The 72089-nt window shown below is 38.7% G+C and overlaps 1 protein-coding gene across 1 annotated transcript; it reads right to left on the reverse strand.

Moving 5' to 3' along the window:
• Positions 1 to 22418: 22418 nt before the first annotated feature.
• On the reverse strand, positions 22419 to 48903 carry BPIFB2 (BPI fold containing family B member 2). Its single transcript, XM_075177706.1, has 16 exons — positions 48841 to 48903; positions 47992 to 48122; positions 44482 to 44632; positions 41640 to 41744; positions 39235 to 39384; positions 38185 to 38245; positions 36111 to 36171; positions 35143 to 35234; positions 34198 to 34383; positions 31358 to 31411; positions 29703 to 29873; positions 25999 to 26066; positions 25869 to 25920; positions 24856 to 24919; positions 24233 to 24309; positions 22419 to 22584 (listed from the first exon to the last, which is right to left on the reverse strand). Exons 2-16 carry the CDS (start codon positions 48095 to 48097, stop codon positions 22543 to 22545), a joined length of 1440 nt encoding a protein of 479 aa, XP_075033807.1. The 5' UTR covers positions 48098 to 48122; positions 48841 to 48903; the 3' UTR covers positions 22419 to 22542.
• Between the last annotated feature and the right edge of the window lie 23186 nt (positions 48904 to 72089).

The raw sequence follows: 72089 nt of genomic DNA on the forward strand, positions 1-72089 counted from the left end.
CGGAATTTCCAAACCGCAAACTAGCTGAACAGAATACAGCAAATTAGCGCAGCAATCATTTTACTTATTATATTTACAAATGTATGTTAAAGCAAATGTCTGCATATATCCATGTGTTTTGCTACAAAGGTGAAGATGATTAAATATTTTGTGGCACTGAACCATGAGGGATCAACAGACTTATGTGGGATATACACCCTTTAATTAGAACAGACTGGCAGCACCCAACCTACCATAGCTATTTGTCTACTAGATTTCAAGTGTCCTCCCAGTAGGCTAATTCAATCCTCCACTTATATGCAAAATTGTCTGACCCTTTTGGAGTACATAAAAGGTCACGCATGAAGACAATCTTAAGATCATCTGAATCAACAGAGACAACCTGTCAAATGTTGCTTGAGACACGTTCCATTTTAGATCTAATGATGTGTCTGTTTTTATAACTAAGAGTTAGGACAACAACTAATATTAAAATATAGGGTTTCACCTTTAAACGTGTCTTTTAACACCCCCACCCATTTTCTAGTGTCTCGGTGTGTGTTTGTGTCCCTTTCATAGTTGCCAATTCCACTTATACCAAATGTAATTGTGCATTACATTTATACAGAACGAATAATGAACAGAGGTTCATGTTAGAAGGACAAATTAGCACTCCTTATGTTATTTAAAATATAACTTTTAATGGTTATTGTTTAATAATGACATCCTCCCGGAAAACAAGGTGAAATATATTAAAATAACTTACAAATACACACATACACACGTGTGATAAAAACAAAAACACCAACTGATAGGGATCTATTATATAAGGAAATAGTCTGGTGGATACAAAGAGTATCTTGTATAAAACCTTTTTTAGCAAACCATTTACTGGTAAGTGGTGGTTGGTAAGAAGACAAAAATGATTTAAAGAGTAATTGAGAACCGTGTCTCTTATTGTGTTGGTGTTACAAGCCTTCTAGTCACCACTATAACAAATGTAGCAGGCAGATAACGGAGTAAGGTACTGGATCTTGGTGAATTTAATAAGGGGAACCCCCTAGCTCAAAAAGGTCTTAGCTTGTGTGATGCTATTGGTAAGTTTGAAATACAAGGCTTAATCTGGATTATTGGCAGTATGAAGCACTACACCATAGCACATCTATACTGAGGCTGGTGTGCTTCCTGCACTGTGTAATATTGTCAGCAATAATAAAGGCAGATAACTTATTGCCAGTAATGGCTCTATGTTACCAGAAAAAGTCCCTGATGTAAAACAAATGACAGTCTCTATAGTAGATACTGTTCACAGCAATTATACATTCAGGTGCATCTATGATAAGGCTGGTGAAATTCCTGCAATGTATGACCTTGTCAGCTATACCACATGTAATTAGCTCATTACCAGTAGCAGCTCTGTGGTACTGAAAGAGTTCCCTGATATGAGTGAGCTTATGTGTAGTCTCTGTGAAAGACACTAGTCTCAGCAGCTGAGCTATTTTTATCTGGCTAATACAAGATCCCCTATTGTAGCTAAAAAACGTTTTTTTCTGCCTGCCACTAAATGGAAGCTATCACTGCATCCCTATCTGTAGTTGGTGTTGGCGCCAAATAACGCTGGCCCCAACGTACGTTTCACCCTCAGGCTTTGTCAAGGGGATAGCTTCCATTTAGTGGCAGGCAGAAAAAAACGTTTTTTAGCTACAATAGGGGATCTTGTATTAGCCAGATAAAAATAGCTCAGCTGCTGAGACTAGTGTCTTTCACAGAGACTACACATAAGCTCACTCATATCAGGGAACTCTTTCAGTACCACAGAGCTGCTACTGGTAATGAGCTAATTACATGTGGTATAGCTGACAAGGTCATACATTGCAGGAATTGCACCAGCCTTATCATAGATGCACCTGAATGTATAATTGCTGTGAACAGTATCTACTATAGAGACTGTCATTTGTTTTACATCAGGGACTTTTTCTGGTAACATAGAGCCATTACTGGCAATAAGTTATCTGCCTTTATTATTGCTGACAATATTACACAGTGCAGGAAGCACACCAGCCTCAGTATAGATGTGCTATGGTGTAGTGCTTCATACTGCCAATAATCCAGATTAAGCCTTGTATTTCAAACTTACCAATAGCATCACACAAGCTAAGACCTTTTTGAGCTAGGGGGTTCCCCTTATTAAATTCACCAAGATCCAGTACCTTACTCCGTTATCTGCCTGCTACATTTGTTATAGTGGTGACTAGAAGGCTTGTAACACCAACACAATAAGAGACACGGTTCTCAATTACTCTTTAAATCATTTTTGTCTTCTTACCAACCACCACTTACCAGTAAATGGTTTGCTAAAAAAGGTTTTATACAAGATACTCTTTGTATCCACCAGACTATTTCCTTATATAATAGATCCCTATCAGTTGGTGTTTTTGTTTTTATCACACGTGTGTATGTGTGTATTTGTAAGTTATTTTAATATATTTCACCTTGTTTTCCGGGAGGATGTCATTATTAAACAATAACCATTAAAAGTTATATTTTAAATAACATAAGGAGTGCTAATTTGTCCTTCTAACATGAACCTCTGTTCATTATTCGTTCTGTCCAAATATAACAGGACCAGCACCCCCACAAGCTATACGCTATAGATTTATATCTTGACATACATTGCATGTGGATGTTTTCTTCTAATCCCTGTGCAGAGCATTTCCGCCTTTAGTCACTTTAATTGCATTACATTTATACCCATGTTTTGTTTTGAGTTGCTCTGCTGCTTGCTGGATTTAGTTGGTCATCCTATTTTTATTATTACTTTATCTTTTGAGACCGACAGTGGAACATGTGTCTGCCCCCCAAAACTACTGCCCAGCCTGCACAGGGGTACCGAACAAGATCACACAACAACCAGAGCAGTTTACACTTTTATGTACATAATGTGCAGTAATAGTTCTGTGCTATGGGACTCATGTAGCATTGGGTACGTAAAGGATGCACCAAAGCACATTTGGATGTCCCCCTGCAATTGCCGCAACCAGCCCAGTCTATGAGCGCTAGTGCTTAAATCATTTTTGGGGGGTCACCATTTTTTTATTTTTTTTTTAGTTTAATTTATTATTTGCACCTACCTGTATGAGACCTTATGCATAGAATTGTATCCTAAAAGTAAAGTTAGTCTCTTGCTATAATATATGGGCCTTGTATTTTGGCTAACCATACTTACTATCTTTTGTACATAACTTGCCATTCACTTCAATAAGTATGAGGTCCACTGCTGGGCACAGCTGAAACATAAAATTAATTTGAACCGTAAGGTGTTTTTACCAGTAAAAATATATTAATATATTTATTGTATGTTGTTCTCTATGCCTTTATATTGTTAGTAACATTTGAATTTATAAGCTTTATTTGTATCATTTTAGTATATCATAATAACATTTGCACAGTCCACACAGGGAAAGTCATGTGACTGTGGAAACAATTTGGTTTAGCAAAATGCAGGTTATCATTGACGTGTTTATTTTAGAAATGGTAGTCAGTGGTGGATTAAGATTATTTACCATAAATGGTAGTCAGCAGTGAATTAGGAATACCATGGTCCCTGGACTGTAACCAAAATATGAATCCTCACCACCTGCTGTGTTGAATATGCCAGTTTGAAGAGTTCAATCTATTATTAAATCTAAGTACTCTAAATTAATATACACATCTCTTGTCCCTTCAGCGACATCTACTCTTACATTTTTCCAGGGTGCAGAGTACATATTTTTGCTTAGTGAGGCCGGGTTGTTCTCAGTGTACCTGAGGACACTTGGTGATATTTGGGCGAAAGGTAGGGCACAGGCCCAATATCAACTTTATGACTGGTGGAAAAGCAAATTAGTAGAAGAATTAATCCTATCTTATAAAACAATAGAAGTGGTGCTGTGCAGCTAGTTTGATTGAGATTTATAATGATCAAAGAAAACAAATAGCATTCAGCATTATATATGAATTTAGTGTGGATCCGACTTTGCGTGTGAAATTAGTATGCATTGAGATTTTTGTGTGAATTTAATGTGGATATGATCTTTTTTGTGACTTTAGTGTGTGTTCAGCTATTTGTGTGGATTCTGTTTTTTGCGTGAATTTAGTGTGGATTTGATTTTTTCCCACACCCATGCTTTCTATGATGCACCAACCAAAATTGAGAACTTGGGGACCAGTGGAATGAATCAGGATGCCAAATTATAAATTAATCATTTAAATTATAATAAATCCATTTGATAAATTATCTTCTAATAATCCTAATAATCTACATATAAGATAAATCCAGTGTATTCTCCCATTTCAGAGCTTATCATCATACCTTAGTTCATCCAAAGACCCATTGTCCATTTTTATCTGTAGGTCACAACATATTACACTCCAGTGTATTACATCAATGCCCCAGCGACATCTACACTTGTAACAAGTACTGAGACATATATTCTGCTTCTGAATGACATGCTGAGTTGGGGCAATAGTAACAGACCAATATTGAATAATACATTACATTATGGGGAGTGCCGGTGACATAACAGTGTCTAACACACATTGTTCCTTATTAATTTTGCCCTGCTTCTGCGTTCTAAAGTTTTATATTCTAAACACTTACCGTGGTAGGCAACATAGTTTTCAGGGTTTTATCCAGAAAATTATTCATAACATTGGGTAGAACTCTGCAAAAAAATAGTGTTTATTAGAAAACAGAACACAATGAAGATTTCTAAAGAAAGTTTGTGTCAGGCAACCCAAAGAGGTCGAAACGCGTTGGTGAAAAAGGGGATTTCTTTTCTGTTTGAAAAACTTTTCTACCATCAAAGAAAAATTAAGTGGATTAGCTTCACAATATACCCTGGAAATAAATGTTGACATTATTGTGTACACTGTGAGTGCTTCATCCTCTGTCTGGTAGGAAGCTTTAGCACAAATTAAGAGGGACACATGTTTTTATGTCTTATAAAAGCACAATGTATATTTTTTTTATTAAAAGAATATTTATTTTAAAGCAATATCATTCTAGAATTGCTTTTTATTTGTTTCTATTGCATACACTTTAGAAAAAGAATAAACAGAATACATATATCTCCAAACATTCTTTACACCGCTTTGCATAAAGTAAAGCTTTGGTAAGTGTAATACCAACTTGGGACGTCACTTTCTGGGAAAAGAAAATTCCTCTCAACACATGAACCCTTAAGATAAATCACAGTGGAATAGTGAAATGTGGCCACCAGAAAAGAACACGTCTAGTAAGTGTATTTTCACTAGAGGGCAGTATCACTTTGGAAAGAAAGTCTTCTTACTACACATCAGTGTGGGAAATCCAAAGCTAATAATTTTTTCACCTTTGTTTTGAATTCACACGTTATATTTAGAATGTTGCACATTATATTTACCAGTATCACACTATGTTAAGATTCTGTTTTGCTACATATGTCTACTCTAGCTTGAGATTAAGTATTATACATTTTTATTACTATTTTTTATAACACTTATTTATGATTATTATTGGGAGAAACTCTAATAGCTCTGGGATCTTTTACTTCTTTATTCTTGCATACAAAATATCTTGGGAGTTCTGTGTGTGATTCTATCAGAGATATATGCAGCAATTAGTTTGAGCGCTATTGACAGCTTATAAAAATCTATTGTTTTGTGACCCGATTGGTTTGTTATAGTGAGATCATTCTTAAGCCTATCAGGCATTGGCTTATTCGCAGATACAAGATCACCAAAGGATTTGCAGATGCAGTAATAACAATGCACTATGGATTTGTGAGTAGAAACATGCAAATGCCCACCATTGTATTGACTTATCTTCATGCAGACAGCACAACAGCCATGTTAGCATTCATTCAAGTGAAAAATTCAATTATAGCTTCAACTTGGAAACAGCTCTTAATCTTATTAGAGCTCATCAGTACAATATATGTATTCTAGCTTATATTGGATAAGGTTTAGATTAACTGTACCTACAGGGTGTAGCAGGACAATATGTAACTAAAAGCCTCAAAACTATACAATATATTACTCATAGTTGCCAAGTTTTGAGATCTCCCCTTTGGGAGGGAAGATCTTATTGCCAAGTCTGGGGGCATGGTCATGCATATAGTGCAATTAGGCCCTGCCCCCACAGCTATACATCACTATTTTCTGCCTATTGCATCTGTGGGCGGGGCCACAATGACGCCAACTGAATGGTTATGCCCCCATGACCCCATGAATCAAGGCAATAAGCCCCACATTCTACCCACTTCACTAAGGAAGTGAGTAGGATGTGGGGGGCTGCCCTGCTCTCCCGGGAGTCCGGGAGGACTCCAAGAAATTCGAGAGTCTCCCAGACATTCTGGAAGAGTAGGCAACTATGATATTACTCATTTATAAAAATATAATTACATTTTCAACTAATAGAGAAATCCAGTGTAAGTACTATTTCTTACTTACCCTTTGGGCAGATTGGCTTTGACATCAATAAGATGGGTTTTGCATTCCTTATTAACAAATTTAGGGCAATTTCCATTTCCTTTCTCGAGGCTTGTATTTGTAATAATGTTTACTTCCATTTTCATGTCTGTTTTTCCTCCAAGAAAACTGTTAAACAATAAAAGAGTGCTAAGGTTGCAATAATACATAGCTAAGGTTGCAGGTCCCGCATTATTTATTCACAAATACTGTTGTTACCCTTAATCCCATAGCTCACCTTTTCCCACTGATATGTATCTTGTTTGTCACAAACATTTGGATGCCAATGCCCGGAATAAGGTTTAGTGAAATCTTAGAGAACTCAAGCTTTTCTACCTTTACACTGTAGGAAAGAAATATAGGTAACTGTTGCAAATGTTTGCAGTATGATGTATACATATTATGTTTGCTGATATAGGTATATTAGAATAAATCTCACAAATGGCAATACATATACTGTCGGTATGGATCGACCATGCTCTGCCATGCTCTTGTGTATAGATCTACCATTGGGCACAGAGCAATTTTGGTTACTAGCAAATTGTTAGCTCATTACTGTCACAGAGTGATGCAAAACTGGCAGCTATACTCTCTAACACTGCCAACCTTCCATAAGTGCATGGGACAGATTGCATCCTGGATTAGGTTCTGTTTCATTCATGCAACCTAACTGAGATATTATATATTATTAATTAATGTGAAGCTTTCCGGAGGAAGTAAAATGTATTCTAACTTAAATTTAAAGGTTTTGATCACTTTTCTTAGCGCTCCTTCCCCTGTTAAAGAGGGGTCTATTTATGACCCACCGCAAATTTGAGACAATAAGGGATTGATACAATAAGGGATGAAATACCAGGGACTTTTATAAAAAAAAGTCTTGCCTTGACAGCACATTCAATAAGAGGTAGTCCTGGCGATGAATCCGTTTGATGTACAACCCTGGGTTCTGATATCTCTTGCATTAGGATTTTCTTACATTGCAAAGATACTAAAATATGCCTAAACCATGTGTAAACAGCCGTTTCCGCATGTTTTAAGGATTGAAAAATAGGCCCCTTATACCTTAAAAGGCAATAAAACAGCACTTTGTGCAGATTTTCCATCCATTTTAATTGCAATAATTGACATCAAAAGGCACCTTACAATAGGGAACATTATTCCCTATGGAGATGTGAGCTGATGTGCAGAAAGGCTAATAATCAGCAAAAGTATTCCTCACATGGTCATTATACAGAAAACACCTTGCACTCAGTTCATTGAAAGTAAACTTTATTTCTTCTCAAATACATCCTTGTACAATGGGTATGCTTAGATGGTAACAGATAAGATAGGTAAGGCCATGGTCGGGAATCAAACTCATGACCCCAGTGCTGTGAAGCGCTAACCACTAAGCCACCGCGCTGTCAACATATTGCTACCCGTCTCCATATTTTGGTATGAGGTTCAGTGATTCAGTATTACATTACAGTTTATTGGCTTTTGAGTACCGATTATCACGATCCATTATCAAGGTCCTACTATACTAGGTATTCCAGAAAGTAATGTGGCAATGTCTGCATGATGTTTGTGAAAATGTACTTACTTTGAAATGCCCTTGACAGGACCTTTACCCTTTTTACCCAGGGCTTTCTTAGCTTCTGGTGAGTCTGACATTTTCTTGAGTGTATCTTTATTTGTCAGAATCTCTGTCACAACTGTAATAGTGAGCATATATACATGATTATTTTATATTACTAATAGCACATAAAATGACATGAGACGCATTAACGTTTAGAAACAGCCACATGAAGAAATATATCTAAGAGGAAAAGGTTGTACACTTTTACAGTATTTTATAAAAGTTAATGTAATACTATTCTTCAGTACCCATATGAGACTGTGGGGGTAATTTAAGAAAAAGAAAACATGTAAATGTAGGACATTGGTTTTCACCTGTTTTTCCAAGACTGCATACATAGGATAATGCCTCCATGACACATTATGAAGTGCATTGGTACAGACAATTTGTGCAGCTCATTTCAGGTTTTTAGTTTATGACAGGACATTGCATGATTGCAAAAGTAAAAATGTCACTTCAAAGAACTGCCGACTATCACTATTGGACAACATCCTTTTTTTTTCTAAAACACTGCTTACTGGAGTTTCAATCATATTTTGAGAGTAAATGAAAATATTGGGACTGTCTTTATGTCATGTGTAACATTTGTTTATTTTAAAGTTTCAATTACATTAAAGTATGGGTGCATATTATTGCTTTCCATATACAATGTGAATAATGGTACAAAAAGTGTCCCTTTAGCAGTAGTTAGGATGGATGTTTAAAAATCAAGCAATGTTGGTTGTCCAAAATGGATCCGTGAGATAAGGTTTGCAATGGAGCGCACAATGTAGATGGTAATGTGATCTCTGTACAATGTTGTTGGCATGGTCTCTGTGCAATGGGTTCTCTGTTCAATGTTGTTGGCATGGTCTCTGTGCAATGGGTTCTCTGTTCAATGTTGTTGGCATGGTCTCTGTGCAATGGGGTCTCTGTTCAGTTTGGCTTGTAAATAAGTCTTTGTGGAATAGTCATGAAGCACGGTGCTGTGCTCATCATGTGACACATCATGCTGCAATATATATTTACAGGTACAGAGTGGAGGAAAGGGCCCCAGAACTCCTAAACTGCCTAAGGTTTCATTTAGTCATTTGTCACCTAATCTTTCCAACATCTCCCAGAAGAAAAAAACACATTTGCACTCTACAAAGCTTTTTCTGCAATGCTATATATCTTATATATGACAGCATTAATAAAAGGCCAGAGATTAAATAACAGTATCGAAAATACAATTTTCCAAAGTTTCCATTTGGTCTAACAAAGTAAGAATTATCATTTAATAAGAAAGGAAACACACTAAGAGACTTTAAGAAGAAGGAAGGGAATTTGAAAGCAAAAACAGAGCGAATCAAGTGGCTAGGATCATACCCAAAAAATTTACTTAAAAGTCTGTGTGAGGGGAGGTCTGGCAATTTTCAGCCCAGGTGGCACGACTCAACTCAGCAACCTATTTTAGAGGGAAAAAAATGCAGGTGGCCCAGTGGCCCAGTGACCCAGCCGAAAGTAGCCCATTATGGGATGGCTGATGCCCCACTGCCACCCATCCCAGCAAGCCCCTGGTTAGGGTTCTCAACTTATAATAACAGGAATTAATGCCATTTCTAAAATAGTTTTCTTTTTTATGAGAGTTCTATGAGGCTTCAGCCAGTCATAACAAGTACTTTGATGTTCCTTGTTGCAGGCATTTATTGGAACTAGACAAAAAATATATACACAGAGTAAAACTCCATGCAAAGCACGTCAACTTGTATATTTAAAATATGTGATAAATGGGCAATATAGTTAATATCTACACTGGCTTAAATTAGTTGTACTGTCTGACAGACTGATACCAGGATTATTTTAGTTCACATGGAGAGGTATTATACATGCAGACATAAAGTAAAAAAAAATGTTTTCAATACGCTCAACCAAGTCATTAATTCATGCTGGAGAACAAATTAATTATTTCCTAATTAAACATAACATGCTGCAACCACTGCAGATATATATTAAGTAATATTACTGATATAGCATTTCCTAACCATCTCTCTTGTTCATCATTATCATATTTATATAATGCCACTAATTCCGGAGCGCTGTACAGAGAACTCGCTCACATCAGTCCCTGCCCCATTGGAGCTTACAGTCTAAATTCTCTAACATACACACACAGAGATAGAGAAGTGACTAGGATAAATTTGGTAGCTGCCAACTAATCTACTAGTATGTTTTTGAAGTGTGGGAGGAAACAGGAGCACCCGGAGGAAACCCATGCAAACACAGAGAGAACATACTCTTTTTTAGTTATAATTTTAATCTTTCCTTCCCAATTGCCCCTATCTGTCTTTTTTGAACAAGTGCTATAACTAGGCTAGTTTATGGATGTTAGTACATATGTATCAATGCGTAAAATGCTAACATTTCCCATTTTTGATGTAATTGTGCCTAATTTTACGTATGTGTTACCCTGTTTATAGCCAAGAAGGCGTACAAGGTAATAGTAGCGGAGGATGTGCACAAAGTTAGAATGGGTGTTTCAGGGCAGTGTAGGGGATTCGAGCTTGGTATGGCATGGCAATAAATTTTGTATGTAAATTTTCCTGTTATTACGGTGCAAACTACTTCCGATCATGAGGGAGTTAAAAAAAAAGTAAAGTAAATGAGTATAATGATGTTACAGTTAATACTAATTGTATATGTTGTAGATGGCAGTGCAAAAAATTAAGGGGCTCATGTTGAGTTGAATGCAATTTGAATTTCTTTGCATATAATACTATTTTTTACATCTGAGCAGGCACAGAAACTACTAGTTACGGAACAAGTACTTTGTGAACTTGCACAGAAACGTATTATACTCCAAAAAGCCACAAATTGAGTTCAACTTAACATGAGCCCTTAAATCTTTACATATTAAGCCTGATTCATTAAGGAAAGTAAAACAAAGAAAAAGGAGTAACTTTGTGCCTTGGAAAAACATTTTTGAATTGGAGGGGAGTGTCAAATTTAAATGTGATGGCAAATTTATAGTTGGGATAGGGTATGTCCTAGATCAACTTTAAATTTCAGTGTAAAATCAAAGCTATCAAGTATTTGTGTGCACATGAAAAAACAGCCAGTTTTAACTTATGTGCAAAATAAGTTAATGTGCACCCCTTGCAGTGTAATACCTCCTATTCATAAATAGGAGATATTTTTAAGGATTGTTTTTCTCTTTAGAATACCAAAGATATTCTACTTGTGTAATCATCCATACATTACTTCTAAATGAATACAAACACTACAATAAATAATGCCATCATTTGTTACACTATCTTTTAGAGGTGTAATAGAAGCTTTCCTCTGGCAATTTTTTGGTTAAGCACATAAAAGCACCACAAAAGTTGCACTCCTTACCATTCTGTAAAGCGCAGGCATCCAGTTGTAAAAATGCCCCGGGGTCATCTGATTCACACAGGGTCAGAAGGGACATGAGGACCCCTAGGAGATAAAGGAGGGCCATGCTTCAGTCCTCACATTAACTGCACATACAATACTAACCAGATCTGGCAAATCTTGTACAAGATAAATGCAATTCAAACCTGCTTCATATGTTTGTGAGTGTCTGATTCAACGTGAGATATCACTTTACACCTCATTTGTCCATCACATGATAATGCTTTCCTTAAAGGAGAACTTTCATACAGATTTCATAATTTCATAAAATAATAAAAATATTCTTTCTTCGTATGTCTGACTTTTGGGGCTATTTCTGTTATAGAAGTATGAGATGTTCTGTAAAATAGCTATGATGTATTGTATTTTGTAATTGCAGAATGACTGTATTAATAAAGTTGGTATGTCTTTTGTGATAAAAGATAAATATTTTAGCGTTTTAAGTAAATTGAATTAATTAACTAAAGATAATTTATCTTCGTTTGCCTGCTTTCTAATTAGTTTTTTTGCATGTTAATGGTGGATGCTATAAAAAGTTTGTGTATTACCTAAGGAAAAAAGCAAATCCATCTCGCTCTAAGGTTAGGACTTCCTCATCATTTGTATCTGAAAGTTATTTATATAATTCAAAATGAGGGGGTGCTCTCACAACCAGAGTTACTATCAGGAAAAAAATGGTGAGAAGAGTCACCTAAAGAGATTGTAAATTGAGGCACTCCAGTCCCTTGAAAAGTATTTAAAAACAAATTTTATTGAAGATTTATTAAAAATTAATATGTTAGATAACATCACAGTCGGCGAATATTAAAATATAGAAGTGATGAAAATTAAAGATAAGTGATAGAAGTAATTAAAAATACCCTTCCGGGAATCCGGTGGTCACAAAATTGTGACACTTATAATTTGCTGGGAATACTGCCCATAATTATGGACATTATATCAATGAGATTCAAAAATAACACAATTTATTGGGATTCAATTATATTCCCTATATTCATCAATACATAGTATATCTCATATAACCAGCAAATGTGTCCACTCTGAATTAGATGATTGTAGTGTAGGAATGCACTAGTAGGGTTTATAATTTATCAAAAACACTCAGGTATAGTAATCTGACATAGACATACAAAGGAACTTTAAATAAATGTATATATAGTTCCAAAACCTTGGTGCTCTACCTAGTATCCTCTCATACTGTGTATAGAGGAGAGGGATTTACTAGGGCATGACCACAGAGAATTTCTTTCTAACACATATCTGCTACATAGGAAATTAAGTCAGTTCAGCCTATGAAGATGTGGCTGATAAGGATCTGACTAGCGATATGATAGGTGACTCTTCTCACCATTTTTTTCCTGGTATTACCTAAGGAGTCAGGAAGGTGAAGAGGTTATTTGGAAACTCTATAGCAGCAATTATTATGCTTACATATATTTGGAACTAGTGCTTATGGAGAAAAATAAACTCTTAATAAGCTTTTACATCTGTAGAGATAAAGCACAAAACCAAAACCATAATAGATTATCTTTGTAAACGTGCTGACCTTTGCATATTACATGGTCACTTTTTCTTCTATAAGCTCTTTTATTGCTTTGTTAATTTTTAATAAGTAATATTTGCTAATGTGGCTTGTATAGGTATAGTAATTGAAGAACCTTTTGTCCCTTGTAAGTATGATTTTCCTTTAACCAATTTAACATATAGGGGGGTTTTCAATTGTTAGCGTTAACGGGGAAAAACGAGCGTTCAAAAAATCTTAGCGTTAATACGGTAAATACTCAGGGAATTTCAGCTTGCGCGCTCCAGCTGAAATTTCGCGAGTAAACTACCGTATTAACGCTTTTCGAGCGCAATATTACCGTATAAACGGTAATTTTTCTTGAGCGCTCCTTTTTAAGCGTTAACGCTAACAATTGAATACCCCCCATAGGGGGGAATTCAATTGACCACGCTATTACCATTATTACGGTAATCGTACGTGTAAATACCGTTATTACGGTAGTTTAAACGCCAGCTTTTTGCTCGTAGCTCCCTGAGCTGCGAGCAGAAAGCCGTGTTAAACTTACCGTAATAATAGTAATAGGTTTAACGCCTCGCTACTTCGAATTCCTCCCATACAGTATATCTTACATATAAAAAATATTGGTCTATTTGTTTGTTTGTCTGTCTGGTTATGTATGTGGATACCCCTGCACTAACTGGGATGAAACCAATGTGAGGTGGTCCAGTTGGATCCTGGACAGGATTTAGGGGGGTTAGGATCCCGGTCGGACCTACCGTTGCTGTACGTTGGGCAGAACTTTGCCCCGGGAAGCCTATTTTGAGCCTTCCACTGAATGGATTTGGATGAAAACTTTAAAAAGTGGTAACATTGCACCCCAGAAAATATACTAAGCGGTTGATGTTCCAGTCGGACCTCCAGTTGATGTACACTGGGCAGAACTGTGACCCAAGAAGCCTGTTCTGGCCCTTCCACAGGATGGATTTAGATGAAAACTTCACAGAGTGGTGGCAATTGGTCTAGGATGCCTAATGGAGTGGTTGGGGTCCCGGTCGAACCTCCCATTGATTTAAAATAAAGTAAACTAAACGTTATATTCTACACCTTTCTTTCCTGAAACCTTGCTTTATGAACCTATATATTATACCATTTTGGGGACACCAAATAGAATCCATGCTCCTGACTATCTTGTTATCTTTTTATCGTCATCAATCCCCATTAGCTTGCACATCAACTTTCTGAGGGCAGTTATGCAGTGTGCTTACCAAAATCATGGACACTAATACTTGCAAGGGGTGCAAACTAGTATTCTGTTTTGCACATAAGTTAACTACTGACTTTTTTTTCATGTAGCACACAAATATCAACTTTAATTTTCAGTGTACAAATAAGCTATCAAGTATTTGTGTGCTACATGAAAAAACAGTCAGTATTTAACTTATGTTAATTTTTCTAAATGTAGTTTCTGACATTGTTGATCACTCTCTTCTCCTACACACCCTTCACTCCATTGGCCTTTGTGACACAGTTATTTTCAAGTATACTTCCTACCTATTGAACTGCTCCTTAAGTGTTTCTACGTCTGACGCATTCTCCTCTCAACTCCCTCTTTCTGTTGGGGTCCCAAAAGGCTCTGTTCTTGGCTCTTTACTTTTTTTATTGTACACCTCCTCACTTGGGGTACTAATTCACTCATTCAGCCTCCAGTACCACGTCTACGCTGAAGACACCCAAATCTATATCTCTTCCCCTGACATCTCCCCTTCTGTACTCTATTGTGTAACCAACTGTCTTTCTGCTATCTCCACATGGAGGTCCCAATGCTATCTAAAGCTCAACATTTCCAGCAAAGCTTATTACCTTCCCTCCTGCCATAATCACCTCCTCCCTTCTAATCTCACACACTGTCAATGACACCATAATTTCCTTAGTCTCCCAAGCACGCTGCCTTGGTATCACACTTGATTCCACCATTTGCTTTATTACTCACATCCAGACTCTCTTCCAGTCCTGTCGAATCCACCATAAAAACATTGCCAGAATATGCTCTTTTCTTACTCAACATGCTACCAAAACTCTTATCCATTCTCTCATCATCTCCCGTCTTAGCTACTGCAACCTCCTGCTCTCTGGCATTCCTGAAACCCATATTTCCACACTTCAATCCAAGACTGATCTTTCCCTCTCACCACTTCCCATCTGCTGCACCACTACAAATTCCTACACTGGCTCCCTGTGTCCCCCAGAATACAATTCAAATTACTCACCCATACCTTCAAAGCCCTCAACACCACCACCTCTTCATACATCTGAAATCTCATCTCAAAATACTCTCCCTCCCACCCGCTTAGATCTACCTCTGACCTACACCTTGTTTCATCTCTGGTAACTACCTCTTACTCCCACCTACAAGACTTCTCCCGTGCTGCTCTACACTTATGGAATTCCCTACCATGATCCCTTTCATGCTTTCCCACAGCCTACATATCTTTAGATGCTCTCTGAAAACCCATCTCTTTTTAGAGCTTACCATATCCCCAATAATATTATTAACACTATTACACCCTCACAACCGCCCCAATCTCCACTTTAAGCCACATTTGCTCTTATTTCAGGTTCACCCTCTTCCATTTAGAATGTAAGCTCTCCAAGAGCAGGTCCCTCCATACCCTTTGTTTTCATGTCTCTATTTATTTTGTCAGCTTTGTATGTCCCTGTTTTATGTATGTCCTGTTTCCCTACTGTACGGCGCTGAGGAGCACTGTGGCGCCTTACAAATCTTCTATAATAATAATAATAATAAATAATAATATGTAGGCTCTGGTGTGGGGAGATTCATTTTATGTGGGTACTGATGTGGAGAGGTTATTTTTTGTGGGGACTGGTAGCTGTGATGGTTAATGTTATGTGGAGACTGGGGTGTGTGGGGGTTAATATTATGTGGGCACTGGTATATAGTGAGGGTAAATTTCATATGGAGACTTGTGTGGTGAGGTCTAAATGTTATGCAGGGGTGGTCTATAAAAGGGTTAATGTTATGTGGGAACGGGGGTTATTGTTATGGAGGGACTGGTGTGGGGGGTTTTGTATGTGTGGGGGGTTAATATTATGTGATGACTGGTGAGGGGAGGGTTAATGTTATATGGGGGTTAATGTTATGATGAAATGGTGTGGAGGGTTACTGTTATTTGGGACTGGTGTATATAGGGTTAATGTTATGTGGAAACTGATGTGAACCGGTTAATGTTATGAGGGGTCAAGTATCTTGATATAAACAAATGCAAACATTCAGAAAATAGGATTATAATATAAAAATAAACCTGCCTAATAAATAACTACTTTAACATGATTTAATAAGAGATAATACCTATCACATCCAAACATAGATGTGTGTTTGTTCTACAACTACACACAATCTCCTTCAGCTAAATAAAATATCTTTAATATTTATCTAGAAAAAGGATCATTAGATCAAATTCTCCTTATCTCAGTTCCGTTCATAAGTTTTGTACTGATTACCCTGGCTAATGCATTGTAAAGATTTTATTGATAAAAGTGAATAATTTAATCCACTTCCTCTTACCAAATAAGAAAATAAAATTCAAAATAATAGTTAACCTATTTAACGCTATTTGCTTTTTTTTTAGAAAGTTCATTTATACTGTATATGATCTACAAACAAGTTTCACTCACCATGTAAAATTGCTCATATTTAAAAAGTATTACGTTTTATTATTTATATAATATTACTATACCTTAGCCACTACTAAGATACTACTAATAAACTACTCATGTATTAGAATAGAAAAATAATTTAATTGGTTACTGCTTTGTTTTAAATTGTTGTTGTTGCTTTTTTTTAAATATCTATTTTATTAGAATTTTCAAACATAGTATACATCAAATAAGAACTATCCATACGTTAAAATTAGGAAAGCTATGAGACAGATATATGCTTACTACAAATAATTGGTTAGAGCAATATTATAAATGTTATGATAGCATCTGATACAGATGCAAGAAGGGTTTCCAATGGACGGTGTCGTAAAGAGATTATTAAGCAACAAAGAAATAACTGAACAGTTTGTAACAATAACCGCAAGCAGCTCTAGGATAATGTAGCAAATACCCGATCAGAGATTCCCCAATTTATTGAAGCACATAAGACCAGCAAGCGTGCTCCTGGAAATGACCAAGAGTATCTATACCCCTATATGATTAGAATACATGGGGGGATGTGCTAAGACGATCACAGTGGGAGGGAGAGGGCAGCATCAGGACCATGCCACAACCGATAACAAAGACAATCTCTTCCCAGGGACGGTATAAGTACCAGCTTGTGTTTTCATACATTTTTAAAATAGCATCCTGTGTATCAGTGTGTAAGGTTCAATGTACGGGCCCCATTTTTGTTTAACTTCTCCACTCCTTTGCTAATATCCGGGAGGGTAACCCTTCTGCTAAAATTCAATGTATTGAGAAGTTCTGATTTCACTTTTGAGAGAAACGGAGGGAAGGGAAATGTCCATTGACGGCAAATTATTAGTTTGACTATTGTAAAAACAACTGTGAGATTGGCTTGACGTTCTGGGACTCTTTCGGGGAAATTATCGGAATCCAGTTTTCGTAATGACAAAGGAAAATGGCCGGCAAGTCAATCGGCAAAAAAAAAGGCAACCCTTAAAATGGAGGATAGAAAGGATAGGACTTTGTTCCAAAATTTCTGAATCTTCCTGCGCTGCTAGATATTGTGAAAGAAAGAGGCATGTGTATATTTACATTTGGGGCACACCCCCGATTCTTGAGCTCAGGGGCGGATCTAGAAAACTACTGTACCCGGGGCGATTTAGGGGGGGGGCGATTTAGGCCCTGCCCCTTCTAACAGTTTAGGCTGCCGACGGCTGCACAGTATGTGCAGGTCCATCCAGTCGTGACAGGCAGGGACAGTGTGCTGCCCAGCTGCTCTGATTGTGTTCAATCAGAGCAGCCGGGCAGCACACTGTGCCTGCCTGTCATGGCTGGACGGACCTGCACATACTGTGCAGCCGTCGGCAGCAAGTGTCTGCTAGGGGGGGGCGATCGCCCCGATCATCCCCCCCTGGATCCGCCACTGCTTGAGCTACATAATGTTTCCTCTGTGATTGTGAAATGCAGCGAACCTTAAATTGACTTCCTGGAGTGTAGTACAATGTAACTATTACATTATAATATTACTATATTTGACCAAGTCAGCTGAAGAGGAGATATTGCTGTTTCATATTGTGCAAAGAAGTTATGCTTTTTAATCCACACTCAGGTTCAATACAATGAGTGTGCAGAACAAATGTGAGCAGGAATGCAGTTTCATGGTCACTGCAAAAAATGTCACACAGCCCGCTATTGAAAACAAATTTAGCTGCATAAAATATGGAAGGCAATGTCCCCTATTTGGGGCTATACCCTATTTTAGGCCACACCATCACCGTTTACTACTCTTTCTTGGGGCATGTCTCTGATTTCCTGTATATGCTCCACCCATCCATCCAACCAAGCATTCACCCTTCTCATTAAAAATTGCAATGTTGTCATGCCTAGTATGTATTATAGTCCCTTTTTCACTGAATTTTATCAATGTGAGTGTACTGTATACAAGCAATGTCAACAGGGCCACCATCAGGGGGTACCATTGTATGAAGCCGGGACTGATCAAGGGTCCCACTGATCGAGACCAGTAGTTTTTTTTTCAATAATCTGCAGAGGTCCTCAATTGTTTTAATCATCATCATCAACATTTATTTATATAGCGCCAGCAGATTCAGTAGCGCTTTGCAATTCGAAACAGACAGTAATAAAACAATACTGGGTAATACATACAAACGTAGAGGTAAGAAGGCCCTGTTTGCAAGTTTACAATCTATAGGACAATGGTTTGATACACAAGGATAAGTGCTCCATCATATTGAATATTTGTCCAGCTGGAATGCAATGGTTACAAAGTATTTAGTGGGCTGTATGCTCAGTCACACAACTATGTTGTTCAGAGGGTTGTTGTCTTGTGTTAGCTGTGTAGAGGGCGGAAATAGAGTAACCTAGGGAGATTAAGAGAGTGGAAAAGAAATATTAGAAGCTTGTCTGAATAGGTGGGTTTTCAGAGTACGCTTGAAGGTTTGAAGACTAGAGAAAAGTCTTGTGGTGCGGGGGAGTGAATTCCATAAAGTGGGTGCAGCCTGAAAAAAGTCCTGCAACCGAACATGGGAGGAAGTGATGAGAGTGGAAGAGAGACGCAGATCTTGTGCAGAACGGAGGTGTCGAGTTGGGAGATATTTTGAGACAAGTGAGGAGATGTATGTTGGTGCATTTTGTTGATGGCTTTGTATGTTAGTAGAAGAATTTTATATTGGATTCCTTAAAAAACACAGAACCAATGTAGAGACTGACAGAGTCACTCAGCAGATGTAAAACGACTCGAAAGGAAAATCAATCTAGCCGCTGCATGCAAAATAGTTTGTAGGGACTTGAGTCTGATTTTCGGAAGACCAGTAAGGAGAGAATTACAATAGTCGATGCGGGAGATGATGAATTAAAGTTTTTGCAGTGTCTTGTGTGAGATATGTACGTATTCTGGAAATGTTTTTTAGATGTATGAAGCATGATGCAAATATAGAGTCGATGTGGTGAACAAAGGATAGTTGAGAGTCAAGGATTACACCTAGGCAGCGAGCTTGTGGGGGTGGATTTATAGTCATGTTGTCAACAGAAATAGAAATGTCAAGCATTAAGGTTCTATTTTTGGGTGGGAATATTATTAATTCTGTTTTTGAAAGATTGAGTTTGAGTTGGCGTAAGGACATCCAAGATGAAATTGCAGAAAGACAGTCAGTAACGCGAGACAACACAGATGGTGAGAGATCAGGAGAGGATAGATAAATTTGTGTATCATCCGCATGAAGATAATACTAACATACAAAGGAGCTTATTGGTTTTTCTAGACGAGTGGTGTAGATAGAGAATAGCAGAGGACCTATGACTGAGCTTTGTGGTACTCCAACTGATAAAGGAAGCGGAGTGGAGGTTGATCCAGAGAAATTAACACTGAAAGAGCAATTAGATAGGTAGGATGAGAACCAGGGTAGGACAGTGTCTTAATGATCTAAGGATTGTAGCATTTGTATGAGGAGAGAGTGGTCAACAATGTCGAATGCAGCAGTGAGATCCAAGAGAATTAGAAGAAAGTAATAACCTTTATTTTTAGCTGTGATCAGATCATTGACGACCTTGGTCAGTGCAGTCTCTGTGGAGTGTTAAGAGCAGAAGCCTGATTGAAGAGGATCCAATAGATTATTTGCAAAAAGGAAACGAGTGAGGCGAATGTAGGCAATTCTCTTGAGAAGTTTGGAGGACATTGAAGCTGACAGATGGGACAGTAATTTGAGAGAGAGTTTGGGTCAGAATTTAGTTTTTTTTAGAATAGGAGTAATCACTGCGTGCTTGAATAGTGATGAAAAGATACCAGTATGATGGAAAGATACCAGTAGAGAGACAGATCACAGATTTTAGCTAGATGTGGAATGAACACATGAGGCAGGGACCTATCAATTTGTGAGGGTATGGGATCAAGAGGACAGGAGGTAGAATAGGAAGATAAGCAGAGTAGAAACTTCCTCTTCATTTGTGGGATCAAATAAAGAGAGGGTGTCAGAGGATGCTAGGAAGGAATTGAGCTGATTGCAAGTCGAGGGAGACAATACCATTTCAAGTCTGATCTTATCAATCTTGTCCTTGAAATAGGAAGCAAGATCCTGGGCATTGATGGTTGTTGGAGGGTTTGGGGTGGGAAGATTAAGAAGAGATTAAAATGTGTTAAAAAGGCATTTGGGGTTAGAAGCCTGAGTATAGATACGAGATTTGAAGCATGCTTTTTTAGCAGTGTCCAGAGCACTTCAATAGGAGTGGTAGATTGCAATATATGCACTGAAATCATTAGAGGTACAATATTTATGCCAGTGACGTTCAGCTTTACGAGAAAGTTTATGTAAATTTTGTGTTACTTTAGTGTGCACGGTTCACAACAAAGTCTGCATTGAGTATGAAGAGACCCTGCAGCCACTTGATCAAGGGCAGTTGCTAGGGTTTGGTGAAAATGAGGAACTGTTATATCAGGGGAGGAGTATGTAGAAATTGTGGAGAGAAGGGGCTGTTCCGGGAGCCGACAATCCCTGTTTGGGCTCTCCAGAATTATCAGAGCCAGCCTGGTCCTAAAGTGCAGGCCCCACCATTGCTGTTCTTACCGTGGCTGGACTCTTCCCGGCATCAACCACCTGCCTTCCATTGTAGTCACACTTCTTCCCCTGTCTCTCATTCTCCACCTCTCTTCTGCATTAGAGTCATCCCCTTTCCTCTTACTTCATGTGGGGAGATCTGATGGCATGTGGGAAGGTCAGATAGTCATTTAAAGGAGAGTTTGATGACATATGGGAACGTCTGAGGTGTAAGTAATGGGTATGTGGGGTGTTCTGATGACATGTGCGGAGGTCTGATGGCATATGGGGAAGTCTGATGGACATGTAAAGGGCATGTGGGGAATTCTGCAAGACATATTTATTGTCCGGGCGTTATGGCTGCATGCCACAGCTCTGTATCTGCCGGACACAGGAGGAGTTGTGGAGGTCGTGGCCAAGGAGAGGGGGGAGAAAATGTCTGTTTTATTTGTACTGGGCCACACAATTTGTGATGGAGGCCCTGATAGCCAGTATACACAGTAATATTTCATACCAGCAGTGTACACTGTATTGCACCATGCCAATATATACAGTATTGACCCCTCAGGCCAATAGTCTAAATAGAATGGCTCCCCCCTCAGGACAGCAGGGTTAACTGTATTATTCTCCCCTCATGCCAACAATATGCTCTGCATTACACTCAGTTTGCCAACAAAATGCACAGTATTCTGCATGTCATCTTCATCTGTGCAGTATACACGCTATGGACTACATTGCACTCTTTTCCCCCTCTTATGTCAACAGTATATACAGTATTAAACTTCTTATGTCAACAATATACACAGTATTAACCCTCTCATATTTAATCAATATAGATTCCTCATGCCAATAGACTTCAGAGACGTAAGTGTCTCATTACTGTGGATACTTCTGACATAATAGGCCAGTATTGTGCAGATGGTCAATATACAAATTGCTGTTACGAATACGAGTCGATCATCATTTTTTTTTTTTGCTGCATCTCTTTTACTGTAATTTATTTCAGCTAACACTTGCAAAGTAATAGTTTTTAACTTTACAACAGTGGCATAAATTCACAGTAATAATCAAAGATAAAGACTTTCAATAGCATCAACTTAGTTTTCAGTATCTACTCTATGTTCTTTTTACCTTTTCAGAAATTATTATTGATATAAATTCTTTTGAAAGGAGTGCAGGTAAAAAATTACAAACACTGTATTTTACATGGTTTTATTGTTTTAAGAACAGGAATAATATGTCAGTTATTTGGTATCCTTCTTCTTGATGTAGGACATTCACAGGTATTGTGATGCTTCTCCGTGGTAACATATTGGTACTGCTTACTTGACATATTGAAGATCGCATGACATAACTGCATAATCCTGTAGGAAAGATAAGTATTATATTTACCAATTTATAGAGAATGCATAAAAATATACTGATTATTCTGAACACAATGAGGCGTTGCCCCCTGCAGGACACTCAGTTGAATATGTCCCTGCAAAATTACAGTTTTTCCTTGCAGCGTCCTGATGTTACTTTTCAGTTTCTCCACTATAGACAACCATCAGGAGCAGAATGAGAAGTGGTGATGCAATTTGTATAAAGCACTTGTCACGTCTCTAATATTTCTAGCTACTTCCAATGCCTCACAGCAGCATAACCCTGATAACAGTGGGTAACTATTTTCATTGTAATTATATTGAATAGTCACTAGTACAATAAAAACTGGTCTGCCAGTCTGAAAGTTTCAAAAGACCCAAACGCCCCAGTGGAAAGTTCCGACCCAATGCCACAAGTGTCTCCATCCATCATACACACAGACCTGTGCCAGTACGAACATATCATACTTTCAATAATCAGGGGCCTGATTCATTAAGGATCTTAACTGAAGAAACTTCTTATTTCAGTCTCCTGGACAAAACCATGTTACATTGCAAGGGGTGCACATTAGTATTCTGTTTTGCACATAAGTTAAATACTGACTGTTTTGTCATGTAGCACACAAATATCAACTTTAAATTTCAGTGTACAAATAAACTATCAAGTATTTGTGTGCTACATGAAAAACAGTCAGTATTTAACTTATGTGCAAAACAGAATACTAATTTGCACCCCTTGCATTGTAACATGGTTTTGTCCAGGAGACTGAACTAAGAAGTTTCTTCAGTTAAGATCCTTAATGAATCAGGCCCCAGGTTATTATACACAGCTTAGACCAGCATAACATACCTAACTAGGACAAGCATGTCATACCCAGTAATTGACTAGTATAACATATACATTAGTATAAGCATATCGTATACAGAAATGACAAAAATAATCTATCATACCCAGCTACAATTATCTAGAGCCAGAATATTATAAACAACTTAGATCAGCATAACATAACCAACTAGGGCCAGCATGTCATACCCAGTAAATGACCAGTGTAATAGGCCCAGGTAGGGTATAGGAAATGACAAGCACACTCTATCATACCCAGCTAGATTTAGCTAGAGACCAGGAACAGTATCTTAACCAGTATTGACTAACATGTTATAACAATCCAATGAAAAGCACATCCTACCCAAGTATAACAAGCATGTCCTAACCACCCTTGACCAATATATAATACATACATAGGGCGAAATTTAGCACTACTCTACATAGAGTTATTTTAACCTTACAGTGATCAGCTAAGCTGCGACTATCTGTTCCTGGGTCAGTTTGTCTAATCCTATAAAGCTGAATAAAAACTGGTCTCTTGTTTTAAAAATGAGCAGGGGAAGCAATATTCCATTGCATATGTAAGAAAATTCATAGTACACAGTCTGAAACAGTCAATAAACCCAACATCTCATTATATTAACACTTATTCCTTTAAAAATGAAAGCTGGAAACTGGAAATTTGTAATTTTACAAGTAAGGTGATGTACTCGCATTTCAAAGTCAATACAATGAATACACTTTTCTTCTGAAACATTTTAGTTGTTTTCGGCATAGTAATTTGCAATTCATTTTCACTTATCACTAAAATTACTTGCTTACCTCCTTTATCTCCACAACTTCGTGAATAGTTTGTACATTTGGTAATGAAGGTAGAGATATTCCCACACTCAGCTCCTCTGTAAAAGTAACAACATCCATTCAATCTACAAAATGATGCACTTGTACTTGACACACAGATATGAAGAAACAGGTCGTAAGCGCAATATAACCTCTTGAACATTTGTTTTCTTAGCAAAACACGTATCTGCTATTAGGCTACATATAATAAAGCAGATATAACCTTCCTTCTCGTTTATGCGAGAAAGCAATATATGCACTCAGAATCCTATAACATACGCACGAGCAATGAAGAAAGCACCCTGCAGCCTCAGAGCTGAAACTATAATCAGCCAATCAGAAGCGGTTGCACCAGGCTGGTGCAAACAATAGGTCTGTATCAGTTCACAATTCTATAAACATGCCCTTATTGTACTTGGCTTATGTTAGAATGCCCCTTCCCTTCCCCATCATGCCTCTTCAGGTACAACAGTGGATGCGTGTAACTCTGCATAGGTCTAGTTACTTGCAGGTTTTCTTTTGGACATGTGCAGAACTAATATGCACAATTTACGCTACCCAAATGTGCGTACTTTCATCTTTGCCTCAGGCCCAATGTTACTCACCATTCATCTGAAGCAGATACGCCTTCTCAAATACAGTACGCATGTATCCAGTCAGTAATGATGGCTATGGGAGAAACAGAAATATACATTATATACAAAAGCAATGGCTGAAAACAACTACTTTTGAAACAAAATATTCATATCTGTTTTGTACTGCTTATGTGGTAGATGGTGAATATAATCCTTTGTTGAATATTCACAACAATAAACTCGACATTACATTGTGATTAATTTGTGACAGATAATGCAAGAAATGTGAATTTGCACCAGGACATCCACTTTTGCACCAGGACACGTACTTTGCATAATGCCCTCAGATCGCATACCATTGTTCTGCTACACCTTTTACAGCTGAGTGTGTGCCCATTATCTGTGCTCCAAGTATAAAGCAGGGCTGCCCTCTGGGTGGTACAGGGCGCACTAGTGTAAGGGGCCCCGAACTGATCAGGGAGTCCGTCTCCAGCGGCAACAGGCTTCTGTTCCCTTCTCTGTTCTAAGGGAAAGACTGGATTGGTGGGGAAAAGCTTCACTGACCACACCAGTGACATTAGCCCCATCCACATCACAGTGACGGTATTTGCAGTCAAGTGATGGTGTGAACTGATGTCACACTCATCTTCCCACCACCACTGTTCACAGAAAGGATGCATTACTACAACTGCAATTCTCATTCTCACCAGTGACAGTGTAGAGGTGTCCTAAGGAGTCTCAGTTTAACTGAGCATATTGGAAGGTCTGAGGGGCTGGCATGTGGGGAGGCCTAATGGGCTATGTAAAGGGACCTGTGGGGAAGTCTGATTGGCATTTGGGGGGGGTTTGATCGTCATGTGGGCATGTAAAGGATATGTGGGGCGGTCTGAAGATGGCATATTGGAAAATATGACAGACATGTAAGGGGCATGTAGGGAGTTTGCAGTAACATATTTATAAGAATTATGCTCAGAACAATTCATAATACAAATTAACATTAGTCGGGTTTTGTTGTGATTGACTTAAGCAGGAACACAACTTACATTGCATGTGCATTGTCCAAAAGAAGTAGATGTCATTGCAATGTTGAGCTCTCTATAAAAAAACAAATTATACACATAAATATAAGTGCCATATAAATAGGAAAAGCGGAGATTAGAAACAATAGCATACCCTTGCAGTGCCACTGACGTCCTCAACTTTCCTCCTTTTACATCCAACTTGGCAACCAAGTTAGCGCCCTGTACAAGTAATATAAATCATTTGGTGAAAAAAATAATCCAGTTATTAATTCCCACCTACATAAAATTATTTATCAGGATTTAAAATATCACACTTTTTACTTTTAAGTGCAGTAGTGCTTTAGGTGGAATATGGAATTACACCTAATGGTATTTCCATTGTACAGTATCTGAGCAGTTTGATGTACAAACAACTTTTACATTGTGACTGGTTAAGACCACATAGATTGATGTATTTGGCCCATTTTCCACTCAGTGGCATAACCATTAAAAACTACTAAAATTAGATATAAAATTCGTGGAATTAATGTAAAAATCAGAACACTTATTATCAAAAAGGATTACATTTTAGGCAAATCACATGTAATTGCATATGTCGTATTAGTTAAATAGCCAGAATTAGTGATGATGGGCCTGATTCATTAAGGAACTTAAATTAAGAAGTTTCTTATTTAAGTCTCCTGGAAAAAAAACATGTTACAATGCAAGGGATGCAAATGAGTTTTCTGTTTTGTACATAAGTTAAATACTGACTGTTTTTTCATGTAGCACACAAATACTTGATAGCTTATTTGTACACTGAAATTTAAAGTTGATATTTGTGTGCTACATGAGAAAACAGTCAGTATTTAACTTATGTGCAAAACAGAAAACTAATTTGCACCCATTGCATTGTAACATGGTTTTGTCCAGGAGACTTAAATAAGAAACTTCTTAATTTAAGTTCCTTAATAAATCAGGCCAGATGTTTGCATAACTCTCATGGATAAGGACACAAAACCTTGCTTAGTATAATATGAAAGACTGATAAGTCAGGAGAAAAACAACGACATGGATTGTCCTCCATTCAGCTCCTTTCAATAGCCTGTGATGTGAGCTACCTGTTTCATACAGAATCGTCACTGCAATATCATATATATGTTTACAAGGGACAAAAGTATTAATGATTGGATTTTCAATTTACTGACATATATGCAGATCAGTTAAAACCAATCAGGTAGCTATTCAGGCAAATACACCAAGGAGTATATTTACTAATCTGCGGGTTTGAAAAGTGGAGATGTTGCCTATAGTAACCTATCATATTCTAGCTGTCATTTTGTAGAATGTACTAAATAGATGATAACTAGGGGCCTGATTCATTAAGGATCTTAACTTGAGAAACTTCTTATTTCAGTCTCCTGGACAAAACCATGTTACAATGCAAGGGGTGCAAATCAGTATTCTGTTTTGCACATAAGTTAAATACTGCCTGTTTTTTCATGTAGCACACAAATATCAACTTTAAATTTCAGTGTACAAATAAGCTATCAAGTATTTGTGTGCTACATGAAAAAACAGGCAGTATTTAACTTATTGCAAAACAGAAAACTAATTTGCACCCCTTGCATTGTAATATGGTTTTGTCCAGGAGACTGAAATAAAAAGTTTCTAAAGTTAAGATCCTTAATGAATCAGGCCCTAGAATCTGATTGTTTGTTAGAGGCAACATCTCCACTTTTTCAAACTCACAGCTTAGTAAATATATCCCCAATGGTCTTCAAGAGTGCCAGGAGAGCAAATCATTTATTTATTTTGTGACATCATACATCTGCTCTATGATATGGTGTTTGTTTTTGCACGAAGCGATAAATGTTTGTTCTGGACTATGTTATCTCCATAATAATCCAGGTGCAAAGGCACCTCAGGCATAGATGCAAAACTAGATTATGTCTACTCCCAAGAAGTAATTAAACAAGCTAGGAGAATTGGCTAGCTGTCACACGCCGGACTCCCGCTGTCTCCCTGGGAGCCGGCGCCTGTCCCCGCTGATTCCGGAGGCCTCCTCCACCAGGATCCCTCCTGTTAAGCAAAACTCACTTACCTGGTTCCACGCCGCTGCCACCGTCCAGCGCTGTCTGTTCCCTTCTTCCGTTCGGCGCTCAGTGTTCTGCGCATGCGCAGAGCTGTCTAGCCCTTTTCTGTGCTCTCACTGCCCTCTATTGGCTGCCTAATTGGAACTGCACTATATCTAACCCCTTTGACCAGAACTCAATGCTGGTTCTTTCAGTCAGTCCCTGACTCTAGTATTGGATACAGCTCCCGTGTTTTTGCTCCTCGCCGTGTTTCCAAGCCGCTATCCCTCCGGGAACACCACCTCTAGGTGGCTACGCTACTGAAGCTCCGGTCAGCACCCCTAAGTGGCAACTATATTCCACTTCTGCAAACCAACTTACGAGTATTTTCGTTGCAGTACCTTCCTGCTATTTCCACTCCCAAGTGGCAACGTCGCTGAACATTACCGGCATCATCAATATCAAGTGGCAAGTTTATTCCTAATTGATTCTACGCTCTCTCTATTGTGGTTCACTGGGAACTTCCTTAGGGGACCGCGACCTGCAAGTGGAAGCCGCAAAAGCCCATATTCCCTTGCGGGAATCACTGGTGAACACCTTTCACTTGTTAGACTCCGCGCCCCTAGCTAGAGTAACGCCAATCCCGGCTGAACTACTAGGATCCGGTTTTAACCCTACTGGTACGTGACACTAGCCATGAAAGTGTTCCAGTCCTCACAACCCAAAACCTTTCAACCATGTTTTCAACAACAGCTTGTAAAGGGCAAATAAATGAATGTATTTAATATTCCAAAACGCACAGGAATAGTTCTTGAAATAAAGACAGCCCAGTTGTATCTTTCCAAATCAACAATACATTATTCAGAGCTACATAAGCAGACTGTTGGAAGAAATTAGGAACAGTGCAATATAATGAGAGAAGGGGGGTTACATGGAGAAGTTGCAGTACATTGATTTGTCACTGTACTTTTGTGCCACATGTACTGTACAGTGCAATAGAAAAAGCACAATTGATGCAAAACCCTATTGAGGCAAAAAGACATTAATATCTATACTGGGAACATAAATTTAAAAGTACAGTATGTTCAAAGTTTTCCTGCACCACTTGGCTGTAAATAATCCCCATTGTATTCATTGCAACCCGGTGATATTAACTAGCATTAAGTGCTTCTAACTTTAATAGACTGGTAATAGAAGAATTTACGTATTATTAAAACACAATGGAAGCATTCTTATTTTTCAGGGTTAGTATTCAAATGTCATTAAAGGGTTTTTCAACATTTGGGTAGTTAGAGTGTCACCAAGTATTTTGCATTCATTGTATTGTATATCTCTGTTGGAGTACTGTATGGAATATTAGTGACAACCAGCTTCCCAATATAGGAATGCTTCAAGTAGGCAGTCAGGGGCTGACTGTCATTTTAGTCATTGGGTTCCTCCTCTCATTTGGTTCACCTACAGCACTTCGGGCAGCTTTTTATCGGATGTCCCCAGTGAAAGTTGGTGGACAACTGCATCATGCAAATGGAATTCCATGAGAGGAACCTCAACTAACTAAAGAGTCTGAGGGAATGGGCAATAGTGTCAAATCACTCCAAAAGGTGCAAGCACCCCTTATAGAAGAGAAATTATATTACTTTCCTATATTTTTATCTTCTCTCTGTTGATTGGTATGTGTCAGTATGTCGACATGTGTCAATTAATCATTTATTTAATAAAAACACATGAAATATTTTTTTTATCCAATAATTTAATAACTTAATTGTTTTTTATCAGCTTTCCAGCTCTTGGCTATACTCACCACATTGATTGTCATCAGGTGTTGAATACGCACGTTGGGTAACACTACGAACATCTCTACGTATGGAGAAATCTGTACTAATAACTGGTTGGACTGTAAGGTGACAATTGGTGTTTGACTGAGCACAATTTTCATATTCACGGGTAAAGACTGTGGATATCTCCAACTGATCTAAAGCCAAAGATAATATAATGTTATTATACTTCCTCTTCATCTACGTATGAGGCATAGTTTGTGTCAATATCACTGCATAAAAGTATTATTTTTATAATTTAAATTCACATTCATATTTGTTATTCAAATGGGTAGTAGGAACATAGTGATAATGAATTTGTAATGCCAATTGAATATTTTCAGGATATAGAAGCCCTCCTCCCCCAGGAAACATTATCAGCACAGATCTCTCTCAGTGAACTGCTCAAAGACAAAAGAGAATTGTAGGCAGCAGAATAGGTTCACAAAGGTCATTGACCACTAACATTTACTTTAATGTGCCATTACTACTATTATATTTAATTAGAAAAGCAGTATTGCTAAACATTCATGTTTTAATAAATATGTATTATCACTTTGTTCTGGGCAGCACTGTGGCTCAGTGGTTAGCACTTCTGCCTCACAGCACTGGAGTCATGAGTTCGATACCCGACCATGGCTTTATCTGTGAGGAGTTTGTATGTTCTCCCCGTGTTTGCGCGGGTTTCCTCCCACACTCCAAAAACATACTGGTAGGTTAATTGTCTGCTATCAAAAATTGCCCTTAGTCTCTCTCGGGTGTCTATATTAGGGAATTTAGACTGTAAGCTCCAATGGGGCAGGGACTGATGTGAATGAGTTCTCTGTACAGCGCTGCGGAATTAGTGGCACTATATAAATAACTGATGATGATGAGAATGACCTCAGTTTAAATTCAATCTAAGAAATAATGTCAATGGATCACACAACTACCAATCATTTGGAGAATTGATAGGATATTTTTATTCTCTCTATATTCTATATTATCTTCCCTACTCCCTGAGTGTCACCACCTCCGCTCAAATGTTCTTCACTGTCAATTTCCTTAGCCCGCTGTCTTGGTGTCATGCTTGACCATACCATCTGCTTTGTTCCTCACATCCAGTCTCTTCCATTCCTGTTGCCTTCACTTTTGAAATATTCATCGACATCATCATCACCAGAAGCAGCATCAGCTATTGCAGAATTCCATCTTTTCTTACCAAAGATGCTACCAAATCTCTTATTCGTTCTCTCAGAATCTCACAAATGTTCCAATCTTTCCTCTTGTTCCAGCTTTGCCCCGATTAGAATGTGAGATCTCTCAGGACAAGGACCCTCCCTAATCTTTTCATGTCTGAGTTTGTTGTGTCTATCTTGCGTATTCCTATTTTAAATATATTGTGTGTTGCCCATTGCCCGAAGATGCGGACCATTGTGGTGTCTTGCATATCAACAAAATAATAAAAATAATGTGAAACATGACATAACTTTTGGAAAACATATACTCTTATTACATGATATATACAATGTTTCACTTTATTGTTGACCAAATGTTGTAACATGTATGGATATATAGGCTATTGCAATATATTACATACATTGTGACCTTACAATAATAACATGTTTTATTCTCAAAAAATAAACCATAAACAAGCCAATACCTCAGGAATGTGGGATCCCAGTACAGATGTTCTCAGATAGCTGCCAACAGAAGCCTACAAGAAAACAGTACATAAAATAGATGGATTAATTGTTTAGGGATTTGTGGAGAAGGTAACAAACTAACAATCTTGCACCTGAAGTTGGGTGTTTGGCTAATTATCTACTATTAATGTCTACTGTCTAATGTCTACTGTTTTTTACTTCTCTGTAATTTTAAAATAGGATTTTGAGATAAGTAAGCCACGCAAGTGTTAGTAATTAGCTCTGGTAATTATGTCATCATCATCTTAATTTATTTATATGGTCCCACAGAATCTACAGCATTGCACAATTAGCAAAGAATAAACAGAAAAAAAATACAGTTATGTAAGGGACAGGAGAAAAGCTGGGTGCACACTACAGGTTTTCACACAATCATCATGTGAGTCACACGATAAACAACTGTTAGATCCAATATTGCATTAATGTGTACATTCCTACGATCATTTTTTATCATACCAAAGCACATTGTATCGCTTGATTTTATGAACTGACTAAAAATCTCTATCAACGATGGAGTGATGTTGGGCAAGTTCTGCGGTGTGTATACACTCACAACCAGCAGTGTAGGCAGATCTCCATAGAGTCACGATCTTTTCAGCAGATGGTTATGATAGATGAAGAGCACAGATCTGAAGGCAAATCGTGTAAAATCATGTATGTGTGTACGCATGAATCGGCATGCTGATCGGGACTTTCAGTCATTGGTAAAATCGTTAAAGATGTTGCATCGGGAGGAAATTTCTGTAGTGTGTACCCAGCTAAACAATAGAATCAGTAAAAACCAATACAAGAGACTATAGAGATAGCAACTACATAAGAAGACACAACTAGAGCAAAGGAAACATTACAAATAGGATAAGAAGATAGGAGGTAGAGAGGGCCAAACTTGCGAGAGTTAACATTAAGAGGATTAGGGTAATAAACAGAGATGATAGAGGTAGAGTGAAAGGGGCAGGTGGAGCATGAGGAAGGAATTGTCTTAGGATGGGGTCGGGTAGTCAAATGTGAATAGTTGAGTTTTGAGGGAGCATTTGAATGATTAGAGGTTGGGGCGAGTCTGATTGGGTGGGGCAGGGAGTTTCAAATGTGGGAAGCAGAACGGGCAAAGTTCTGAACGTGGAGTGTGAGGTGGTGATATGTCAGGAGTAAAGGTGAAGGTCACTCACATAATATAGTAAGTGGGTAGAGGAGTATTTCTTGACAAGGGTTCAAATCTACGAGGGTAAAAGGTCTTTATAAGTGAGGCTAAGCAACTTGAATTGCATTCTGGAGGGTCTGGGGAGCCAAAGGAGGGTTTTACAGAGAGTCATAGTGGAAGAGGAACATCAGGAGAGGAAGATTAGTCGCAAAACCTCATTCAACAGAGATTTCCGTGGGACAGGCATTTGTCAGGCAAACCGGAGAGGAAAACATTGCAATACTCAAGGCAGGAGATGACAAGAGCAAGGATGATGGTCTTGGTGGTATCCAGGGAGAGAAAAGGGTGAATCTTGGATATGTTGCAAAGGAGGAGGCGACAGGAATGGGCAAGGGACTGTATGTGGGGAAATAAATTGAGGCTGGAGTCAATGAGGAACCCCAGGCAGGCTCTGTGGGAGAGGCCAACACCATCAACCTTAAGGCAGATCAGAGGAGGGGATTTGATGCTATGTGGTGGAAAGATGATAACATCAGTTTTGGATATGTTGAGCTAGAGGTAGTGTTCATCCATCCAGGTGGAGATGGAAGAGAGGTAGTAGGACATACGGTAAAGGAGGGAGGTCAGGTGAGGAAAGGTAGATTAGAGTGTCACTGGCATAGGGGTGATATTGGAGGTCAAAAGAGTGGATAAATTCACCAAGAAAGGAGGTGAAAATGGAGAAAAAGTAATGGGCCAAGAACAGAGCCTTGGGGAATCCCAACAGATAAAACCAGGACGGGAGCAGGTACCAGAGAAAGAGACACCAAAGGAACGATTAGAAACATAGGAGGTAAATCTGGATAGGACAGCTCTGCGAAAGCCAAAGGAGTAAAGGATGTGATGGTCAACTGTGTCAAAAGCGTCAGAGAGGTCAAGGAGCAAGAGCAGGGAGAACGGGCCCTTTCAGTTAACCAAGAGTAAATTATTAGTTACCTTGGTGAAGACAATGTCCGTGGAGTTAGGAGGGGAGAAGTCTGATTGTAAGGGATCAAGGAGGGAGTGAATGGTGAGAAATTGTGTTAAACGGTTATAGACTAGCCGTTCAAGAAGTTTGGAAAGAAAAGGGAAAGGGGATATGGGGCACTAGCTGGAGAGAAAGGAATGATGATAGATGATTTCTTGACAATGGGAGTGATGAGCATGTGTTTAAAGATGGAAGGGAAAATGCCTGCAGAGAGATAGGTTGAAAAGGTAAGCTAGATGACTGCAATTATATAGATTCATAAATTGTTTTGGCTACAAATGGCCTGTATCTATTTTCATATCTGACCAGGGTGCTAATTTCAGGTGTTCGATTCTCTCCCACAGTAATCTTCTGATTTAATTGGTCCTAGTCTGTGTGTGCCTTGTGTTTTTGTTGTAGGGAAAAGAGATTGTAAACGTCACTTGGGAATGTGAGTCAATAAACATTCTCTCTCCAGCACTGCATAATTTGTTGGTGTTATATTAAGATAATAATATTAACGTAGTTGCCCAAATTGTAGTTAGAATTATCTTCAGTTTAGCTTGTCGCTACATGTATACAATGTATACTGACATCTAAATCTGTTCTTTGCTTTTATCTGTACTCTATGTGTCTCTCTTTATACATTTCCATTTCTTTGAATTTGTACTCACGGAGGTTGATGGGATTTCCAGATTAAACCCTCCTGAACTCTGAAAAGCTGTGAACAGAGAGATGAAGAAGTCCTGTGAAAAGCCCATGTTGACCATTGAGTCCTTAGCGCCTGCGTCTGGTGGAAGAGTGAAATCCTTGGACCCAGTTGGTAGATCAATTACCTTCTCATCCACTCTGTATTCCACCTAAACAAGCAAATCATTTACATATAAACATATTCTTTACACAAGGAGCCCATGAATGGAGGAAAGACGCTAAGCAACTGCATAAATTAAATACTTGTACGGACTTTAAGCAAAGAACAGTTGTATATTTTAATTTCCCTGTCCAAATAGTGATATAAGTGTAGACATGTAGATTGATTTTTAAATAACTCTTTTTTTTACCAAATGTTTACAATTCCTTTGTGTTATCTACTGTCCTTTCTCAAGAGCTATTAAATTTACCCAAAGGAAGAGGAGCTGCAGCTATGAGGATACAATCACACTTTTTTGGGTAGTGATGTTCAACTGGTGTATCAGGGTATATCTGTAGTTCATAATATCACATACCTCCCAATAGTCCTGATTAAAAATGCTCGAAAAAACAATTTTCACCATTTGGATAGACACGAACATGTTTACTTTCCAACCAGCAATGAGCCACAATTCAAATTAGCGGTTCAAAATTTGGCGCTCACGTTTGCAGTTCGCAGTTCTCATTTGATGTTCACGGTTCATGTTTGCAAACACAGTTCGTATTAAACCTTTTCATTTTTAAACACTATTTAAATAATATTTCAAAATAATAAAAAACTTATTTTAACGAATTTAATTCAAACTGTGTACATTAATGTGTTCGAAGTTTGCCATGCACATTCACATTCGAGGTGCGCCATTCTTCATTAAAAATAGTCAAGATGTATAAATTTAAGCTTGAATATGCTCAAGCTGGTTTGCACTTACATTCATATCCATGTCCATGTAGTCACCTGTCACCACTGGAGAACTGGGCAAAGAGTATTGTAAGCCAAGGTCACCTCCAATAGGACTAATGCCTTTAAAAGTAAAACAGGAAGAACTTTTTGTGCATTTGGTATGTATTTTTATATAGACATAATACATTTTCCTTCAATCACCATTATCCATATCTGCCAACAGTCCCTATTTTCATGGTATAGATCTCTTTTGCGGAAGGACAAAGGGTTGTGACCTACAATTAAAAAGGCTTGACCTAGACTGAAACAAGTTATTTTGGGTAGGTCTGTGGGTGGTCTGTGTAGCTCAGATTGTGGACATTTTTTTCCTTAGTGTGAATTCAGGAAATTTGACACGTATGCATAATAGTGTATTGTATGCATAAAAATCCTACTTGCTAACTCTCCCTGAATGTCCGGGAGACACCTGAATTCCAAGTAGGTCTCCTGGACTCCAGGGGGAGTAGGGCATCCGCCCGCATCTGCCCACTCCTTAGTGAAGTGGGCAGGATTAAAGTCTCATTTTGTTCCCGCCCTCCCACACTTTAAAATGACGCGGGACAAAATTACACAATTCTTCAAGTCCCGCAGCCTCCGCCCATGCCCCTTCCAGGAAAAATACATTGGATAGAGTAGTGATGTAATAATACCATGAATAGACTCTTAAACTGATAATCATTAGTTATAGTTACAGCTACATGAAATATCACTTGTACGGGAAACAACATAAGTTAGGAGAATTATGACAAGAAACGGAATCTACAGAGAAACAAGGGCAGACAAGAAGAGGAGACAGATAAAAGTGTGAACAATTAAAATAAATAACAGCATTTCTGGAACACACAGCTAACATTATATACAGAGGGTTTTTTATTTGTATTTATTTGAAATGAGCATACATGCATTTTAACATAAAAAAATGATTTTGCAATTCTGTTACCATATATGACAACTTACCAACCAACAGTCCGAGGTTTGCATTGAAGCCCAGGAACACATTGGAAACGGATACACAGAGCTGTGCAGGAGAGAAAGACAGATGTCACATCTTTGATATTAGACACAGGAAATGATGCTTACAGCTCATAATGACCAAAGGTAGTTTTAGATATTTCGTAAAGATGTTTGGATAGAATAAATGTAAAATTCAATCCTGTACGTTAATTGGTTATATATGTAAACCAGAGATCAGGGGCTGGCTGGCAAATTTTAGCCTTGGGGGCGAGACTTGGCTCAGCAGCCTTTTTTGAAACATTTTAAAGGAGAAAAATGTTGGTAGCCCAGTGACCCAGCCAATGGTAGCCCACTATGGGACAAGCCTGGGGGGGCAGAGGCCCCCTTGCCCCAAACCCAGCCAGCACCTACTAGAGATGCCAGGCATTATGCCTACTTGGATTTTGGGTTCTTTGAGACCAGTGACAACAAACCACAGCGTGTAATTTGCGGTAAAGTGTTGCTAATCAGTGCGATGTTCCAGGAAAAATGCTCCATCATTTTGAGGGGGTCCATCCAGAATGCAAAGGCAAACCAAAAAAGCAGTAACTGTTTTTGATGCCAGAAATAAAGTGCAAGTGTTAAAAAGAAAATCAAGTTTTGGGCGAAATCAATAAAAGATCAAAATCTAGACAGCTTCCTAATGGTAAAAGAATTTAGAGAAGAACTTGATTTGAATATACCTGGAGATATCTTAAATGAGTTTCACGTTCACCTGCTAGGTTATTGATAGTTTCAACTTTTATTTTCCAGAAGAACTTCATGAAAAGGTTACAGAAAACTTATGGGTTGTAAAGCCATACTCTGTTAAGCCAGAAATTCCAGCCTATCTGACATCGCAGCAGTAAGAGTGCTTGACTGATTTGACATCAGATTCTGCGATAAAAGAGATTTTTGCAACTAAGAAGTCACTATCAGATTTTTAGTTTCAGCTAAAAGACGAATTTAAAGTTTTGTCAGACATAGTGAAAATCACCCTTCTTCCCTTCGTAACAACTTACTTATGTGGATCAGTATTCTCTGCCTATGTGGCTACTAAAACAAAGTACAGATCGCGCCTCAACGTAGAGCCAGATATTTGGTTGTAGTTGTCTAAAATTCAACCAGATATAGTGCAAATCAAAACAGTCCCATCAATCTCATTAGGGAATATAAGTTCCCAAGCTTTATTGTTCCTTTTTTGATGTCAAGTGAAATTTTTGTTTGGGTTTGCAACTGTAAAAATAGTTTTAAGTACCAGATCTATGAGGGTAACATATTGTGGATTTACAATACATGCTGAATTAGTTTTCGAATGTGTTGCCTTACTTTATATTTTTTGCTGTTGTTTTCTCTCCTGAAAAGTGCTCCATGACAAAAAGGTTAGAAAACGCTGATTTAAGCAAGTATTTCTATTTTAACCAGTATCCAGATGCATGCAACACAGTAAAGAATTACATATTAGATGGTATATGTATTCCTAGTGCACAGCTTTATCAACTGGAGTAAAGTGCATTTACTCACAATTGAATAAAAAAAAACCTTACTGACAACTATCAAGTTTTACTGGCATATGATTTCTATAAAAATTAAAATAAAAAAATGATTAAAATTAAATAATTGACAATTTAGATTATTGCATTATGTCTCAGCAAATACTGTGTTAATAAATGTATGCAAACCTAAGCAATGTACATGTTTTGTACAGTTTAGTAGTGTGTCAGTAGGATGTCATAATTTAGTGGCCACTATATATATTATATACCTGACAGACAAAAGTTTGATTTCATTGTACTGTCAGTAAATTGACTGACCATTCATCGATCAAGTTGGTGTTCAAGTGTCCCAGATGCAATAGAATTGTAATGTGGATATATTTATTTTATTTATTTAATTTTCTTTTGTTACGTAAGTTTTTTATTTATTTCTAAATTGTATTATTTTACAGCATTTTATTACTGATAGAAAACAGAACTCTGTATCATTTTAATACATACGCCTTTAGTTTGCTAGGCAAATAGTTTAGCAGGGTAAGCATGACTTTTTAGTTTACACTCACCCTGTCACTGAGGATGGCCTGTATGTGTCCTTTAATTGCGTCAAAAACTGTAGGAAGCAGACTGGTGAGAAGTAAATAAAAGTGTTAATATTCCATGATTCATTGTGTTCAACATGCATTTCATTTTTTTTTTTAAAATATATGTACATTGATTCCATTAAATCATACTTACCTACTTTCTTCAGCTCCCTTTCGGGAGCCAGCCAGTGGAGGGGGACGTGAGGGGGGCGAGGCAGCCAAAATTGCGTCATTTCGGACCCGCCCCCTGTGACGTCAAAACACCGCGCTCGGTATTTATTTTTTTGTATACATATATGGGCATTTATATTGCCACGCAGCTGGTACCACATACAATATGGGATATACGGAGCGCGGGCTTATTGCCAAGCAGCTGGTACCATATATAATGTGGGATATACCGAGCGCGGGCTTATTTTTCTCTGGTTTTGTTTCAAAATATTGCCTTTTTGTCATAGCAGCTGTCCATCAAGCCTATTTAAGGTACATTTGGGTGTGGCTCCCAAGCCAGCCTTTGCTAGATGTAAACCCCTATACCTGGAAGGTGAGTGCATCTGATTTTTACTCCATTTTAATAGTGTTTAAAGCATATAGGTCAGTGTAGGACCTGCATATAATGAGGTACCCTTGACGTTGGGATGCAGGCTTAAGTTTTTTGATCAAAATATGAACTAATACCTCATGTTTTCATTTTGCTAGATACACACAGATATGCAGTTTAAAGGATACGCGCTAACAACTTTCTTTTTGTTTTGTATACATATATGGACATTTATATTGCCACGCAGCTGGTACCACATACAATATGGGATATACCGAGTGCGGGCTTATTGCCAAGCAGGTGGTACCATATATAATGTGGGATATACCGAGCGCGGGCTTATTTTTCTCTGATTTGTTAACCTGTGTGCCTTGGAGGAGATCTATAGAACACCCGCACTTTGTTTCACCCACAACTACAATCTAGCTACAAATGAATAGCAAACATGTCAGATAGGTATAAGCTATAAAATAATAATATTTGGCAAGTACCCAACGTTTCCTGCTGTCGCTTTTATCTCTCCTAATATAGACTTGCAGGCAGAAACACCGAGTACTGGAAGCCCATTCGCTGTCCTAGAGACTGTGACATCTGCAATAACACCAGTTTCTACATTGATATTAAAGTTTCCAAGAAAGGCTCTAGAGAAATGAGAAAAATATTATCATTCAGAATCAATGGTTTAAGAATAGCATACAGAAAATAGTTGGAGACAGTCGAGGGAGAAAAACATTCCTGAGTCCGAAACCCAATAAATAAACAAGTTTGATACCAGCACATCTGTAATGCAACCAGTAAGTTGCTATTTAAAATGTCTAGCTTTTAGCCCAGCTTGTCATATTGTATTTTTCAATCCCATATGGCATCTTGGTCTCTAGACATTGGTCTTCCTATCCATACAATAACAAACATTTAACGTGAATTAAAAAATTCAGTAACATTTATTGTGCTCTTTACTTCCAATAGACTACCTGAAAATATTTGTAATTCAAAGGGAATCTGCCAAAACGCCTGTGGAAGGTAACATGATGCAACTCCTAAAAGGTAAGTACAGAACAGTATCACCCAGGAACAGGGCCGGATTAAGGGAATGGAGGCCCCTGGGGTAAGGGGTCCTCCATTCCCCCGTGAGGGCCCCCCCGTTGATCCAAGCCGCCCCCAAGGCACTTACCTCCTTCTCCTGGCATTGCAGTCCTTCCCCGGCGCACTGTACACTCTTTACTGAGGAGATCTCATGAGAGCGAGACTCACGAAATCTCCTCAGTAAGGAGACTACAGCACGCCGGGGAAGGACCGAAGTGAAAGTGCTCAGCAGCATTGATCGCCCCCGACCGATCAATACTGCTGCTGAGCACTTTCAAGGGCCCCCTGGATGCCCGAGACCCCTGGGCTGTAGCCCAGTTAGCCCTAGGGTTCATTCGGCCCTGCCCAGGAACTAATTTAAAAATGTTGTTTTTTGGATTACCAAGCAATACCTTTTCAGTCGTCTGCAAGTCATTTAAAACATACACAGATGGACGGAATTTAAAGAGCAAAATAAAAAAACAAATAAAAATGTTCTATATTACCAGTTACAACTAACAGGAGTCACTTACCTTTTTGACTTATGTTGATACTGATACATTGTAAAACTTTTCTATATTTGTTTTTTTCCAGACCGTAAAAAAATTCACCGTTGCCTAATAATATAGTCAGTGACATTGCAAAAGCAACAGTATGTCACACTCTTGTTCTAGCTATGCTTAGATTTCTCTTTAAATTTTAGTCCTTGTGCCTCTGACCAATGACATCGAAGCATCTCTGTTTCTGTAGAGTCTCCTTCTGGTTTGGTTTTACCAGTAGTATGTATTTGCTTTTACTTTGGTTGCAAACAATTAAAAATCCCAGTAAGAAAGAAGAATAAAGTTCACCAATTAGTATGCAGGACTTTAACCCTAGGACTTTAACCAGGACTTTAAATATGTTTCATTAGATAAAAGATAGCCCTCTGCCACCAGGTAGTAGTTTAAAGATACATTGCCCATTTTGGTGCATTAAAACTCATTAAAGCACCTTCAATTGCATGTAAATTAGTTAGTACAAAACCATGTTTCCATATAACTTCTGCATCAGTGACCCTAAGTGGCACAAACATAAATAATTCATGGTATTGGAAACTATAGTACTTTATCATTCTATTGCAGGAACACGGGATAAAAAGTAATAAAATTAAGCAGTCCTAGGGTTATCAGATCATTCATGCAAATATGAAGACATGCTGCATGACTGCTCTGTAATTAGTTAATTCCCAGCTCAGAAAAAAATGACATTTTGCCCACATTTTGCCTACTCTTAACCATACTTGCCAACTCTCCCGGAATGTCCGGGAGACTCCCGCATTTTGCGAGAGTCTCACGGACTCCCAGGAGAGTGTGGAAATATCCCAGATCTGCCCACTTCTCTAGGAAGTGCCCACTTCCTAGTGAAGTGGGCAGAATTAGCTCCTAAACGCCGCGATTCCCGGTGAATTGCTGTGTTTTGGCCCCACCCCCGCTGTCAAATGACGTGTTTGCGTTATTACATCACGGGGAACAGGCCCAAAATGACGCGCATTTTGGAGCCCCGCCCCCATCACGCCCACCTCTCCCGGGAACCTCTCCCGAAAAGTTGGTAAGTATGCTCTTAACACAGCCTTATGACATGTCCCTGAATAATGAAAATCATTCTGATTGTAGTGTGCATAAAATGTATTGTCAATTTAAAGAATGGTAAACAAAACACAAAAACAGATTATAGGCAAACAACAATAGTATCAATTATAAACCATTTTCATATTAGGTTATATCTCAGCATAAGTACATTTTTTTTACCATATTGTAATTAAATAATATCCAGATAGATTGCTATATTTACTCACATGCTCCCGCTGATTTCAAGTTTAGTATCTAGAGAAACTTGGACACCAACGTTTGGCATAAGCTTCACACTGAGTTCAGGAAGCTTGACATTCAGAATTTGAATCCTATGTTTATAAAAGATAGAGTATATTAACACTCTTTTGTAATCTCCAGCAATTGCGCTTTAGAGTAAATGATTTAATAAAATAGACAGCAGTACTGAATCTGTTTGCAGCATTTTAACAATCAACTCATCTCAACTTTTGGCATTGACACCTTCAACTTACAGTTGGGTCATGACGTATCCCAGTTGTATTGGCCATGTAGTAATATTACAAAAATGAACGGTGGTATTTGGCAGTGTATAATTACCAGGACATTTGTGGGCAGTAGTCTGGAATCATGGGCTGTAAGGGGTATAGACATTTCCCATTCAAAACCAGTGATTCCAGTATGACCTTCACTAGACATGAATCAGCTTAGGGTTGGGGGTTGTTGTACATTTCAATAAATATTGCTAAACAAGTTAACCCGTGCATGATACTCATGCATTCTAGTCAAATCAAGCTACTTAAGGTCTTAAAAAGGTTCTTGTCATGCATTTGGGCCTAGCCCAGGCCTCCTCAGGGGAAGAGCGTTACTTCCCGACGCAAGCGGCCTTTTTAATGTGTGTTCATGAGGTAAAATTACCTCACAAAAATTAGTTTGACCCCTCAACTCGTAAATTTAGCCTTTACTACCCCTCCCACGGGGGGAAGGGGGGATGATGGAAGTTAACTGACTTGACTATTCTAATTTTTTTGTCAAATAATGTCAGTATACCAAATTTCAGGTCAATTGGATGAGCCCTTTCTGAGAAAATAGTTTTTTCCACACACACACACACACACACACACACACACACACACACTAACGCACGCCTCTACACATGTGTGTTCATGAGGTAAAATTCCCTCACAAGTTTGAGCCCTACCAAATTTCAGCCCTTTTTGAATTTTATTTTTTCCCACACACACTAAGAATTTAGTAGGTCAGTTTATAACTCTGCCCAGCAGGTGGCCCAGCAGGTGGCGCTGCAACTTGTTTTGTTTTTTTCACACACACACAGACAGACGCCACTAAGCATTTATATATTAGATTGCTATTTAATGAAAATATCTGGACAATGAACTTAGCTGTGTATTGATTCACTTGGAGTGAGGAACTTGATGTGTTTTCTTGTAAAGGTTTGAACCAAAAGAAATCATTTTGAGTCTTTCATTTGGTGAAGTGCAGTCCAGTGGCCTGATTACTGACCATGGACATTGGTTAGTCTTATTTCTCTTACTTCACTACACCATAGCAGAAAAACAGTAAATTTTACCAGAAAAGAGCTGACATCATCATCATCATCACCATTTATTTATATATAGCGCCACTAATTCCGAAGCGCTGTACAGAGAACTCACTCACATCAGTCCCTGCCCCATTGGGGCTTACAGTCTAAATTCTCTAACACACACACACACAGACAGAGACAGACAGACAGCCAGACTAGGGTCAATTTGTTAGCAGCCAATTTACCTACCAGTATGTTTTTTTGGAGTGTGGGAGGAAACCGGAGCACCCGGAGGAAACCCACGCAAACACGGGGAGAACATACAAACTCCTCACAGATAAGGTACGCAAACTCATGTTTCATACTGTTTCATACTTTGAGTGACGCAAACCCTTATATTTGCCTTGGAGTTTGAGATTGAGTTGACTTTGAGTGTCGTATCTGCTCTGTTTGCGCTGCGTATGTGGTGTTTTACGTAGCTCAATTCCCGTTTAGCAGATGCGTATGAGTTTGCGTACCTTGATGAATCAGGCCCATGGTCGGGAATTGAACTCATGACCCCAGTGCTGTGAGGCAGAAGTGCTAACCACTATGCCACCGTGCTGCCATTTCATTGACATTTCATTGCTTCACAATTGTACTTTGATGGAAGTAAACAAAACAGTAATAGTGACCTAGTATTTTCATCTATGAGCAACACATTTCCAATTTTTAGAGCCAGAGGGGGTCACATATAGTTGGATGCAAAGTGTAGAATGCTGCGTATAATGGACTTTAAACTTCTTCTCATGCAGCATTACTAGTTATGGTTGTGGCCATACGAAGACTAAATTGCATCTCCAGCTTACAACTGTGGCCCCTTATGAATGAAGAGCATGTAAGCATACAAAATACATTATGCGTGTGTTGGTGAAAATGCGAATTATGTAGACTGAGACTCAGAAGCACATGCACCTGTCAGGAGACAGGACACATGCAGTGCTCGACCACTGGTGTAAGTTACAAACTGATAATGATGGTGAGAAGGGTCTGGCTTAATTACACCCATGTAAAATGTGTCTTGTTTTTGGACGAAATCTAAGCCCGTGTGTTAGACGGAAATTGCGTCCAACTTTACATGAGGCCGTGAATCTCCATATCCTAGGCTGTTGAAATCTCAATCTTTACCAAGATCATTGGCCACAAGTCCTAAAAAAACAAAAACACACACTCAACCTCCCATCCACCACTTGTAGAGCTGAGTGGGGCACATGGATATTATCAGGAGAGTTTCTTACATAGACTTTCCTCTGTATCCTCAGAACCCTGATTGGTGGGAAAGTTTCAATCAGGAGGCTGTAGGGAAAATATAACCTTTAACCCTCTGTTTCCTGTGTATCTAAATGGTGAGAACTGCCAACAAAGAGTATACTGTATATTGTTAAATAACATGATTATATTATGCTCATCATATACACAATTTAAATCTAAATACAATATTAATGAAACATTATTTATCTTTAATGCTCGAATTTGAGCTGAAGTTAATATATTGAGATATGTACCCTGCAAGATTGATGAAATTGCCCACAAATTGTTTATGTAAGCCCAAAATGCCTCCAGTTTCAAATAATCCTCCCTCTTTTTTAGGAATAACAGAAGGTATTGGAATGATTCCAAATGCATTTTGAAGAGATCTTCTTTGAGTCTGACAAGCTGTAAAGTAGAAGAAAAAAAGTATGATTTTTTTGCTTATGCCTCAATAATGCTTCACCAGAAATAGTGGTTTTTAATGCGGCTCTTCAATGCTTTTTTATGCAAATGCAGCTATTTATCTGCCAAGTGCATTTCAAAGTCCGGGAAGTGGGACTGATCCCCATAAAAGCGGAATGTACCTACTTTGGGGGATGGCAGATTCTCCATAACATCTGCATTTTAGAAAGAGAAATATGTCAGTTCAAACTACTACCACTTTAAGGCCGTGTCTTTATTCCTTTAAATTTTTATATTTTTCTTCTTAAATACTGATTCATTAATTCATTCATTTATGTCTTTAATTAATCTTCAAAGTGATAGGACGTTAGAACTGTATTTTTTGCATGTGCAATCATCCTATATTTTGATGTTTTTATTGTTTGACCATTTCAGGTAATTTGGAACATTGGTAAAAGTGTATCTGAAGGAACCAAATAGAAAAAGGAATCCCGCGCTGGGCTGCACCACACCAAATGTACACAAATAGTAGCTGCAAAGCAGGGCCAATTGCTAGCCCCTAATCAAAAACAACCACAAACCAAAAAAAAAGCCAGTGTTGAATAGTAATATATGGGTGTGTCCTTAACCTGAAAAATCAAAGGAAACTATGGCAGGATACATAAAACCAGAGATAGTAATATATATAAAAAAATTTTTTTAATGTCTCAGTAAATATAATACATAGGCCTCATAAATTGGTAAATTGGTGATTAAAACCAAACATTTAAAAAACACTGGGAAAAGTTGTATAAATGTAATCACAAATGATGTCTGTAAATGGACTAAATCAATGAGTATGTCCGTGTAACTCTAGTAAATATGTGATAGTTCATATAAAAAGATATAATCACAATAGAATCCCTCCAACACAGCGAACCAGCCCATAAGTTAAAAGGTATAAAGCAATCAAAATAATGCTGGCATGTTGATGGTATTCCACATCCAGATCCTGATGGAATGACACTGGCAGAGGACTTGCAAAGAAAATAAATTAAATAACTCACTTAATTATCTCAGCGGTTTGAATGCTACAGCTCCCTGCTTATGACTGCGTCCAGGTGCTCAGTACACAACCGTCGGAGAACGTTACCCAGAAGCACAGCAATATGTTTCCCATGAGGAAACATCCCAATCATGTTCTGTAGCCGAAAACTGAAGACATGGGACAACCACTACTGTATTGTTTGTTTGAGAGGCATGTTGGTGTCAGTAGCTGACGGGGAGCACTGTATTCCATTTGGAGGCATCTGGGGTACCTATTGGTAAGTTAGCTCTCAATTTAAAAACACATATGTATGGGCCAAATATATGGGACTCTCACAGTTTAGAGTTAGGACCACCCTATTAGCAAAAGCGCCATGGAGTGGCGAGTGGCTTAAACATACATTTGTAAATGCGTGCAACTGAGACTTTTGCATTTTTATGTACAAGTAGAAATGACAGCTCCTTTTCTGGCTATAGCAGTGTGCTGGGGGATTTTTCTGTGTGTTCGTTCCTTTCAGGATAACCCCACCTTTTCAAGCGCCTGCTATGAGCCTATAAATTGATTGAGCAACTTCCACTTCTGTATGGGACAACCTTTTGCCAGTTTTCTGTACTTTGAAAACCAACCCATGGTATATTCAGATCCCGTATGCAGCATGAAAAATATTTCAATCTGGAACTTTAGTGGAACTAAACTCGGAAATATTTTTATTTCTCATTTCTATTTAAATGGGAATGCTCTGTATTGTTTCTCCTTTTCTTGAATATCTAAACAACTGTCTCAACAGACTCATGATAATTGTTCAGATGATACTGATACCCTTATTATTATTATTATTTATAAGGCACCACCAGTTTTCCGCAGCGCCATGCACTGTAGGAAAAGTACACCATACAGAGTTAAACAGTACAGAACAATAAATGAGTAATAACAAGACTCCATAAGCTCCAGACATAGCAATTATAGTGAAGTTGGAGCAGAAGAATAGGTATAGAGACAGGAGGGAAGAGGGTTCTTCTCATAAGAACTTACATACTAAAGGGAGGGCAAACAGACAGCAGGCGCAAAGGGGAGTTGGAAGAGGGGATCGAGCGTAGGAGGAGCAAGTAAAAGGGCCGTGATAAGAATGGTGTTGAGACTGAGCATGGATAGAGGGTTAGGTGGATGGTTGGTAGGCTTTAAGGAAGATGTGAGTATTAAGTTTCTGTTTGAAGGAGCACAAATTAGGGGTCAGTCGGATGGAGTGTGGCAGGTCGTTCCAGTGGAGGCGGGTAGCTCGGGCGCTTGGATTTGGAAATGGGATGAGGTGGTTAGTGTGGAGAAGAGGCGATGTTCATTGGGCGAAAGCAGAGAGCGGAAAGGAGTGTGTATGGAGAGAAGGTTGGAGATATAATGGGCAGTTGAGTTGAAGAGGGCCTTGTAAGTGATGATGAGGAATTTGAAAATGGTTTTGTAGGGGATAGGGTGCCAATGTAATGCAAGGAGGCAGAAGGAAAACTGCGTGAGAGGAAGATAAGTCTCGTAGTCACGTTAAGTATAGAACGAAGGGGGGCGAGGTGGGAGCGGGGAGACCGGTGAGGAGAAGGTTACAGTTATCAATATGGTAAATGATGAGTGCATGGATAATGGATTTGGAGGCATCTTGAGATAGGAAGGGCTGGATGTGGGTGATGTTACGAATTTAGAAATGACAGGATTGGCAAGGGAATGAATATTGGGAACGAGAGAGAGGGAGTAGTCAAGGGTGATACTCAGTCAGTGGAATTGTAGGACAGAAGAAATGGTGGTGTTGTTAACAGTGATGGAGAAAGCAAGGTGGGATGAGAATTTAGGAGGAGGAAAGACAATTCTCCTATCATTATTACAATACCGTTCTGATATCATTATTACAAGTTGCTGGTCTAGAGATTGTTTTTTTCCTACTTTACTTATTTTTATATCACACTTTAAAAATAGAGACACTAGGAAGAAACCACTACCATTAGCACAACATTTTCCTTCTACAGATACACAACACTACCATCCACTTTGAAGAATGTCATCATATCTTCAGCAATGGCTTAGAGTGATGAAATAATCTGTAAAGTTACCCCTGATATTAAATAATAAATCATTGTATAGGCAGTGGAATAAGATGGTCTATTCTATAAAGCCTCCACCCTTTCTCTGAATTATAGTTAGGGAAAATATATTTAGTTATACTTTATAAATATACACTATTGTTACATTCAATGGGCATATGTTCAAGAATAATTTTAGCTAAAAAGTAAACTTAAAGCCTCTGTGGTGAAATTAGGGGGAGAGCCAGATAGTGCGATGAATAAGGACTACTCACCGTACTCCATTGCTTCTTGTTTTATACGTACAACAGTTTTACATGGTGTAGTTATCATTGGAGGAACCCATACCACCAACAGCAAAGCCACAAATAGAAGCTTCATTACGTCTTCAGGGAGGGCTCTTCAGCTTTCGGAAAAAAGCAAAATTTGAAATTAAGTAAGCAAATGGCAGTACCCAATCCAGGTAATAAAGTAAGTATGCAAAATAACCAAAAATCCAGTTTACTTGTGAGATGGTTGGTGTCTAACATTAGAAAAAACAAAACAATTTTTATACAAATTCTGATTTCAATGATTATAGCACATTCATAAAATTGATTCTTAATTGGCACTTCCTATTGGTAAATTTGAATGTTTTTTTTTTAATTATGAAACAATTTTCAATTATGTTATGGATGTGTTGCACTACATTCCCTGGCAGTAGAATATCAGCCTCCATCTATGTATATTAAAGAGGGTCAGTAGTGTGCAGAGGAATTGTAAATAAAAATGATTGCAAGAGGGAATCAGTCACATAATAACCCATTAGTGATCCTAGATAGCATTGCACAGGTGAGAGTTATGTAAACAGGTCTTGAAATATACAACATCGGTAAACTTACTGGCTGTGTAAACTTCCCAAGTCTAACCTAAATCAGTCTTCTAAACTGGATCTAATGGGGAAGTTTTTCTGTCCATATTGTGGCCATATCTACAGTGTGATTATTAAGTTTTAGTATTGTGTATATAATATTTGTTTTAAGTTTTAAATATTGTAAAATTAAATATTCTCATGTTGCCACCTCTCCTGCATTGGAGACATGGAGACTTAATATAACTTCAACACTGAAATATAAATGACTTACCTGTGACTTCTTTGTGACTCTTCAGTTGCTTCTTCTGGCTAGTGTCTAGTGTGAGTTATTGAGATTTTATGTTATATTTGTAGTGTTTACAAATCTAACAAGTAAACATCTGGTTTTAAAGTATCTAAGGCTTATGTGCGGGTGTAACGTTCAAATATGTATTTACTGTGTGCACATAAAACAGTAGCCAACATATTTTTCTCATAACAGCTTAAATCTTTGTTGATAATTCTTTCCACATCCTGCTGTGCTGGTTTTTGGGACTCCTAGTTAAACCCAAAGAAAATGATAAAACAAAGATCAGTTTTTTCAAAGTAAATCCAGGCTACATAGGACAATGTGTCCACAACTGTAAATAATAAAGATATCAGAAGCCAGCAAGGGATTCCATAACCACATAGAGGCATTTATATAAGTCACAGAAATCAAAGGTGACTTCTAATGTCCATAATAATTGAATTAAGAGAACGTGTTATTCCTTAGAATATGTAATGTTGAAGCTTAATAATTGGACAAAAGTGGTAATCAATAATTTCTGTATACTACAATCAGTTGCAATGCGATTAATAAACAACCTAACCATTATCGTAGCAGCATTTAAATAAGTTTAATGTATTTTCTAATGTTTAATATAAAATATAAAAGTGGTGAAGAAGCTAAATCATGTTTCCAATTTTTAAGTTACATCGAGTTTGGTATCATTCTGTTCGCAACTGCATGAGAACGTTTCCAGAATTATTTATGAAGAATTTGCACACTAGTTATAATAATATCACTTTTCGTACACAAATAGCAAGTCCAGAGATGTCATAAAAGAACTGGTTTGCACAGGTTTAGAGGCAGGAGCCTGAGGAAGGATATCTGGCCACTTCAAGGAACAGTGGCCAGAGGAATTAAGCAACGGCTGGTTGAGTTCTTTGGAGGTCAAGACCCATCGACCTATGAATGTGGACCTTAATACTGTAACTGTGTATCTTTGTGATGTCACTACTTTTTACCACTGCACTGTGCAGAAATTATTCACCTCTGGCTTTGGAAACCAGAGCATTCTGATTGAAGATTGTCTTGGTGCTAACAGTGCAATCGTATGTATGCCAAACTTTGTCTTGTAGTTCTTTGCGTACAAAACCTATGTGCTTTGGAACCACAGCAATTGCATCAGAGAATCTTTATTGCAAACGATAGATACAGACGTTACACAAATAAAATCAGAGCTCTTATTTATACAGATATTATTTACAGATGTTTTATTTGTATTTATTAGCATCAACGAGTAAATAGAGCATGCAGCTTCCAGTGCTGCCACTGATCCCGATTACAGGTGTAAGCAAAAGTAGGTATGGGATCATACCTAATTTTTCATGCCAGTGACTAAAGGTCTAACAAACATGCACTAACTAGTGCACTAGTATTTAAATTAACAGTAGCATAAGTGCATTGAAATCATATGAACCCCCTTTTTAGAAAGTGGGCTGAGATCAGTTAAGAAAACAATATACTCATTTCTCATAACCACATATAAATTAAATATATTTATTAATTAAACAGTTGTGTAATGTACTATAGGGAGTGTAGTGTTTAATCAAATAAACTGTGATTTTAGCCACCTGAAAAACTAACAGTACAGTGTACTTATTCTTTGCTATTAGACAAAGCAAGGAATAGCTATAATTTCTGGCTGCTGAAAACCTAATGTTATTTTAAGAAGCACAAAAGCAAAGTATATTTATCTTAGTTCACTTGTGTTATAATTTATTGATATCAGGCATATTTGCATCTGTCATATTTATATGGCATTATTCAGCTGATATAATACTCAAGATTATTATCAGAAGTGCACATCTATGCATCCACAGGAATTGGTGGAGGATATCTGGATTTGTGCAAAAATTTAAAAATTTACTGTTCTGTAGATCCTCATATTAGCAGCTGATGACCTGTAACGACTAAGGAATTTAAATGTGGGATTTCTATTTTAACATTTTGCAAAAATAAAAAATCCAATTCCTTTAGTCTAGATTATTCCAGACTAGTTAAAGCAGAGAATAAGGAGTACTGGGGGGCTGCTGACTTCCAACACAAGGAATTCACAATGCATAACGGAGGAGGAGGGAGTGCAGTGTGCTCTCCCTCTTTACTTTATGCGGCTCTTTTGAAGGCTGGTTTGTGGCCCTCGAAGAACAAAGGTTGCCCATCATTGCTTTACAGTATAGGCTTATGGAGAAAAATTGGTCCATTGAGACCAGTACAACTTCTTATCCAATATCGTCCCATCCTAAAGACGAGTGGTGTAACCAGGAATTGTTTTGCACAGTGGCCTCATGTAGAGTTAGACGTAGTTTCGTCTAACACAGGCTGAATTGCATCTGAAAAAGACACATTCTACATAGTTTGTTGAGCTGGAAGGATTTCTGCTGACTGCAATCATCATCTGTTTGTAACTTACACCAGGGGTAGAGCACCTGCAACAGATATGTTTTGTGATAGACATATCTACCTATCACTGTTCTCAAAGCCCAACAAGGTGATATATAGGGGCTCTTTTGGTTTGATCCACTTCTATAAGAGATGAATGAATACTGTAGAATTAACACCAGTATGTATTAATCCAATATTGGTAGGTTTGTGTATCCAGTAATTAATTTGTTAATTACCCAAAACATGTTATTTTGCTGTTTGGCCAGAGGGGCTGCACATTTTTCACTATTTCCATGTTGGTCACCCAAGTGAAAAGTCAAACTCGACCGTGAACTTGTTGCTTGACTCATACATCAAATTGTTTTATATATATATATATATATATATATATATCTATAATATAAAAGCCTAGTGGCGTGTGTTAGTCTGTGTGTGAAAAAAAAAAACAAGCTGCAGCGCCACCTGCTGAGCGGAGTTATACACTGACCTACTAAATTCTTAGCATTATCTAATATATAAAAGTAAAAGCCTAGCGGCGTGTGTTAGTGAGTGTGTGTGTGGAAAAAACTATTTTCTCAGAAAGGGCTCATCCAATTGACCTGAAATTTGGGGTATACTGACATTATTTAACAAAAAAATTAGAATAGTGAAGTAAGTTAACTTCCATCATCCCCCCTTCCCCCCGTAGGAGGGGTAGTAAAGGCTAAATTTGCGAGTTGAAGGCTCAAACTAATTTTCGTGAGGTAATTTTACCTCATGAACACACATGTGTAGCGGCGTGTGTTAGTGTGTGTGTGGAAAAAACTATTTTCTCAGAAAGGACTCATCCAATTGACCTGAAATTAAGTATACTGACATTATTTGACAAAAAAATTAGAATAGTGAAGTCAGTTAACTTCCATCATCCCCCCTTCCCCCCGTGGAAGGGGTAGTAAAGGCTAAATTTACGAGTTGAGGGCTCAAACTCATTTTCGTGAGGTAATTTTACCTCATGAACACACATGTGTAGCGGCGTGTGTTAGTGTGTGTGTGTGTGTGTGTGTGTGAAAAAAACTATTTTCTCAGAAAGGGCTCATCCAATTCACCTGAAATTTGGTATACTGACATTATTTGACCAAAAAATTAGAATAGTGAAGTCAGTTAACTTCCATCATCCCCCCTTCCCCCCGTGGGAGGGGTAGTAAAGGCTAAATTTACGAGTTGAGGGGTCAAACTCATTTTCGTGAGGTAATTTTACCTCATGAACACACATTAAAAAGGGCGCTTGCATTGGGAAGTAACGCTCTTCCCCTGAGGAGGCCTTGGCTAGGCCCAAATGCATGACAAGAACCTTTTTAAGACCTTAAGTAGCTTGATTTGACTAGGATGCATGAGTATCATGCACGGGTTAACTTGTGTGTATATATATATATATATATATATATATATATATATATATATAGTATATATGTATATATATATATATATATATATATATATATATATTTATATATATATATACATACATACATACATACATATAGTGAGAGACCATACATCCTGGTTCTCTTAGATCAGTCTCAATTTTTGTAATTTGCTTTGCATTACAAGATAATGCAGTTGAACCTTTGTTTAAGTCAAATGTTCAACTGAATTTAAACTAAAATGTTCAAAACACCTGAAGAACTATCTACTTGGTTCTTAATTTATAGATGCTATTAAGGATGATATCTCTTGGAGCGAATCGGGACAACCCGACAATATTGGAACAGTTGGGAAGTATGTAAGAGTTTTTCAATGGAAAGAGCAGAGTTTCCAATAAGCACAGATTTGTGATGTTATTTTCCTGTCAAACTGATGCAGAAAACTTGTGGTGTCAAATACACCTCTTTATGAAACAACATTCAACCATCCAATATAACTTATTTTTAAAGTAATTAATTTCTGTTTGTTAAGCTTTATTTATTAAGCTTGGATATTTGGAAATAAAAGTGATATATGCTGAGACTCATGAGTGATATACGCTGAGACTGGAGGGCTTCACTGAGAAACTATTAGTTAGTGCAGTCCATAATGGTCTACACTCTTGGAATGTGTTGATGCAAATCACTGCATCATGCCCCATACATTTGCCTCATCTTTCTTTCTTTTAAATTTATCTTTTCTCTCTGGTCACCCCTCTGAGCCCCTTCTAACTTAGTTTTCTCCAGTTAGCTATTTTCTCTTTTTCTCTGCTGTCTCTGGGGTCTTGATACTGCTCCAGCCACAACCCGCAGAGCTGGTGTTCATCAGATACTGAAAGCTGCTGTATCAGTTGGGATGCCAGTTCAGCTTTGGGAAGAGGACCAGACAGTGTGCCCCATTGTATGGGTGTAGGTTGGGTCTACAAGTCAAGAGGCTGGCTTGGGGTCCTCCTGACTTTTGGGTCTGTGGGCACTGCAGACCCTGCATCCATTATAAATATACCACAGGCAGGATTTCCTCTTTAAAGATCCTGTGGTTACCCAATCCTATTATATATATATATATATATATATATATATATATATATATATATATGTATCTATCTGTTAACCCCCTAAATGATGAGGGGTTTTATTTCTGTTAAATAATACTACAAATGCACCATTCACAACTTTCCATGTCAGCCAATGAAGCTATTTTTATGGTGTGATACTAGTCATTTGATGCTTTTCACCCATAGTCACAACTCAGTAAACTACACAAATGAGATTACATTAAACAATATTTTCTATTTAAATTGTTAATTAAGCCTAATTACTGCAGTTACAAAATACTAGGAAATAGCAGAAGCATAATTTTGTCAAAGTGTGACAAGGGGTTTGGCTGGCATTTCTGTCTTCTCATACACATGGTTTAAAATAAGTTGTATATTCAATGACCCCTCGGCGGAGTCAAATTTAGAGATGACCTTTATCTTTGTGAATGAAAATTCCTTAAATAAATAATTATGCATTCCACAAGCTCATGGCTCTTCTTCCAAAATCCCTACTTCAATATATAAAAAAAGTAAATAAAAATCAGCATACAACCATTTCTAGCAGATACATAAATGCCTGCACATCTGATTGGGTAAGGTAATTGAAGTATTTTCTTAAACAGTATGGAAGAAAAGGAATTTTTAGTCATAATATAAGTGCAGTGTATACAGAGAGCCTGATTCATTAAGGCACACAAAATTAACTTATTAGGCCTAATTCATTGAGGAAAGCAAACAAGCAGTAACTTTGCACCTTCGAAAAACCATTTTGCTATGCAAGGGATGCAAATTAGTCTATTATTTTGTACACAGGGGAAATACTGGCTTTTTTTGTCATGTAGGACATAAATAATTGCTAGCTTTATTTTTGCACTGACATTTAAAGTTGATCTAGAACATGCCCTACCAAAACTATAAATCTGCCATCACATTTTAAATTTACCTTCTCCTCCAATGCAATAGGGTTTTGCCCAGGTGGAAAGCTACTCCTTTTTCTTTGCTTTACTTTCCTTAATGAATCAGGCCCATTGTGTGCTTTTTTATATAAACACACACGTAAATCTGGCATTCGTGTGTCTGTACTCAACAAGGAGCTGATGTAAAGGTACATCTGTTGTTAAATACAAGTGTAGGTACACTCTGCTCTAACAGACAATGTACTGCAGTATACGTCCAATACATATGTGGGGCCTGATGAATTAAGGAAATAAAGTAAAAAAAGGAGTAACTTTGCAGCTTGCAAAACCATGTTGCATTGGAGGGGGAGCTAAATTTAAAATGTGATGACAGATTTATAGTTGGGGTAAGGAATCTCCTAGTTTGACCTTAAATTTCAGTGTAAAAATAAAGCTATCAAGTATTCGTGTGTTACATGAAATAAACAGCCAATATATAACGTGTGTACAAAATAATAAACTAATTTGCACCTCTTGCATTGTAACATGGTTTGTCCAGGAGAGAACATACTACTTGTTTGCCTTACTTTCCTTAATGAATCAGGCCTGTGGTATATAAAGTCCCTAAAGAACAATATAATAAAAATTAAATTAATATCTCCTGTTACTATTATAGCCATGATAACACATTGAAACAAAAAAAAAATTCCCCTAAAAAATACATTTATTAGGATATTATGAATTTCTAAAATGCTTTGTTACAGTTGCTCCTGATTGAAACATGACGATCAACACTAGCAATGTGGTGGTCGAGACTGATGGGAAATCCTTCCCTTACCTTGTCCTCCAGACATGAGTCAGGTTCTTTTCTGTTCGGATATCGGGTGGTCAGGAGATAAATACCTCAATGAAAGGGACAAGGATTGGTCATACAACTTGGGTTTATTGAGAATGCGGTAAGGATAGTTTTGGTAAGCCACCGCGCCACTGACCCCTTCAGCTCAATGGTAATGACAAAATAATCGTTTGATCAGCATAGAGCACAATAGCATTTAACATATAACATTTTCAATATCAATAAATCAATTCTTAGGTAAATCACATAACATTACATCCATCTAAAACATTTGGTGCACCAATATTATCCCTGGTAATGTTACCATATTTTACACTCAGTCCTGGGCTGACCTGTGCACAGGAATTTTTTAGTGTTTAAATGTCCTGCAGAGGTTTCCAGAAGGGTTATTAATCCCGATTAAGTCCCTGTACTTTCTCTATAAAGGGTAGATGTTAAACTGTAGGCAGTGTTAAAGATTATAACAAAACACAGGACTGTTGCTCAATTCAGTCACAAGATGGCACTGTTCTCTCATCACTCTTCCCTCTGACGCTGGGGTGTGTGCAGTACACTGCAGGCTAGGATTTTACCTTGAAAAGGCTCTGCAGTTTGTGGAAACTGTCTTGGACGCCCCACTGTGTGTCCCCAGCCGTTCTCCAGCCATGTGTGCTGGCAATGTCATCAGTTCCAGCATCAGATCAGTCTCTCATGTCAGCTTCCCCTTTCTTGTTGCTATATCACACACTCCTCCTTCCTGCACATCATCCTGGGTACGTCTTTTCAGTTCAACTGTCAACTGTCAACTGTCATTCCCACTGTGTCTTTCTCAGCCTCTAGTAACCCCTTGTAGCCCTGCATTTTAAAAGCATTTATGTGCTTCCTCTGTGCTGTTCAACAGGGCTTTGGGGCACCACTGCATTACCTGACTATCATCACTAGTAATCAGCACTTACACCCGCCCTGTATTTGGTGCAAATGATACAACAGAAAAACGCGTTCCTTTAAAATGTGCGAAGCTTGAATGGGACGCTGCTGCGCTCTAACTTGGCACATCCTTACTGTACATTGATTACGCGCATACGCCCATTCTTCACCCAGTTCAGCCCATGAAACTATAGGCTGTAGTAAGTGTCCTTTGCACTCGAAGAATAATTGGATATTGCTCCGTTCACTGGTGTATATGGTTCTGGAAATGTGCAGAACAATATTACCTCAAAATACAGCACATAGCTGCCTTTATGTTCCTTTAGGAATCAGTTCTGGGGGTAAATTTATCAAGCTATGGATTTGAAAAAGTGGAGACGCTGCCTAAAACAACCAGATTCTAGCTGTCATTTTTTAGAATGTAATAAATAAATGATAACTAGAATTTGACTGGTTGCATAGGCAACATCTCCACTTTTTCAAACCTGTAATTTGATAAATTTACTCCACCCCCTTGTCTTCTTTTTACAGCCGTTGAAATTGAACACTAGATGGCAATCTTACATCATTATATAAAAAATAGTATTTGTAAAAGTGTATCCATACTAGAATAATAATACATAAATAAAAAAATCTAAACGTCGCTAGTAAATATTATTATATATGTTTATGAACCATATCTAGGACATACCTACAAAACTAAAATCTTGTCATCTTCTAGATACTAAGTTTAATGTACAAGGGTCACTTGATAAATAATCTACTTAAACAAGGGTGATGTAAGAAGGATCTTTCTTCTATTACATCTAATATAATCTCACTGAGTTCCTCTCTGTAGCCTTAACTGTCTAATATACAGTGTTTTTTTTAGCATTTGCTAACACTTAACTGCATTTTTAACACATTTTTTTATTTCATTTCCTATCAGCAATATTTAAAGTTTAGCTTTTCTTATTTAAAGGGCTTTGTCTCCATGCAGCCCTCTGAGCTTTCCCCTGCAGCACCCAGCTACTAGCAGCCTTATTGTCAGATTTGTTTGTTATAGCTTGTAACACTTGTTTAAAATGACTGCTGATATTTTATTACATATATGTGTCTCTTTCTTTGGCTAAATGTATTGTTTTAACTTATTACTGGGATTATGGGTGTTGTGTGGCCTTTACGAAGGTTAGATGCCCACCCATGCAGACCCTGAATTGAAGCAGCAAGCATTCTTGCCCATTCCTGCAATCCCTTTCACATACCTGTGTAATGATAAAAGGCCTACACAGTATTGAGTTCTACCACAAGTATTTAATTCAATAAAAATAAATGAAAACTAGGGTGCAAGAGGTGTGTAACCACATTGTATAAACAAAAAGGCATTGATCCTCTGCAGTCAAAAAGGCAATATTAATGCTATTAGTGGGTGGAACAGTGATTAGAATTTCTGTTTCAAAGTGCTGGGGTCATGGGTTCAATTCCAACCAGGGTCCTATCTGTGTGGAGTTTGTGGGCCTGACTCATTAAGGAGAATAAATAAAAAAAAAGGGTAAAAAAAAGGAGTAGCTTTGCACCTTGGCAAAACCATGTCGCATTGGACGGGGAGGTACATTTAAAACATGGGGACAGATTTATAGTAAGGGTAGGACATGTCCTAAATCAACTTTAAATTTCAGTGTAAAAATAAAGCTATCAAATATTTGTGTGCTACATGAAAAAGCAGCCAGTATTTTCCATACATGAAAAATAATGAACTAATTTACAGTCCTTTTCCACAGGTGCATGTGATGTTGGTGCTAGATATCAGTGGCATCTCTCGACAAAGTCCTCTCCAATATTGAATAACTACAGCACTCTCCCAGTGATTGCAGTAAAATCTAACAGTGTCTCATAGATGTTGCATATAAACTAACACTCCATTCAATGCTGATGATCACTTCCACTTCTGCCCTCCACACAATCCTCAATAGAAGCTATCCTAGCCCCTGCATCAGGTTATCAGGGCACGATGGGCAGGTGCCCGGCGGCCCCACGGGCAAGGGGGCCCCATAGGCAGGGCTCTTAATTAGAATAAATAATCCTGCAAAAGAAAAAACCTGCAAAAAAAACCTTCAAGGGTCACTGAGAAAGTGCATCTATCTATCTCTATATATCTATATCTATATCTATATCTGTATCTCTATACATCTATATCTATATCTATCTATCTATCTATCTATCTATATATATATATATATATATATATACACACACATATATATGTAGGGGCCCCGGTGCACTGCTTTGCCCGGGGGCCCATAATGTTGTTAAGATGGCCCTGGTTATCACTAGTACAATTGCATGTGCCTTTATATCTAGACAGAGATATTATGCAGGTTATAAGTCTGCAGGATTTCTTGCTATACTCCTATGTACATGCTTTATGCTTTACAGTCCTATTTACACAATTGGTTTACACAACAGTTTCAAGCTTGGTGTACTATCAGTCCTGGTATGCCCGATTCTGTAGCTAGCATAGGTCTCACTAATCTCCCTCTCAGAACTCTGCTTATTGTATTTATTGACTGAAGTATTCTGTCAGTACTCAGCTCAGTGTACCTTCATTCAACAACCAGACAACTTCAACTCGACTTGGACCCCACTCATACTCTAGCAGACTCCTCATAGCTTGATTAGGGTAGGATGTTAAACTACTTCATCTTGAACCTCTGCACTTCCATCTCTTTCTCAATCCACAAGGATTAGCAACTTTTGAATCATTGTACCCAGACCAGCCACACACACTACACACTTCTCTTGAAGTGGATTTTTTCTTTGTACTTTTATCTCCCACTGGTCACCCACCAGATTGGATGGATCATTTCTTTTTCAATCTTTCAATCCCAACTCTAGTCATCCCCTCCCCGCGGCAGAACTGTCGGTCACCTCTATTTCGGGAAACAACTCACTAAACAATGCTCAGCCTTAGGGTCGTTAACACACATTCGTCAATGCAATTACCCTTCAGTAGTTCAAAATCAGTTCATCAGTCAATTACAAATCAAGTGCAGACAGAGCTATAGGAAGTGATGATACCCTTTAGAATAGTATTGAAATAGAATTAATACATTGTCCCTACTTGATGTCGATCTCATACTTATAAAGGCATAAGGTATGGCATTTGGCCATTTTACGAGAGTTTTAGCACATTTTTTAACTCTTTTGTTCTTAAGAATCCCACAGTAAGTTTCTATTTTACCTGAAATTTTTAGGTAGCACAGACAATGATGTTTCTGACCAATTCACCAAGTCCAAGGTTGCCTTAGTAATAGGCAACCTGATGCACTACAGGACTCTCCAAACTTCAAAAGAGATGCACATTACCCTTAAACTCAGTAATCAATTAAAACAATAGATTTATTGAAAGACAGACACCACTTTGTTCAATAAGACCTAGAGTTGTGGGTGAAGCTCTGTGGTGCTCTCAGGGTGATGTATCTTAAAGCTGAATAACACACAGATGGAACATAAAGAAGGAAAGAGCTGCAGCTGCAGATGAAGGCTTGGAGGACACAGCCGGTCCTGTGAAGTGTGTGCTTCAGTCAGAATGGATACCTAATGGAGTACTAAACCTGGCCAGTCCATCCTCCGTACATACAAACAATAACCAATACATAGTCAATGTTATAGTGGTTTCTCATTGTGTGAAATCAATTTATAAATTCACAAATGGAGACCAGGTTCGGCTCTATAGGGTTTGTTGCATCTTTCAAATTTACACACGTAATATACTTGGAATAAAAAAACATTAATGTAGAAACCAGTCCTAATTTATAACAGAATTGATACCTCTTTTTTCTGACATTTGATCTCAGAGGATAAAAGACATATAAAGACAAAATACATAATTTTGTGTAGCAACATCCTCTTTAATAGCCAAATAAGAACAACAATGTATTAAATACAAGGTGGGCAACGAGCAAGGAAAGTAAAAAACAAAGTCAAAGGGGGGTATTCAATTGTTCGTCAGAAAAACTTGCGCTCTAAAACTATTACCGTTAATACGGTAATTACTCGCTGAATTTCAGCGAGTAAATTACCGTATGAACGGTATTTACGCACAATATTACCGTATTAACGGTAATAGTTTTAGAGCACAAGTTTTTCTGAGGTCCGGACGAACAATTGAATAACCCCCAAAGATTGAGACGGGCATCAGACAAGGAATACCCAGAAACAAGCAGGGTCAGGCAACAGGTAATGCAACAGAATAACTGATTTCAGCAATACCGCAGGCTTCAAGCAAGGCAGGGCAAAAATTGCTATAACTGGCAGGGAGGCTATACTGTCCCTGTCATTTAAACTAACGAGGGCCATTCCAGATGCTTTATTGGGAGCAAGGTCCCCACAGTAATTATCTAGAATGGTAGAGGAAGAATTGCATCACGGCTGTTGCTAAGCATGGAAGCAGTGTGAGACGGCGCAAGCAGCGCGGCGACTCAGAGTCAGAAGAACATAGTGTCCCGGCTGCTTGGCAACAGCCATGACAGAGACAGTTAGTGTGCGCTGTTGTGATTAGCGCGGCAGCACTTAAAAATACCCACCCTTTGAGGAGGGGTTAAAGGGCCCCTACATGCGGGTTTATCCAGAAATTGTTTGCAAAATGACTTATTCAGTTTTTCTGCAGGGTTCCAAGATCTCTCCTCAAGTCCGCAGCCCTTCCAGTCAACTAAATAATGAAGTTGGCCTTGTACCCTTTTCGAATCCAAATTGTTTTCTATAATAAATTGTACAGAGAGGTGTTGGAAGAAGAAGAACAGGCATTGTTCTGCAGCCGCCTCACCAGACACCTCTCGGACTATTCCCTCCTCGACCCTCTCCAATCTGGTTTCCGCCCCCTGCACTCCACCGAAACTGCCCTGGCCAAAGTTACCAATGATCTACTTTTAGCCAAATCCAAGGGTCACTTCTCCCTACTCATCCTCCTCGACCTTTCTGCGGCCTTCGACACCGTAGACCACCCCCTCCTGCTACAAACCCTCCTCTCTCTTGGCTTATCTGGGTCTGTCCTCGCCTGGTTCACCTCATACATCGCTAACCGCTCCTTCTCTGTATCCACGTCTGGCTCCTCCTCCACCCCCTCCCCTCTTCCTGTCGGAGTCCCTCAGGGCTCTGTTCTTGGCCCTCTACTCTTTTCACTCTATACCTCCTCCCTTGGTGCTCTCATCTCCTCCTTCGGTCTTCAGTATCACCTTTATGCCGATGACATCCAACTCTACACCTCCTCGTCTGATCTCTCCCCCACCCTCCTCTCTCGTGTATCCGACTGCCTCTCTGCCATTTCGTCCTGGATGTCCTCCCGCTTTCTCAAAATTAACATCTCTAAAACTGAACTCATTGTCTTTCCTCCCCCCAGGCTCCCCTCCCACCACGACCTCTCTATCACCGTCAACAGCACCACCATCTCTTCTGTCACCCAACTTCGCTGCCTGGGCGTTACCTTCGACTCCTCTCTCTCTTTTGCACCCCACATTCAATCCCTCGCCCAAGCCTGTCGCTTCCAGCTTCGCAATGTTGCCCGCATCCGGCCCTTTCTCTCTCAGGATGCCACCAAAATCATCATCCACGCACTCATTATCTCCCGCCTCGATTATTGCAACCTCCTCCTCTCTGGCCTCCCCCTCTACCACCTTGCCCCCCTCCGCTCTATTCTCAATGCGGCTGCAAGACTTATCTTCCTCTCTCGCCGCTCCTCCTCCGCCTCCCCCCTCTGTCTTGCCCTTCACTGGCTCCCCATCCCCTACAGAATCCTTTTCAAACTCCTGACCACCACGTTCAAGGCTCTTTCCCAGTCCACTCCCCCCTATATCTCTAACCTCCTCTCCATTCACACTCCTGCCCGCTCCCTGCGCTCGGCCAATGACCGTCGCCTCTCCTCCACCCTGGTCACCTCTTCCCACTCCAGAATCCAGGACTTCTCCCGTGCAGCCCCCCTTCACTGGAACAACCTCCCTCGCTCCATCCGTCTCTCTCCCAATCTAAGCTCCTTCAAACGAGCACTTAAAACTCACCTCTTCCTTAAAGCCTACCATCCTTCCACCTAACCCATATTCCCCTCTCTCCTCCCAGCCCCTTCTCCCTCCCATATGCATCAACTGACTCCCTTTGTGCCTGAGTCTTGTTTACCCTCCCTTAGGATGTAAGCTCACTTGAGCAGGGCCCTCTTCCCTCCTGTATCCATACCTGTTCTTCTGCTCCGTCCTTACTGCATTAGCCTGCCTGGAGCCTCTGAAGTTTGGTATTTATTGTTTATTGTTCAGTAATGTCTTACCCTGTATAGTCTACTGTTTTGTTCAGTGTACGGCGCTGCGGAACCCTTGTGGCGCCAAACAAATAAAGGATAATAATAATAATAATAATAATTGTTGTACGCAAAATGAGCCACTGATAAATATTCAACCCAATCATTATGACATTTAGAAATATAGCACCATAAATATTATTCAAAAGATTGTCTGTCTCTTTCAGTCTGGCCATTGGATTAACGGTGGAGTTTGAAAACATGTTGAATGAAAAGAGAGGCTAAGAATTGGGTTACCCATAGTTACCCATAGCTAAGAATAGCTATGGGTAACTTGTTGAAAGCGACAAAATGTCATCTAACTGAAACGATCAACAATAACCAAGATACTATTATGTCCATTAGCAATGGGTAGGTTAACGACAAAATCCATACTAATATATGTCAAAGGTTTACTGGGTATTGAGAGGGGAAGGAGATGACCAGATGGAACATTCTTATGAATCTTATTTCTGGCCCAGATTTCGCAAGAGAAAACTAATTATTTATCATGTTTCACTGATAGACACCAGACTGAATGAGATAGCAATTTCAATATTTTAAAAATACCAGGATGACCGGAGATTTTGCAGGAAGGAAGTTCAGAAAGAACAGCTTTTCCTAGACCTTCAAGTAAGCCCGAGTCTCAGTTAGACCCAGGGCCGCCGAGAGGGGGGGGGGAGCGGGTACTAATTACCCGGGCCCAGACATGTCAGGGGGCCCGGGCCCTTGCACTGCTGATTTTAATTTTTATAAAAAAAAAAATTTTCAAAACGTTTTTTTTCATTCTCTATTTTTTTTTATTTTTTTTGGGGGCGGGGGCTCGGTCATTGGTGGGGGGAGCAGGCTAGTTTAAAAAAAAATATATACTCACCTGATCGCGGCGCCGGCATCCCTCCTCTTTGCTGCTCTGTGCTCCATTCAGACTGTCTGAATGCCGGGTGTGACGTCATCATGTCATGCCCAGCATTCAGTCAGTCTGGAGCAATGGAGCACAGAGCAGCAGAGAAGACCAAGAAAGGAGAAAAGGTAAGTGAAGGGAGGAAAACGAGGGGGGGCACAGAGGGGTTAAAAAATGGGGGGGGGGTGGGCAGCATGACAGAGGGGTTAAAAATGAGGGGGGCAGAAAGGGGTTAAAAAATGGGGAGGCAGCATGACAGAGGGGTTAAAAAATGAGGGGGGGCATAGAGGGGTTAAAAACAGGGGGGCAGCATGACAGAGGGGTTAAAAAATGAGGGGGCACAGAGGGGTTAAAAACAGGGGGGCAGCATGACAGAGGGGTTAAAAAATGAGGGGGGCACAGAGGGGTTAAAAAACGGGGAGGCAGCATGACAGAGGGGTTAAAAAACGAGGAGGGGCATAGAGGGGTTAAAAATGGGGGTGGGGCAGCATGACAGAGGGGTTAAAAAACGAGGGGGGCATAGAGGGGTTAAAAACAGGGGGCAGCATGACAGAGGGGTTAAAAAACGGGGATGCGGCATGACAGAGGGGTTAAAAAATTAGGGGGGGGCACAGAGGGGGTTAAAAAATGGGGCAGCATGGCTCAGTGGGGTTAAAAAACAGGGGTCAGCATGGCACAGTGGGGTTAAAAAATGGTAGGCAGCATGGCACAGTGGGGTTAAAAAGGGGTGGAGGCATGGCACAGTTGGATTGAAAAAGGGGGGGAGCAGCATAATATAGTGTGATTAAGGGGAGCCAGATGAAGGGGGCAAAAGCAGCATGGAGGGCGCAGTGTGATCATAAGGCATGGCGATGATGAAGGGGCACATTATTGTAATATTGGAGCTGGAGGAAGGCCTAATTATTAATCGTGGATGGTATTGATTTAACGCCAGGGTTGTTTGGAATTATCTAAATGTAGCTATTTTTTTCCAAATAGGGCCCCCAGTATTCCAGGATCCAGACAAGCCGCAACTAAAGAAACATGCAGCAACAGGTGGTGAAAGTGAGAAGAACAGGTAGGAGAGAGCAGGACAGTATGTGAAATGTTGGGATTCTAGTAGGGACAATGTCAATTTTTGGTGAGTGTTGTGCCCAATGTAAGGTGGAGGCCAAGACTGAACTCTTTGTGTACACACTGCATTTTTTCTATACTACACTTTGGTGCTAGATGTCCTGAAAGTCAGGAGTGCTTGGACATATGTGACACTCGGGCGAATTAAGAGCCTAGTGATTTTGATGTGTTAGCCACGCCCCAATGGCACATTTGCCACGCCCCCAAATGCATGACCACACCTCCGAAACATTTTGCGCCGCCGTAATTTTTTACCATACTCAACTATGAGGGGAGCCCCATGAATTTGTTGTACCGGGGCCCTGAATTCCTCTTGGCAGACCTGGTTAGACCTGCTAAACTTGATGAAGCAGGAATTATGCTAGGATCTTGCCTAGAAAGATAACTTTGGGATAAGACTTTGACTTTGAGGTTTTTTGAGACAGGTATGAAAATAATATTAATGTTAAACCAGGTGAAGAATAAATTTAACCATTTTGCAGACTCAATATATAACAGATTTTTAGTAAAGATGGTAATAGTATGGTTGGCTTCTTCTAGCCAATGTCTATATTCTTCAAAGGCCCATTTAATAGCAAGGAGTTCATGATTGCCAACATCATAATTGTATTCTAGCAAAGGAAACTTATGGGACAGGCACAGAGATGTAAACTCTTATCAATAGGATCCACTTTAGGGAGGATGGCTCCAGCACCATCATCAGCAGCATCAGCCTCGATGATGAAAGGCAATTCTGGATTGGGATGATGAAGCACTAGAGCAGAGATAAATGTTTTTTTTCAAGGCCTCAAAAGTTTCCAGAGTAGACCAGCTTCTAAATTCAGCGCAATATTCCTCCACTGTCCTGCAGCCCTGTTTGAAAAATCGCACATAACTTTCAGTTGATGTTACCCTATAGGCCTATATATATAACATATTGAGGGCTTAAATGGATCTACTGGAAGTAGTGCTGGAATGGTTAGGACTGAGACCAAAAGCCCATGCTTGTGAGTCTCCCTGCAGTAAGGAGATAACACTTTTTGTTGCTCAGATCCTGAAGAATTAGGCCTCAGTATGAAATATATTTTGCAGCTCTCCTTGAATTTGCAGAAGACCTTACATTGCCCAGAGATACAGTCAGGGAGGTTGAATTTATGCTCCACTAACAGTCATCTGGAAGTTCAGTTGTTCTGGAGGTCTCTTCCTGAGCAGACAAATGAACTGACAGTTCCTGTTCCACATTTGACTAGTCAGTATTTGAACAGTACTTGGTTATCCAGTCTCTATGGAAATTCCTTTGACCCTATGGCCGGTGTTACGACTTCCACTGGAAACCAGATAAAGTCTTAGATCTAGGCAATGAAAGGTCTTCACTTTTCCCGAGAGTAATATTCCCACAAATACTTATATGCCCCCAGGTCTTGTTCTCAGAGTAGTAACAGTTTATCTTAAAAACCAGGTAGTGAAGTAATATGGATGCTTTGAGTATTAGTACACTCGAGAAGGGCAGCTGACAAGAAATATCCAGAAACAAGAGGGGTCAAGCAACAGGTAATCCAACAGAATATGTGATTTCAGCAACACAACGGGATTCATGCAATGCAAAGCTAAATATGCTGACAGGGAGGCAAAGCCCTCCCTACCATTTAAACTAATGTAATAGTCGGGACATAGAAGCAGTGTAAGCCTCCGTGAGCGGTCGCAACACTGCGTAGGGGCTCAGAGTGAGAAGAACATAGTGTCCAGGCTGCTTGGTAACAGTCGGGACAGGGAACATTAGAATGAGCCATCGTGATTAGTTGGGTGGCTCATTACACATAGTAAATGATGAGCTTTTTGTGGGAGGAGCCACCTTTTTTTCTCTAAATGCAGAGTCCTTTTTGTGTAAACAGACTGCCAGTTAGAGGCAAAAAGGGGGATGTAGATCAATGGGTTATGGGTATTTGACAAATTTCAGTTGTGTGTTCTTTTTTGAAAAAAAATCATATATTTTTATATATTTAACTATTTCTAAATTTAGATATCTATTGTGTAAATACATTTGACAAGAAGAAAATGTATTTATTTTTGGCATATATAAGCTAATATTCTAAATTACCTTACATCTATACTATGTTTTGTTAAAAGACTATTTTATTTTGAAATTTGTCTTTGGGATTTTCCTATTGAATATGTTGCACTTTTTCTATATATGCTAGGTGCACTATCGTATAATTACTAAGAACCTAATGACTTGCCTTTATGTTTTATGTATGTTATAGTGGTTCTTTATCTCAAGGCTGTTGTTAAATTGAAGTAGATAATGTTTATTATGACGATTTATACCTCTCTGGAAAATTGTATTTTACTTTATATTAATAACGCTATTTTCAACTTACATAAGGGGATTTTTCATTACTGGCAATCAATCTCTACAGTGTATTGATCTAAATTTATTGTTCTGATCTAGTGTTTCCAGATCTAATATTTTAAGCTATATTTTTGTTTCCTCAAAATGTAATCCAATTATTGTATTTTGTTATATACAATATATAGAATTTCTACACTTTACTGCTGTATATTATATATAAATATATATATTAAGCAATAATCAGTATATATATATATATATATATATATATATATATATATAAACATGAATTTTCAAAAAGAATTGCATTTTTTTAACAATTATTATTGTTATTAGGCACAGTGGTATTGTGGAGAGACACAGATCTCCCCTGTATTGTTGGAATGGAACAAGGTTTAGGCTGTGTAAACTTTTTTATTTATTCTCTTTGCCTATGGTGTAAGGTTTAACCACAGCGGCAGATATATAGCCGTAGTGTAAGGAAGCAATGTCACGAGACCTTTAATATACAATGTTATTTAACATGTCACAAAATAAATAACAATTTAGGAATCTTATTTCAACAATCTCAGCAATATGCATAATAAATCATGGCAACACATAGGTCATTGAATAGATATATATTACTGGGATGTGAGCACTAGTGCTTGAGTGAAATTGTTTTTACTGGATAAAAACCTTTGAAAGACAACCGGTTGCTAAAGGATTAATTAAACAATTACACTATATTCTGCTGCAGCAGATTAACTAGATAAATCAATGGCAATAGATTTTTAGTACAATTATATAGATTACACTTATCACAGAAATATCAGTAGAGATTTAACAAGCATTTATCCAACTCAATGAAGCTAGATAGTTCAGAAGATGTGACTGTTGACTAGGATCACTTTATAATAGACAGAACTCCTGGGGCTAAATAGTAATTCACAGATTAAAGCAAAGTTTCAGCTGTACGCATGGGGCATGATTCATTAAGTAATGTAAATGCTGATACATGCCGTATTTTGTTTAAAATCACTCTGCCTATGCACACAAATAAATCCAATGACAGAGAACGCAGCAATGTCCAATTCATCTTTGAGTGCAAGGGACCCTTACTACAGTCTTTGATGCTTGGGCATAAATGGATGTATGCACGTAGTCAATTTAAGTTTTTAAATAAAATGTTTTGTGATTAATGACTATATTATTAACAGGTGACCTTAATTTATTTTTTCACATATGTATTGGCCGTATCAGGCAGTATATTGTCTGTTAGAGCAGAGTGGACCTAGCCCCGTATTCAACAACAGACATATGTTTACATCCGCTCTTTTTTGAATATGGACGTGCATATGCCTGATTTACGCGCTCTTTTAAAAAAAACGCACACTATGTTTGTTTTGCAAAAAACAACACACAGATGCAGCGCTAACAAGGCACTAGAATTAAAAGATGGTCCCAGACAGGCACAGTCAGGAAGGATAACACATGCAACACCAATAATAAAAAATATCTAATTTATTATAACACAAATAAAAAGCATAAGTTATGACAAATACAATACAAAAAAAGAAATATAAAGATGAACATCACATGAAAGAAACCCTAACACGATATATCAAGTATATGTGAATTATTTGTGTACTATGTTAATTGGATGTAATCTGATGACCAGACTTTTATCATTAATCTCATGTGAATTAGTGTTTATTTGGTTTTTGTTTCTTTTCTTTAATTTATGTTTCTCTATTTATTTTTTATTTCATACTTTTTGGCTTATTCTTATTTCCCCTTTTGAACTCAGATTATTATTCATGTAATATACCATTTTCTTTTAGCCCTATTTAGATTATATTGTATTTATTTTATCTCACTGATGGTTAGGTAAGCACTGCCGTCTGGCTCTCCCAAGTGGCCTTAGCTGTTTATTCTTTGGAATAATAAATCAGTAATTTGAAGGACTGATGTGCTGAGGAACATTGGCAATTATATAGAACTATTACATTTGGCTACTCCAGTTCACAGTCGCTTATGGAAGGATTTAATTTAATTATATTTGCTACCGAGTTGTGCACAATTTCCATGTGGAGTCTACTGTAATCCTACCAGAAAGAAGTTGTCGTATTTCAAGTATGTTTCCTAAGAATCCAATATTCTAATTACAAATTGTTTTATCAGCGTCTTCACAGACAAGGACTTTCATTGTTTATTTTCCTGGTAATCAATCATTCTTCATGTGGGCCCACACATCTTCTATCCAGGTTATTGCTATAGTTGTCCTTGAGTTATATATTTGATATATCTAGATAAGATATAGATATATAGATGTATACAGATACAGATATAGATATATAGAGATAGAGATAGATAGATGTACTTGCTCAGTGACCCTTGAAGGTTTTTTTGCAGGTTTTTTTCTTTTGGAGGATTATTTATTCTCACTAAGAGCCGTGCCTATGGGGGCCCCCTTGCCCGTGGGGCCCCCAGGCAGCTGCCCATCGTGTCCAATGGAAAAGATGGCCCTGGGTATACACAGACAGATTGGAGCACACACAGACAGACTGTGGCACACACAGTCTGTCTGAGGCATGCACAGTCAGTCTGGGGCACACACAGATAGACTGGGGTACACACAGGCAGATTAGAGCACAAATTAGTGTTAGATGCGATTTATAATTAGAAGATTCCACTAAACGCCATGTGGTCATAAATTCGGAGTTTCTGTCTGTGGCCGAAGTTGTCAGCTTTCATGACCATGTAGTTTTCAATTCTGTTGATCCAATGAGAAATAATAGGAGGTGATGCTGATCTCCAATTGTAGAGCATAATGGCTCTGTCTGCTTTCATTAGGTGTTTTAATAATGAATCAAGGGTGAACAAAATCAGAAGGCCTGTTATTTTTGAATAAAGCATTTATAATGCTGTTGTTCTGTAATTAACAGAGCAGGTGTTATGGCTGCAAGCAAAACTTTCTGACTGGGCAGCCTCTTACTCTCTGCTGTTAGTCTGCTCTTATTCTTTTGTTCTCTTGGGCTGTCTCTCCCACATATCCAGTGCCGGATTAAGGGAATGGAGGCCACTGGGCTAAGGGGGCCTCCACTCCCCCGTGAGGGTCCTTCCCCCCCCATGATCTGAGCTGACCCCCCCCCCCCGGCACTTACCTCCTTCCCCGGCGCGCTGTACGCTCTTTACTGAGGAGGTTTCGTGAGAGTGAGACTCACAAGATTTCCTCAGTGAGGAGACTACAGCGAGCCGGGGAAGGACCGCAGTGAAAGTGCTCAGCAGCACTGATCACGCCAGGGGGCGCCCCCGCCCCCGACCGATCAATGCTGCTGCTGAGCACTTTCAAGGGCCCCCTGGATGCCATAGGCCCCTGGGCTGTAGCCCAGTTAGCCCTATCGTTAATCCGACCCTGCACATATCTATTTAGATGTCTCATGGCCTCATCTCACTCACACTCTCACTCTCATTTTGCAGTTACTGTCTAAAACAAACAATGTAGCTAGAAATCAAGAATTTAGACCCCTATTTAACAAAGATCAAAGTTTTTGTGATTCAATGTGTGAAAAACCCCCCATAAAAAATCAAAGCAGCTGCTTGCTGAATAAGTGTGACGTGAATTGACCAGGATTTCTATTCTTCATCGTTTTGTAATCTTGCTATAAAACTGAAGACTTTGTCATTCTGCCATTTAAGCAGGATGCAGGACTTTTTAATTGCTATACAAACACCCACTATACACACAATATGCAAATAAATTGTTTGCCAAGATAATTAGGCTTATACTTCAAAATGAGAAACAATTTAATTTCTTTCGGTAGAACAATGGTACTCACATGCTTTGCCCGGTACCACCATCAGAGGAATACAGGAGGGAGGCATGTAAAGGCCTCAAGAAATCATTGGTATAAGGGGAACTTGGTGGTAAAAACATTGATAGCTCTGGGCCCCTCTTCTAATGCTGAACCCAAAAGCTCAACTCTGCTGTTTGCTCGTTGCTTGTAGAAGAGAGATTACTATTAAAACTATTAGCAATCACTGTGGGTGCATGGAGATATCTGTTAGATGTTACTGACAACTTCCAATGGCTCTACCAGTATAGACGAGAGGTGGAAAGTTTTGGTAATATAATCTTAAACTCTGCTTTGCCATTCCATGAAATAACATTCCACATTTTATATGTAAATTCACATTTAACAGGTTTTTATAGAAGCCTGTAACAACAAATGTCAAATCATTCACCTGTGTGGTGCAGTTAGAATAGGACAAGGAACACAAAAGGCCATTTTCCACAAACAAAATATAAGATATTCTGCTGTCAAATGCCGAATCAGGTGAATATTGCATGGAACCATTTTGAAAATTAGGTTTTCTACCATTAGACTGCAAGTAAATATAATGCAGTTATATTCCAAGTAAAGAGTTCCACATCCAGCAGATTCACAGATATTTTATACCATTAACACCTTGTAATAGACAAAGTACTCCTGAAGATAGTACAGTGTGACCCTAGTTCTAACCATTAGGATTCACTGTACCATAGGCATACACAGACAGACTAGGAATAAACAAAAGTGTTTCCCTTGTAGCCCCTTCCCTCTCACCTTACAGGCCGAATTGTTTTCACAATCTCCACCCCTTAATTCTCCCATGGTGACGCAGGACCCTGCTAGCCCTTGTATCCCTGCTCCTCTGCTTAAATTCCACCCCTTCCCAGGGCCATCTTTTCCATTGGGCACGCTGGGCAGCTGCCCGGGGGCCCCACGGGCAAGGGGGCCCCATAGGCACGGCTCTTAATGAGAATAAATAATCCTGCAAAAGAAAAAAACCTGCAAAAAAAACCTACAAGGGTCACTGAGCAAGTACATCTATCTATCTCTCTATCTCTCTATATCTATATCTATATTTGTATCTTTATACATCTATATATCTATATCTATATCTATATCTATATCTATATCTAGGGGCCCCGGTGCACTGCTTTGCCCGGGGGCCCATAATGTTGTTAAGATGGCCCTGCCCCTTCCCTCTCCTCTACAGGGCAGTCCAGCTCCGCAGCTTAAAA

The sequence above is a fragment of the Mixophyes fleayi genome, chromosome 6 (assembly GCF_038048845.1).
Source record: "Mixophyes fleayi isolate aMixFle1 chromosome 6, aMixFle1.hap1, whole genome shotgun sequence".
Classification (NCBI taxonomy): domain Eukaryota; kingdom Metazoa; phylum Chordata; class Amphibia; order Anura; family Limnodynastidae; genus Mixophyes; species Mixophyes fleayi.

Bases quoted from the DNA above. Each gene is read 5' to 3' on its own strand.
- BPIFB2 (XM_075177706.1), bottom strand. From the start codon at position 48,097: ATGAAGCTTCTATTTGTGGCTTTGCTGTTGGTGGTATGGGTTCCTCCA. The intron at 26,067-29,702 runs GTGAGTATAGCC...TTACTTGTACAG, and splicing joins ACCTGATGACAATCAATGTG to GGCGCTAACTTGGTTGCCAA. The intron at 24,920-25,868 runs GTAAGTTGTGTT...TTTCTCCCATAG, and splicing joins TTGGACAATGCACATGCAAT to CCATCATTACTGACTGGATA.